The sequence below is a fragment of the Eleutherodactylus coqui genome, chromosome 2, assembly GCF_035609145.1.
Source record: "Eleutherodactylus coqui strain aEleCoq1 chromosome 2, aEleCoq1.hap1, whole genome shotgun sequence".
Classification (NCBI taxonomy): domain Eukaryota; kingdom Metazoa; phylum Chordata; class Amphibia; order Anura; family Eleutherodactylidae; genus Eleutherodactylus; species Eleutherodactylus coqui.
The window spans coordinates 76,460,394-76,532,482 of NC_089838.1; the positions used below are offsets into that span (position 1 = coordinate 76,460,394).

The following is a 72,089-nucleotide window of genomic DNA, read 5'->3' on the forward strand; positions in this document are numbered from 1 at the left end:
TATATATATATATTTACATATATAGTCATAAGAAAAACTAAGTAGACCCTTTTCGAATTCTATTGTTTTACGCATCGGGACATTCAAAAAGAACCTGGTATTTAACTTAAAAAGTCTTAAAATTTGACAAAGACAACCTCAGATTTACAGCAGATGACAAATCACACAGTATCATTATTTATTTAATAAAAAAACTAGGTCAAAATGTATAAGCAGTATGTGAAAACTTAAGTACAGCCCATGAGTCAACAGCTTGTAGAATTACTTTTAGCAGCAATAACCTGAAGTAATCGTTTTCTGTATGAGCAAGTCACTTCTCTCAGATCACTGTCCATGTCTTTTCTCCTTGGCATTGTGCTAAGACATGCCTGAATGCTCCAGAATAGCAAACTGCCCAAACTTCTGCTTTTATAGTGGTGGTCACACCTGCTGATGCACAGTTCATCTAGAGCATTTGATTACCAGTAGCTGGCTGCTACTTACCATATTAATTGCTATGGAAGCAGTAAGGGTGTATTTAATTTTTCACATACTGTCTCAGCATTTTGGCCTACATTTTGTTAAACAATGACACAGAGTGATCCGTCATGTGCTGTTGTTCATCTTAACTTGTATTTAACCCATCTTTAAAATCCTCTAAGGGACAGGTTTTTTTTTTATTATGTCCTTATACATAAAACCATAGAATTCAAAAAGGATGTACTTAGTGTTTCTCATGACTGTATAGAATGACTGATGGCAGTAGCAGCGACCTCATTGAAAGCAATGGGAGAACATTGTGTTCCTTTGCCACAGTTTTCACAGCTGTGACAGCTGTGGCAGGGGATTCTTTACTCCCTATGGGGAGTGGCATCATTACTGAACACTGTGACAGTGCAGTCACAGTGTTCAGTGATAAGGGAACTCCCTGCAGGAAATATTTACGCACACCACGGATCAACCCAGGGCGCGAATGTTCTATCTTTTGCAGGTGCGCAAATTTGCATACGTGTAAAAGACGGATATGTGAACTCACCATTGGAAACCAATAGTTGTAATAGACGTTCGGTTATGTAAGCACATAGGCGTGCACAAATATACATTTGTGTGAATGAGGCCTAAGGATAACATCTGCATGAAGTTTGTATGTTCACTCTGTGTTTTAATAGGTTTCCTGTGGGTTTCCAGTTTTCCCCGACATTCCAAAAATATGCTAAGAGGTGAATTTAATAATTCTGAGCCCAATGAGGAGAGAATCTACAATATATCAAATGATGTAACGCGCTGTATAATATATATGTGCTATATAATATATATGTGCTAATAAAGATGATTACTGTATTTTTCGCTTTATCAAATGCACTTTTTCTCCCCCTGCAGTGAAGGGAAAATTTAGTGCGTTCTATAGAACGAACATGCCGAAATTCTGACTGTCAGCAGCTGTGTGAGAAGGATCGCACATACTTCTTACACAGCTGCCAGCTGCATACATAGCAGGGGAGCCATACTAACAGCTGATTAGTGGGGTGGGGAAACAGCAGTTCCCTCCAGCACTAAGTAATCAGCTGTTCAGATGGCTCTTCTCCCCTACTGTGTGATAACAATGGCTGTTCGATAACAGCTGATTAGTAGGGTGGGGGAACAGCAGGAGTTCCCTCGGGCTGCTCAGTAATCAGCTGCTCTTACAGGTGGCGGCTCTTTTCCCTTGCTGTGGGATAACAATCACTGGTCAGCTCCCTGCTACTAACAGCTGATTAGTGGGGAGAGGGAACAGCCGGAATTCCCTCCAGGCTGCTCAGTAATCAGCTGCTCTTATGGGCTGCAGCTCTTCTCCCCTGCTGTGTGATAAAAATGGCTGGTTGGCTCGTCCCTACTAACAGTTGATTAGTGAGCTGGAGGGAACTTCTGCTGCTCTCCCACCAATCAGCTGTAGGCACTGGATGACTTTATGTGCCCCCCTCTTTATTTCACTATCCCTGCATATTTATGTGCTCATGAAAGTAATGGGCAGAAATACAGCCTGACATGCTTTATACCAGTGGTCCCCAACCTTTTTTGCACCAGGGACCGGCTTCAAGCAAGACTATCTTTCCATGGCCCGGCAGGGTGAGGTGGTGCAGGGGCGGGGCTTTGGTCATATTGGGGCAGGGTTTCAAGGACTTCAGTTGTAATGCTATTACTACTGGGGCCGATATTACTAATAGTATCCCCTATATCAGCCCCAGTAGTAATAGCAGCCCCCCTTAGACCCATATACTTATCCCTTCCTCTTCATGCAAGTGCTGCTACTCCTCTGCTCAGCACTGCTAGGGGAGCACACTGTGATGCCCCCTGCTTTCGTGGAACCAAGTAGGAGACATCAGGGGAGGGGGATCCTGGCTGCACACTGATGTCACAGTGTGAGCTGGTATCAGCTCCACTAGTAGCACTGCTTAGTGAATGTCAAGGGAGCCGCTGTCACAGTGTCCAGTAATGATGGCACTCCCAGCGGAGAGTAAAGAATCCCCTGCCACAGCTGTCACAGCTGTAACAGCTGGGGCAAAGGTATGTGATGTTCCCCCATTGCTTTCAAGGGGGCCGCTGCTGCTGCAGGTAGTCCCATTGAAAGCAATGTTATACCGGCAACCACTGCAGTGATTTTCGGGGAAGGTCTTTAAATATAAGCCTTTCCCTGATAATCATCCCAAGCTTATGTAAAAAAATTATATACTCACCTCTCCGCCACTGTCGGGCTCAGTTGCATCTAGCCGCTTGTCTGCCCAGCACTGTAATGAAGCTCTTTCAGCAGGCAGGGATTAAAAATCCCGCCTCCTAGAAGGGCTGCGTCTGATTGGCTGAATGCTCAGCCAATTACAGGCAGTGCTCAGCCATTCATTGAATCACAGCTGAGCGCTGCCTGTGATTGGTCACAGCACTCATCCAATCACAGGCAGCGCTCAGCCATTTATTGAATTCAACGAATGGCTGAGCGTTGTCTATGATTGTCTGACTGCTCAGCTAATGAGAAGCAGCCCTTTCAGGAGGCAGGGATATTAAATCCCCACCTGCTGAAAAAGCTTCAGGGCAGTGCGGGGGACCCAGCGGCCAGACGTGCCGAGCCCCAACAGCGGCGGAGCGGTGAGTATATATTTTCTTATTTTTACACAAGCTAGGCATGATTTTCAGGAAAAGGCTTATACTTCAAGCCCTTCCCCGAAAATCACTGCGGTTGGTGCCTGCACAGAGCTTGATCCACGCAATTTTTGCACATCCGTTCAGCGCTGCTTCGTGCGCAGCACGGATTCGTGCAAAACAATGCTTGTATGAATGAAGTCTTAGGCTTGTAACAGGATATATCAGAAGAAGCTTATATATACACAGGTAAAAGGGTACCGACATGATGTAACTGTGTAACTGTATGTATATACATGAATGTATGTGTATATATATATATATATATATATATATATGTATATGTATATATATATATATATATATATATACATATATATATATATATATATATATATATATATATATATATATATATACAATTCCATTTTGCTCCACTGACTATCATTGTATACAACTTTTCTCTTTTTACTTGCATTTTGTAATGTCCAATACAGCTATGTGGATCTAACCTAAGTTGTAGGTCCATCTCTAGTACAGGGGAAAAGTTAAGGTATTCCCTAAAACAACCAATCATCAGAAAGCAGTGACTTGCTGTAGCCAACCTCTCCACCTTGTCTTCATTATGTTTACAGAAATATAAACCTTTGTAATATTGTATTTTCTGTTCTTCAGACACTTCAACCAGTAACTGGCCGCCTTCTTCACAGTATATAATTTACTATATTTCATATCCTTTAATAAGTCTATTGTGAAAATGCCCCCAGGACTGTAAAGATATTTCTGATAATTGGAAGCGAATGCTTATTTTTATTTCTAAAGGCTTCACTTCACTTAATAAGTTTTCAACTACTGTTAAATGTCTCACCTTCTCTGACTGTAAGAATTTCATTGTAAAACACATTAATTCTGGTTAGCTAACTAGACTTTTTACAAGTGGGAATCTTCATGTCTTGACCTTAAAAATTAGTTCTGTAACATTTCAGAAATATGTTGTTTTATACATGAACCTTACATCTTCTGAGTTGGTTAGATGGAAGAAAATTGGGATTATTTTTGAATTCGGACAGAATAAGGCTGAGAGCTGTTGCCCTCTTTACAAAAATATGTAAATATTTTAAAACTTAGTAATTTTTTTGCAGGAAATAACTTTATTTTATGGGTTGTTTAGTTTTTTGTGATACCAAATTTACATGCTTTTTTTCAAGCTGTACTGATCTTGCACAACAAAAAACATTTTTTTCATTGTCGATGTAGCTTTATGAGGGCTTATTTTTGTAGGACAAGTTGTGATTTTCATTGGTACAATTTGGGGGTACATATGACATTAACTTTTAATTCTTTTTTTAGAAGGGAAAGATAAAAAAACCCACCAATTCCCCTATAGCTTTTTTAACGGACCTTACCATATATACTGTAGAAATAAAGCAGAAAAAATGTTGGGGCAGCATCTTGGGGAGTATAATGATACAAAAGTGTTGAAATGGCTTACTTTACTGAGGGGAATCTCGTTTCTAGAATCCATCCCTCATTCTATGGGTGCTTCCTTTGCCCACCCCAGGTTATTTCTAGTTATTATTTTTTATTTCCATTTGTCCATCTAGGGGTGTTATTTTTTTCCCTATTTCATCTCTGTATTGTTCTTAGTTGACCATAAAATCATCCTGCAGCCTATTAGATTTTGCCTCTGGCAGAACCTGATAGGCATACACACATGGCAGACCAGGGGGCCTTCTATAGGTTGTGACTAGAGATGAGCGAGCACCAAAATGCTCGGGTGCTCCTTACTCAAGACGAACTTTTCGCGATGCTCGAGGGTTCATTTCGAGTAACGAACCCTATTGAAGTCAATGGGCGACCCGAGCATTTTTGTATATTGCCGATGCTTGCTAAGGTTTTCATTTGTGAAAATCTGGGCAATTCAAGAAAGTGATGGGAGCGACACAGAAACGGATAGGGCAGGCGAGGGGCTACATGTTGGGCTGCATCTCAAGTTCCCAGGTCCCACTATTAAGCCACAATAGCGGCAAGAGTGCCCCCCCTCCCAACAATTTTTACTTCTGAAAAACCCTCATTAGCAAGGCATACCTTAGCTAAGCACCACACTACCACCAACAAAGCAATATCACTGCCTGCATGACACTCCGCTGCCACTTCTCCTGGGTAACATGTTGCCCAACCCCCCCGCATGACCCAGTGTCCACAGTGCACACCAAAGTGTCCCTGCGCAGCCTTCAGCTGCACTCATGCCACATGCTGGCCTCATAGCCACACCACCCTCATGTCTATTTAGAAGTGCGTCTGCCATGAGGAGGAACCGCAGGCACACACTGCAGAGGGTTGGCACGGCCAGGCAGCGACCCTCTTTAAAAGGGGTGGGGCGATAGCCCACAATGCTGTACAGAAGCAATGAGAAATCCAATCCTGTGCCACCTCCATCATGAGCTGCACACGTGGGCATAGCAATGGGGAACCCATGTGCCACACACTATTCATTCTGTCAAGGTGTCTGCATGCCCCAGTCAGACCGGGGTTTTTTATAAATAGTCACAGGCAGGTACAACTCCGCAATGGGAATTCCGTGTGCACCCACAGCATGGGTGGGTCCCAGGAAGCCATCGGCGGTACATAAATATATCCCATTGCAGTGCCCATCAAAGCTGAGGTAACGTCTGATTAAATGCAGGTGATCTTCGGCCCATACTGCATGCCCCAGTCTGACCGGGGTTTTTAATACATAGACACTGGCAGGTACAACTCCCTAATGTGAAGTCCCTGTGGACCCACGGCATGGGTGGCTCCCTGGAACCCACCGGCGGTACATAAATATATCCCATTGCATTGCCCATCACAGCTGAGGTAACGTCAGGTTTAATGCAGGTGGGCTTCGGCCCACACTGCATGCCCCAGTCAGACTGGGTTCTTTAGAAGTGGACACATGCAGTTACAACTCCGTGTGGACCGACAGCATGGGTGGGTCCCAGGAAGCCACCGGCGGTACATAAATATATCCCATTGCAGTGCCCATCACAGCTAAGGTAACGTCAGGTTTAATGCAGGTGGGCTTCGGCCCACACTGCATGCCCCAGTCAGACTGGGGTTCTTTAGAAGTGGACACATGCAGTTACAACTCCGTGTGAACCGACAGCATGGGTGGGTCCCAGGAAGCCACCGGCGGTACATAAATATATCCCATTGCATTGCCCATCACAGCTGAGATAACGTCCGATTAAATGCAGGTGGTCTTAAGGCCAACACTGCATGCCCCAGTCTGACCGGGGTTTTTAATACATAGACACTGGCAGGTACAAATCCCTAATGTGAAGCCCCTGTGGACCCACAGCATGGGTGGCTTCCTGGAACCCACCGGCGGTACATAAATATATCCCATTGCAGTGCCCTGGACAGCAAAGCTAACGTCAGATTAAATGCAGGTGGGCTTCGGAGGTACATTAATGTATCCCATTGCAGTGCCCTGCTCAGCAGAGCTAACGTCACATACAATACAGGTGTGCTTCGGCCCACAGTGCATGCCCTAGTCAGAGTGGTAATATGTACCTTAACAGTAACCGCGTTGGTGGGAATGTGGTGGCGACTGCGGACCTATGAGCGCGGTTTTATTTAGTTGGTTTTCAGAATGCGGCCAGGATTAAGTGGGCCGTGGCAGGGGGATGGTGGGGGGGCTCTCTTGTTGTGTCGGTAAAGGTGAAATTCTTGGACTGCCACCAGACGGACCTATGCAAAGGTATTTGCCAAGAATGTTTTCATTGTTGGAGGAGGAGGGGGATGTTTTTGAGGCACTACGTGTCCTCTCCACGTGTCCGTGGTTATATGCACCTTAACAGTAACCGCGTTGGTGGGAAATGGCCTCGCCACCATCATGTCTTTGGGAAGCCTCCGTTTCCACACCCCAGTGACATAGCATTAGCAGCGGTATAGGTAGAGCCCAGAATTAGTAACATTTCAGCGGTAGCATTAGGGACAGGCCCCAGTAACATATCACTAGCAGCAGTATAGGGGGAGCACAGTATTAGTTCCATTTCAGTAGTAGTAGCAGTCCAGACAGGCCCCAGTAACAATTCCAAAGCAGCAGTATAGGGGGAGCGCAGTCTTAGTTCCATTTCAGTAGTAGTAGCAGTCAAGACAGGCCACAGTAACAATTCCAAAGCAGCAGTATAGGGGGAGCGCAGTCTTAGTTCCATTTCAGTAGTAGTAGCAGTCTGGACAGGCCCCAGTAACATATCACTAGCAGCAGTATAGGGGGAGCACAGTATTAGTTCCATTTCAGTAGTAGTAGCAGTCAAGACAGGCCCCAGTAACAATTCCGAAGCAGCAGTATAGGGGGAGCACAGTATTAGTTCCATTTCAGTAGTAGTAGCAGTCAAGACAGGCCACAGTAACATTCCCATTGCAGCAGTTTAGGGAGATAACAGTCTCTTGCACATTTCAGTAGTTGCAGTATAGACAAGGCCCCAGTTACATTTATGTAGCAAAACTGTAGGCCAACCCCACACACCTTGCTGTACCATGAGTGCAGGCGAAGCCCATAAAAATTACTAGGATTACACTGTAGGCGAGGGCCCAAAATAATTGGTGTACCAACAGTACTAATGTACCTAAGAAAAATTGCCCATGCCCAACCAAGAGGGCAGGTGAAACCCATTAATCGCTTTGGTTAATGTGGCTTAATTTGTACCTAGGCCTGGAGGCAGCCCAGTTAAAATAAAAATTGGTTCAGGTGCAAGTTTCAACGCTTTAATGAGAATTGAAATGTATAAACATTGTTTACTGAAGTCATATGACTGAGCCTTGTGGGCTTCAGAAAAATTGCCCGTTCAGCGTGATTACGTGAGGTTTCAGGAGGAGGAGCAGGAGGAGGAGGATGAATATAATACACAGATTGATGAAGCTAAACGGTCCCCGTTTTTGATGGTGATAGAGAACGATGCTTCCATCCGCGGGTGCAGCCTACGTATTGTTTAGGTACCGCTGCTGTCCGCTGGTGGAGAAGAAAAGTATGGGGAAATCCAGGCTTTGTTCATCTTTATGAGTGTAAGCCTGTCGGCACTGTCAGTTGACAGGCGTGTACGCTTATCCGTGATGATTCCCCCAGCCGCACTAAACACCCTCTCTGACAAGACACTAGCCACAGGAAAAGCAAGAACCTCCTGGGCATACAGCGCAAGTTCAGGCCACGAGTCCAGCTTCGACACCCAGTAGTTGTAGGGGGCAGAGGCGTCACGGAGAACAGTCGTGTGATCGGCTACGTACTCCCTCACCATCCTTTTACAGTGCTCCCGCCGACTCAGCCTTGACTGGGGAGCGGTGACACAGTCTTGCTGGGGAGCCATAAAGCTGTCAAAGGCCTTGGAGAGTGTTCCCCTGCCTGTGCTGTACATGCTGCCTGATCTCCGCGCCTCCCCTGCTACCTGGCCCTCGGAACTGCGCCTTCTGCCACTAGCGCTGTCGGATGGGAATTTTACCATCAGTTTGTCCGCCAGGGTCCGGTGGTATAGCATCACTCTCGAACCCCTTTCCTCTTCGGGTATGAGAGTGGAAAGGTTCTCCTTATACCGTGGGTCAAGCAGTGTATACACCCAGTAATCCGTAGTGGCCAGAATGCGTGTAACGCGAGGGTCACGAGAAAGGCATCCTAACATGAAGTCCGCCATGTGTGCCAGGGTACCTGTACGCAACACATGGCTGTCCTCACTAGGAATATCACTTTCAGGATCCTCCTCCTCCTCCTCCTCAGGCCATACACGCTGAAAGGATGACAGGCAAGCTGCATGGGTACCCTCAGCAGTGGGCCAAGCTGTCTCTTCCCTCTCCTCCTCATGCTCCTCCCCCTCCTCCTCCTCCTCAACGTGCTGAGATACAGACAGGAGGGTACTCTGACTATCCAGCGACATACTGTCTTCTGCCGCCTCTGTTTCCGAGCTCAAAGCATCTGCCTTTATGCTTTGCAGGGAACTTCTCAAGAGGCATAGCAGAGGAATGGTGACGCTAATGATTGCAGCATCGCCGCTCACCATCTGGGTAGACTCCTCAAAGTTTCCAAGGACCTGGCAGATGTCTGCCAACCAGGCCCACTCTTCTGTAAAGAATTGAGGAGGCTGACTCCCACTACGCCGCCCATGTTGGAGTTGGTATTCCACTATAGCTCTACGCTGCTCATAGAGCCTGGCCGTGTGGGCACATCGCACAGCAGTCGGTGCACTGGCAGATTAAACCGATGTTGCAGGGTCCGCAGGGTGGCAGCGTCTGTGTTGGACTTGCGGAAATGTGCGCTGAGTCGGCGCACCTTTCCGAGCAGGTCTGACAAGCATGGGTAGCTTTTCAGAAACCGCTGAACCACCAAATTAAAGACGTGGGCCAGGCATGGCACGTGCGTGAGGCTGCCGAGCTGCAGAGCCGCCACCAGGTTACGGCCGTTGTCACACACGACCATGCCCGATTGAAGGCTCAGCAGCGAAAGCCAGCAGTCGGTCTGCTCTGTCAGACCCTGCAGCAGTTCGTGGGCTGTGTGCCTCTTCTCTCCTAAGCTGAGTAGTTTCAGCATGGCCTGCTGGCGCTTGCCCACCGCTGTGCTGCCGTGCCGCGCGACACCGACTGCTGGCGACGTGCTGCTGCTGACACATCTTGATTGCGAGACAGAGGTTGCGTAGGAGGAGGAGGAGGAGGAGGAGGAGGGTGGTTTAGTGGAGGAAGCATACATCGCCGCAGATACCAGCACCGAGGTGGGGCCCGCAATTCTGGGGGTGGGTAGGACGTGAGCGTTCCCAGGCTCTGACTCAGTCCCAGCCTCCACTAAATTCCCCCAATGTGCCGTCAGGGAGATATAGTGGCCCTGCCCGCCTGTGCTTGTCCACATGTCCGTTGTTAAGTGGACCTTGGCGGTAACCGCGTTGGTGAGGGCGCGTACAATGTTGCGGGAGACGTGGTCGTGCAGGGCTGGAACGGCACATCGGGAAAAGTAGTGGCGACTGGGAACCGAGTAGCGCAGGGCCGCCGCCGCCATCATGTTTTTGAAAGACTCCGTTTCCACAAGCCTATACGGCAGCATCTCCAGGCTGATCAATTTGGCTATGTGCACGTTTAACGCTTGAGCGTGCGGGTGCGTGGCGGCGTACTTGCGTTTGCGCTCAAACAGTTGCGCTAGCGACGGCTGGACGCTGCGCTGAGAGACATTGCTGGATGGGGCCGAGGACAGCGGAGGTGAGGGTGTGGGTGCAGGCCGGGAGATGGTAGTGCCTGTGTCCTGAGAGGGGGGTTGGATCTCAGTGGCAGGTTGGGGCACAGGGGGAGAGGCAGTTCTGCAAACCGGAGGCGGTGAACGGCCTTCGTCCCACCTTGTGGGGTGATTGGCGATCATATGTCTGCGCATGCTGGTGGTGGTGAGGCTGGTGGTGGTGGCTCCACTGCTGATCTTGGCGCGACAATCCTTGCACACCACAGTTCGTCGGTCGTCTGCACTCTCAGTGAAAAACTGCCAGACCTTTGAGCACCTCGGCCTCTGCAGGGTGGCATGGCACGAGGGGGCGCTTTGGGAAACAGTTGGTGGATTATTCGGTCTGGCCCTGCCTCTACCCCTGGCCACCGCACTGCCTCTTCCAACCTGCCCGGCTGCTGCACTTGCCTCCCCCTCTGAAGACCTGTCCTCAGTAGGCTTAGCAAACCAGGTGGGGTCAGTCACCTCATCGTCCAGCTGCTCTTCCTCCGAATTCTCTGTGCGCTCCTCCCTCGGACTTACTGCCCTTACTACTACCTCACTGATAGACAACTGTGTCTCATCGTCTTCGTCCTCCTCACCCACTGAAAGCTCTTGAGACAGTTGCCGGAAGTCCCCAGCCTCATCCCCCCGGACCCCGGGAACTTTCCAAAGGTTGGGCATCGATCACCACAAACCCCTCTGGTGGGAGAGGAACCATTGCTGCCCATTCTGGGCAGCGGCCCGAAAACAGTTTCTGGGAGTCTGCCTGCTCCTCAGAATGTGTCATTGTAATGGAGTGAGGAGGCTGAGAGGAAGGAGGAGCAGCAGCCAGAGGATTCAGAGTTGCAGCAGTGGACGGCGTAGAAGTCTGTGTGCTCGATAGATTGCTGGATGCACTTTCTGCCATCCACGACAGGACCTTCTCACACTGCTCATTTTCTAATAAAGGTCTACCGCGTGGACCCATTAATTGTGAGATGAATCTGGGGACCCCTGAAATTTGCCTCTCTCCTTATCCCGCAGCAGTCGGCTGCGATAGACCTGGATCAGGAGCTCGGCCTGTGCCCACACCCTGACTTGGGCCTCCGCGTCCTCGCCCGCGTCCATGTCCTCTAGGCCTACCCCTACCCCTCAGCATGGTGTATTACGAGTAGAGCAGAAACAGAACGCTGTAATTAAATGTGCCGCTTATTGGCCTGTGGTTGGAGGCTGACTTCACTTACGGAACGCACAGCAGAGCCAGCAAACAATTTTGCGCACGCCTGCACTGTGACGTAGGTGCGTATGACTCAGCTAGTGGAATTCACAGCGCAGAAGCAGTCAAGTGGCCAAAGGCCACTAGTAGGCCTTAAGTATTTTGCTTCTATTTTTTTAAATGCTGAGCTGGTACAGCAGACAGATACTGTAGGCAGCGTATATTATGTATACTGTTTCCCTCTGGCGGGATGACGGCGGTGATGTAACGGAGACAGCAGAGCCAGCAAACAATTTTTGCGCACGCCTGCACTGTGACGTAGGTGCGTATGACTCAGCTAGTGGGATTCACAGCACAGAAGCAGTCAAGCCTGCTGTAACGCTTAGCTGCGTATTAATTAGGACTACTACCCCCAGCAGACATGCAGTACACTGAAGACGGTCACAGGCAGCCCAAATATACTATTTTTCCCCAATTTTTTTGAAAAAGCCCACTGCCTTTATAGCCTGTATATCTCTTTTCCTGCACCACTGTCCCTGCCTCACCAGTACTGGCCCTATACTCTGTACAATGACTGCAGACTGAGGACGCAATGCTCTGCACGCCCGATATACAACAAAAAAAAAAAAAGTGCAACACTGCTCACAGCAGCCTCAACAGTACTGCACACGGTCAGATGTGGCCCTAAGAAGGACCGTTGGGGTTCTTGAAGCCTAATATAACTCCTAACGCTCTCCCTATACCAGCAGCAGCAGCAGCACTGTCCCTGATCTCTGTCAGAATGCATCTGTGGCGAGCCGCGGGAGGGGCAGATTTAAATACTCGGGTGACACCTGATCTCCCCAGCCACTCACTGCAGGGGGGTGGTATAGGGCTGGAACATCACAGGAGGAAGTTGTAATGCCTTCCATGTCTTTCTATTAGCCAGAAAAGCGCGCTAACGTCTCAGAGATGAAAGTGAAAGTAACTCGAACATCGCGTGGTACTCGTCTCGAGTAACGAGCATCTCGAACACGCTAATACTCGAAAGAGTATCAAGCTCGGACGAGTACGCTCGCTCATCTCTAGTTGTGACTAACATGGCAACCTATCATCACCAATAGGATGACATCAGAAGCCCCCTTACTCTATCTAACCAATTATATGCCCCACTTGTTATTAATTACATAATCTGAGCAGTTGACAATTAGGATTGGAGTTATCATATGGCCATAGCTTGTATGCTACATGACCACTCGGGTGCCTTATTACAAACAATTGCAGTTAGGCGAGGGTAAATAGGACGTGCAGTAATAGTGCCTCCATATGCAGGAAGGAGTTAAAAGGAAGGTCTGCATTATAATTTGAAAACCCTTAAAGGAGATGTCCCGCGCCGAAACGGGTTTTTTTTTTTTTAAACCCCCCCCCCCCGTTCGGCGCGAGACAACCCCGATGCAGGGGTTAAAAAAACCACCCGCACAGCGCTTACCTGAATCCCGGCGGTCCGGTGACTTCAATACTTACCGCTGAAGATGGCCGCCGGGATCCTCTATCTTCGTGGACCGCAGCTCTTCTGTGCGGTCCACTGCCGATTCCAGCCTCCTGATTGGCTGGAATCGGCACGTGACGGGGCGGAGCTACACGGAGCTACACGGAGCCCCATAGAGAACAGCAGAAGACCCGGACTGCGCAAGCGCGGCTAATTTGGCCATCGGAGGCCAAAAATTAGTCGGCACCATGGAGACCAGGACGCTAGCAACGGAGCAGGTAAGTAAAAAACTTTTTATAACTTCTGTATGGCTCATAATTAATGCACAATGTATATTACAAAGTGCATTATTATGGCCATACAGAAGTGTATAACCCCACTTGCTGCCTCGGGACATCTCCTTTAATGTTCTCTGATATTGGTATAGTTTGGATAGGTTTACCAGGCATCATTACACTATTGCAACAGGAGCAAGATACAAATGTCTTACCTGGATCTCCTTATTTACAGTATGTGGAATTTGTCATGGTCACTTGCTGGTCTGTAGAAAAGTTAATGGTATCACAATCATTGATGTCTACCACATATCCCCTGCATGGGGATCAATGATGCATAATTGACACATGCTCCAATTTTGTTATATGAATAAAAATCTTTTGAAACTAAAACTGTGGAAAACACCTTAATAGTTTGCAGTGCATTTCTCTGTACAGCTAACACCTGGCTAAGATGTTTTTTGCTAAAAATTTGTGGCAAAAAATTGAGGAAGACTCATTGCAAAAAAGGGGCATTTTTTACTAAACAAACTATGCGTGAAAGCACCCTAAAATTAATTATTTTTTATACATTCATGCATTTCTTTCCTTGCTCAAAAAGGTATATTGTTTATCTTCTACCTCCAATAATAAGCAAAATAAACTCTTCATAGTTTGTATTTTGTCAAATCTAACATACGCACTACATTAGTGAAGAAGTATGCTTTGTGCCCTCTTAAATGCTATTGTCATGCCATATATATGTGTGAATATATATATATATATATATATATATATATATATATACTAGCTGATATACCCGGCTTCGCCCGAGTTAATTTGGTACTGGTGTTTATCTGGTGTTCACACGGAAAATCTTATGAAGTCGTGGTTACTTTAGAGATACTGAGGAAAAACATATGTTCACCATTTTGCATAGTTCTCTGCGTTACCCAGGAAACACCACGTGGAGGTAACCATGCGAAGTTTCCTTCATATAAAATGACATCAGGAAGTGAGAGAATTAGATTACATACATAAAATTTGGACACAAATTATTTTACGCTTAGAATTGAATAATCGAGTTGGGACCTATTATCTTTTCATATTTATGACACAATCAATGCGTGTGCCAAATTTCATGTTTCTACGACATTGGGAAGTGAGAGATTTGGATTATGTACGTAAAATTTGGACGCTAATTCTTTTGCGCATAGAATTGAATAATGGAGTTGGGACCCATTAGCTTTCCCTATTTATGACATAATCAATGCTCGTGCCAAATTTCCCGTTTCTATGACACCGGAAAGTGAGAAAATTACATTCCGCACGTAAAATTTGGACGCTAATTCTTTTGCGCATAGAATTGAATAATCGAGTTGGGACCTATGAACTTTTCCTATTTATGACATAATCAATGCTCGTGCCAAATTTCACGTTTCTATGACACCGGAAAGTGAGAAAATTATATTCCGTACGTAAAATTTGGACGCTAATTCTTTTGCGCATAGAATTGAATAATCGAGTTGGGACCCATTAGCTTTTCCTATTTATGTCATAATCAATGCCCGTGCCAAATTTTAAGTTTCTATGACATTGGGAAGTGACAGATTTAGATTATGTACGTAAAATTTCGACGCCAATTCTTTTGCACTAGAATTGAATAATCGAGTTGGGACCCAATTACTTTTCCTATTTTGGAGATAATCTATGCTCGTGCCAAAATTCATGTTTCTACGATATCGGGAAGTTGGAGAACTTTCGGCGAGTCAGTCAGTGAGTCAGTGAGTCAGTGAGTCAGTCAGTCAGTCAGTGAGGGCTTTCAGCTTTATATATATATATATATATATATATATATATATATATATATATATATATATATATGTGTGTGTGTATATATATATATATATATATATATATATATATATATACACACATATATGCCATGACAATAGCATTTAAGAGGGCACATATATACATATATCAGAAGATTATTTTAGACTGCAACCGAACAGTGACTAAAGCAGTTGCAAAGACCGTTGTGGACATCCACCACCAAGAAAAAAGAAAAGGCAAATTTGAGAAGAAGAAAGTCAAGGCTTGCACACGATTAACATAAATTGCAGTGCAAAATTAAGGTAGAGAAACTATAATAGAAGCCTCTGATGACTAATATCACATATAACCTAAACAACACAGACGGGCACCACTTAATAAGCTAAAATGAGGTGCAACTCCTTGTGTTCAAACAATAAGTATGACACAAAAAAGCTACACAGTAATGGAAATGCACACTGCCGTAATAGACAAGCATATATAAGCTTCATTAAGGACACAAAAAATTAAAAACACTTATAATTATGGCAAGATAATAAATATATCACCTAGGGTGCTTTCACATCTACACAGATCTGGCACAAAATACCAGAAGAAAAAGTACTGCATGCAGGCAACTGAGTAGAAAGCGAACAGACCCCATTATAGTCAATGGGGTCCGCTTGGCACTGTCAATCTCCATCATAAGACATAGCCATTCAGCCAGGAGATTCCCCTTACCTGCTTTCTGAATGGAGCAGGAAACCGGAGCCGCCGATGCAGACGGAAAACCACCCATAGAGAATAATATTTCTTAACATACACATAACAGCCAAACCAATAAATAAGTAATGATACTTGTTGAGGTCGGCCAGCCAACAGAATAGGATAATGCTTTACAGTGCCCAGGTCCTAGGTTCAAATCCCATCACTTTGTAAAACTCCATCCAGATGTTGCCCTTGGCCAGATTTGAACCTACAACTCCAGCAAAGCAAATTTCTTCGTCCTACTCCGTAGTAGGAGAACATGGAGTAGAACAAGACGAATAAACACAGAACATACAAACTCTATGCAGATGTTGTCCATAATCAGCTGTGAATCAGCCCACGGGGGAAGGAGAAAAATAAGGAGAAGAACTTCTTATGAAGTTACAGTGTTGCAAAGTTACATGCATTCATATGAAAGTGATATTAGGAAGTTACCCATCCATAGAAATAAGGATAGGTTGCCAAAATACAACCATCACTGTTATTGGGAATATCCCACGCATATCACTGCTATATGGCAGCTATTGAAGTAATATACAATCAAAACAACTAATTAAGCAGCATTATGATATTATCATAATATACTGAATATAGATACATAATATTTCGTCAAGGCTGAGATCCTTGAGCATGCATCTATCTATGTTTCCCTGTTTATGATTTTCCTTTTATGATGCCTGTTCCTTAAGGGTTTATATCAATGGCTTCCATACAGTTTTCCACAGTGCACTGAAACAATCACATTTCTCCTACAATCTTCATGATTGTGTATGCTATGAATGAGGACTCTGTCTGAAAGACATAGTCTGGAATGATTTAGTGAATCCTGTATTGAGCAAGCGGTTGGACCAGATGACCAGTCTATGATTCTATCAACTGAAACTACTTTTCTTTTGTCATTTGCATTGGATTTTAATATGTTCCTATAAGGAATCTGCATTTTTATTAATAAAGATCTGCTTGTCTCTTGACTGCTTCTTTATACATGCAGCGAGCCAAGCACTCTTGATGTAGCTTTATGCACAGTATTGTCAGGCAGGAGGATGTGGATCCACCTCTCCACAGACAGGTTTGACTTTGGGCTATCTGTGGCAGCACCTGGGAAACCCTAGCTTTACGCCTCTGATCCCTCTAAGCAAGATACAATCTTTGTTGTGGGGTCTCCAAGCCATTACTTGCACAGACCTGGTAGTGTGGCCGTTGGCCCTGCACTGGGCTGAGGCGCAGTACCTGAAGCACAGCTGCAATAACGAGATTCAGGCTGGAAGCCAGGGCAGGCGGCAGGCAATAACCAAGTCCAGAGTAGAGATCCGAGGTCAGAGAGCACAGAAGTCAGAGTAGTCAATAAGTCAGGCAACGGTCAGAACCAGAATAACTTGTAAAGTAACTTGTAAGAGTTATCTTTCTTATAAGAAAAATCTTTTTTAAGTTATTTCTCTATGTTCTATTACCAATCTTGCATGAATGCACTAATGGTGCCATACAAGCTTGTCTTTCTAACAATCCAGGTTTTTGTAACTATTTCTGTGACTTGCTTACTATTCTGGCAAGCACAGCACACATCTTAGCTCAGGATGTTACCTGTCATCATTTATAGCCTTTTATTTTTTTTTCTTTACAGATTTCCAGATTGTTTTCTGTCTCTGTGATGTTACACTTTGATACTATCAGTTGACTGGACTAATGTCACATAATTGATCTTTGACATGCTTGGAATTAGCTTGCACAGCACACCACAAATAGGATACCTGCAGATTTTGGTGTAGAATTCCATAGCTTTGGTGCTTTGTGTCTTGTGGTGTGTTCTAACAGAATAATTCTACCTATATATAAGATCCACAATGAAGTGGCAGCAGTACAGCTATTGTTGCAGGGTCATTCTCTTGGTTCCTAACTTTAGATTGTTTGGTTTTTGCCCATAGAAACCATCAAAAAGTACTACTTCCCTAGGGGGCTACTCCTACAGTATGCCCACAACCTCTTCTGCAAAGTCTACACTTCCTTACCGGAGAATCAAAAGAATACCTCAGGGCACCTTAGGTTCAATACCTTGCTTCTTCCGAGCATCGATCCTAGACTGTATTATGAAGCCTGCTTGAACCTTGCTAAGTAAAGGTACCTTTAAACTGAGCAACTATCATTGAGATAGTTGTTCAGAAAAGTTACTGAAGTTTACGAATAACAGTTGTTTGAAAGTTTTTACACAGAGTGCTTATTGTTCATTAATTATTTACCAGGCTATTGTTCGTAGGGGGTTTCTCCATGCAAATTTATTTGCAAGATGTTCAAATATGAATGACTGCGACTTTACATCAGATGACGTTTGGTCAACCATTGACCATTTTGTACATAAGCTGAAATGCAATGAGCAGCTAGCCAGCAACTAGTGAGCAAATTTTCGTTTTTCACCTTGTTCGTGGCCATGTTTGCACAAAATAATTGCGGTTCATATTCACTCTTTTCAGTAATTATTCAGCCAATGTAGTCACTAGAGATGAGCGAGCACCAAAATGCTCGGGTGCTCGTTACTCGAGTCGAACTTTCAGTGATGCTCGAGGGTTCGTTTCGAGTAACGAACCCCATTGAAGTCAATGGGTGACTCGAGCATTTTTGTATATCGCCGATGCTCGCTAAGGTTTTCATTTGTGAAAATCTGCAAAACACAAGAAAGTGATGGAAACGACACAGAAACGAATAGGGCAGGCGAGGAGCTACATTTTGGGCTGCATCTCAAGTTCCCAGGTCCCACTATTAAGCCACAATAGCGGCAAGAGTGAGACCCCCCCCCCCCACTGTCAGCGTAAAGATCGTTCTCCTCTGCCACAGCTGTAACAGCTGTGGCAGAGAAGAACGATGTTAGCCCATTGAATTCAATGGAGCCGGCAATATAGCCGGCTCTATTGAAAGCAATGGGTTGCCGGCGTACGCGGGATGAATTGTCGGGAAGGGCTTAAATATATAAGCCCTTCCCTACAATTCATCCAGAAATGTGTAAAAATAAAAAATATATATATACTTACCTGGTCCCGGCAGAACGATGTTAGCCCATTGAATTCAATGGAGCCGGCAATACAGCCGACTCCATTGAAAGCAATGGGCTGCCGGCGATCGTGGGATGAATTGTCGGGAAGGGGTTAAATATATAAGCCCTTCCCTGCAATTCATCCAGAAATGTGTAAAAATAAAAAATATATATATACTTACCTGGTCCTGGCAGACGGAGTTCAGCGCGGCAGGCTGCAGTTCTCCTGAACTGCTCTGAACAACTGTGAGTAGTATTCAGCAGCCGGGGATTTAAAATCCCCACCTGCTGAATGAGATGCCTCTGATTGGTCATAGCCTGACCAATCAGAGGCATCCCTCACTCACACCCATTTATGAATTCATGAATGGGTGAGTGAGGGCTGCCTCTGATTGGCTCAGCGCAGGGACAGCTGAGAGCTGCCCCTGAGCCAATCAGAGGCAGCCCTCACTCACCCATTCATGAATTCATGAATGGGTGTGAGTGAGGGATGCCTCTGATTGGTCAGGCTGTGACCAATCAGAGGCATCTCATTCAGCAGCCGGGGATTTTAAATCCCCGGCTGCTGAATACTACTCACAGCTGTTTAGAGCAGTTCAGGAGAACTGCAGCCTGCCGCGCTGAACTCCGTCTGCCGGGACCAGGTAAGTATATATATATTTTTTATTTTTACACATTTCTGGATGAATTGCAGGGAAGGGCTTATATATTTAACCCCTTCCCGACAATTCATCCCGCGATCGCCGGCAGCCCATTGCTTTCAATGGAGTCGGCTGTATTGCCGGCTCCTTTGAATTCAATGGGCTAACATCGTTCTGCCGGGACCAGGTGAGTATATATATATTTTTTATTTTTACACATTTCTAGATGAATTGCAGGGAAGGGTTTATATATTTAAGCTCTTCCCGACAATTCATCCTGCGTAGGCCGGCAGCCCATTGCTTTCAATAGAGTCGGCTGTATTGCCGGCTCCATTGAATTCAATGGTCAGTGCTCGTTTAATCGAGACGAGTACCGCGTGGTGCTCGTCTCGAGTAACGAGCATCTCGAGCACCCTAATACTCGAACGAGCATCAAGCTCGGACGAGTATGCTCGCTCATCTCTAGTAGTCACCCATTGTAAATCTACCCCAAGTCACAAGCTGCTCATTTTGATTCTAAACTACTGTTTTATGTTTCCTAGGCTTAGGGGGACTACTGACAAATTGTTGCATAAAAAATAAAGACAAATAATAGTGTGGCCCTAGCTTTACTGTTTTACAGCTTTATATTACTTTACCTTGTCTTGTCATGAGTACAATGAGGGTTCTTTCTTGTGTTGATCATTTTAGCACCTGTTCTTCATCTGTAGCTATGCCTATGTAGTGGCCCAGCAGGCCCTGCAGAATACTCACGGTACACTTGTCCTGTTTCACCTGTCTGGATGCTGTCCTTGGATCCAGAAGGTGCCATCTGTGGGAGAGACCTTGTGTCTCCCCTTCTGCTCTAGTCATGGAGCTCGATCCTGATGTCAGCTGGCTTCCCATTGGCTGACAATCAGGTTTCATCTTAGTGATGCAAGCCCAAGAGTGGGTAGCAAACATAGAGATCCCTATGCTAGAGCACGGGAGAAGGAGAGGTTATAAAAGGAAGTGACAGAGCAGTTAGTCAGACTCAGCCAGCAGCGAGTCAGGAGAGGCTGCAGTTTCCGTAGTCGGTGAGGGGGAGTATTTCAACAGTTTATTGTTTCCCAAGGTCGAGTATGGTGATTAACCCACTCCCTTGGCATCTACAGCAGAGAACTCAGAAGATCCTCTCAGAGGTCCCTCTTCATCTAACAGTGAGTTATAGCTACCCGGTGAAGCTCAAGCCCGGATTAGTATACAGCCACTTGTCTCTCTGCCTCATCTAATCCTACAGTTATATCCAATTCAATTATTCATCTGAATTCAATAGTGGGGAAAATTGTCTGATAAATCAAATCTTCAGGATTATAAGAGAGAGCGTTGAAGATAAAGTATCATCAAATCAATATTGCTGCATTCTTGAATATCTGTTATAAATATGTTTCCTAAGAATTGTAAAGTTAACCTGTTGTTGCAAAGTTCCAAAGTTAGTAATATCTGCTCACTCTCAGATTGCTAAACTAACTGGACTGGTCTCCATTATTTCTGCTTCATCATCATCCGGAGTGTCCAACTAGACATCACCGTGACAAGGTTTAGGCCTCCGGCCGTACCTACAGTAAATTCTTTTGGGGTGTTACAACCCAGTAGAGGACTCTTTGTATAGCACTACCAAGCTAATTTCTTCTGGTAAAGAGTGTACAGTCTTTTAGACACTTCTCAGTGAAACTAGTGTATATACCCAAAAACATACCTGTATGTAAATGTGTCTTTCTATACAACACTGTGTTGGCACATAATAATAGAGTAGAATAAAATGATTATGTTTATTATTATTATCGCTACTATTATTGCTGGTGATGTTGCTGTTTCTTTTTTTTTCATTTCAATGTGTGGTTTAGATAAAAGATTTTATTATCAGAAAAATATATAGAGAGTATTTCTCAGGTTTTCTTTCTTTTATTTTCCTGTCAAAAAAGCTATCCACTGTTTGTTACAGCACTGCCATTCACTGTATTCTTTCTTTTGTTACTGTATTGTTTATTGTATTTCCCAGTTGCTGTGCAAGACATGCCAACAAGTAGAAGCAAGCTCAATTACAAATTCTCTCTGGAACTTGCCAGTGCTTAGCCTAAGGATTAGCTGAATTCACAAATTCAAGTTTGTTTTTTTCTTTTCTTTTGTGTACTCCACAGGTTAGAAAGAAAAAAAGAAAGAAAGATTTTAATGGTTGAGCCCAAATGACTTTTTTTATGTTAAGCCTTTAACATGTTCCTTAAAAGTGTCTGCCAGACTTCATAGAAAACAATGTACTGAGAATGTGATGGACGTAATATGCATATTAGAACTATTGGAAGAATTGCCTTACTAGTTGCACACAATGTTGTAGAAAAGCTAACCCACACTGTAACAGAACTTACAACTTTTTAAAATAACCTATTGTTAATTGTAATATTATGCTAGACACAGAAAATGAGGCAATCAATCTAATGGCTTACAATTATGGTCAAGCAAATGACTCATTCAAGATGTCCTATGGAAATCAGTATAGATAAACATTTCCTCTGCAACATAATGGACAGCTGTTTCTTTCATGTTGTATGAATGTAATTTTAATACTTGTGCTGCAATTTAAAATTGTTTATAAATATGGATAGAGACTTTAAGGGGGTTTTATTGGCTTAACTGTCCCCCACCATTTCGGTTCTTAATATCCACAGTGGACATTTCAGATATCATTAGGTAGTTCCCTTATTGCGATGAGAAAGATTATAAATAGAGATGAGCGAACGCGTTCGTCCGAGCTTGATATTCGTGCGAATATTAGGGTGTTCGGGATGTTCGTTATTCGTGACGAACACCATGCGGTGTTCTGGTTACTTTCACTTCCTTCCCTGAGACGTTAGCGCGCTTTTCTGGCCAATTGAAAGACAGGGAAGGCATTACAACTTCCCCCTGCAACGTTTAAGCCCTATACCACCCCCCTGCTGTGAGTGGCTGGCGAGATCAGGTGTTCGCCTAATATAAAAGTCGGCCCCTCCCGCGGCTCGCCTCAGATGCGGTGTGAGTTAGATGAGGGACAGTGCTGTTTATACCGGAGCTGCTGTAGGGAAAGAATTGGTAGTTAGTGTAGGCTTCAAGACCCCCCAAAGGTCCTTATTAGGGCCACTGATAGCTGTGTGTTGGCTGCTGTTAGCAGTGGGATTTTTTTTTTTCTCAAAGTCGCCTCTGCAGACCGTTGCACCTGGCATTAGGGACAGAAGTGCTGCATAGGCAGGGAGAGTGTTAGGAGTGAGTGTAGCCTTCAAGAACCTCAACGGTCCTTTCTAGGGCCATATTTATCCGTGTGCAGTACTGTCCAGGCTGCTGTTGGCTGTGCTGCATTTTTTTTGGGCTTCTCAAAATCGCCTCTGCAGAGCATTCCACCCTCCATTGATACTGCAGGGAAAGAATTGTATAGGCAGGGCCACAACACAGTTATTATTCATAGAATATACGCAGTGCTGCCTGTTGGTGGGAAAAACCTGAAAACAAATCTATTTGTCCAGCCTCTGTCCGTCCTAACGCCTGTGGACACGTGTGAGCTGCGTGAAAAACATTGCTAAATCATACGCACCCAGCTACGCTTTACTGCTGGCTTCGCCATTTGCTTTCCTTAATTGGGAAAAAAAATACCTGCTCTGCCACAGTTAATAACTCTGCTACCCTCACGTTCTGTGACACATAAGCAGGGACACAGCGCAGTTATTAAACTTCTCAGGTTCATTGAATATACGCAGTGCTGCCTGTTGGTGGGAAAAAACTGAAAAGAAATCTATTTGTCCAGCCTGTGTCCGTCCTTACGCCTGTGGAGACGTGTGAGCTGCGTGAAAAACATTGCTAAATCATACGCAGCCAGCTACGGTTTACTGCTGGGTTCGCCATTTGCTTTCCTTAATTGGGAAAAAAAATACCTGCTCTCCAAGAGTTATAATAACTCTGCTACCCTCACGTTCTGTGACACATAAGCAGGGACACAGCGCAGTTATTAAACTTCGCAGGTTCATTGAATATACGCAGTGCTGCCTGTTGGTGGGAAAAAACTGAAAAGAAATCTATTTGTCCAGCCTGTGTCCGTCCTTACGCCTGTGGAGACGTGTGAGCTGCGTGAAAAACATTGCTAAATCATACGCAGCCAGCTACGCTTTACTGCTGGCTTCGCCATTTGCTTTCCTTAATTGGGAAAAAAAATACCTGCTCTCCAAGAGTTATAATAACTCTGCTACCCTCACGTTCTGTGACACATAAGCAGGGACACAGCGCAGTTATTAAACTTCGCAGGTTCATTGAATATACGCAGTGCTGCCTGTTGGTGGGAAAAAACTGAAAAGAAATCTATTTGTCCAGCCTGTGTCCGTCCTTACGCCTGTGGAGACGTGTGAGCTGCGTGAAAAACATTGCTAAATCATACGCAGCCAGCTACGCTTTACTGCTGGCTTCGCCATTTGCTTTCCTTAATTGGGAAAAAAAATACCTGCTCTGCCACAGTTAATAACTCTGCTACCCTCACGTTCTGTGACACATAAGCAGGGACACAGCGCAGTTATTAAACTTAGATAATTCATTCACTAGAGGCAGTGGGGCCTTTCGTTTTCCAAAAAGGGCAAAAATTATATTTGGCCTGCAGTCTTGCGCCAATTTATTTCCTGCCTGGGAAATCTAATCACTGGTAATACAGCATGCTGAGGGGTAGGGGTAAGCCTAGAGGACGTGGACGTGGACGTGGCCGAGGACGCGGAGGGCCAAGTGAGGGTGTGGGCACAGGCCAAGCTCCTGATCCAGGTGTGTCGCAGCTGTCTGCTGCGCGATTAGGAGAGAGGCACGTTTCTGGCGTCCCCACATTCATCGCCCAATTAATGGGTCCACGCGGGAGACGGTTATTAGAAAATGAGCAGTGTGAGCAGGTCCTGTCCTGGATGGCAGAAAGTGCTTCGAGCAACCTATCGTCTACCCGCAGTTCTGCGCCGTCCACTGCTGCCAATCCGAATCCTCTGTCTGCTGCTCCTCCTTCCTCCCAGCCTCCTCACTCCACTACAATGACACCTGCTCAGGAGCGGGAACACTCCCAGGAACTGTTCTCGGGCCCCTGCTTAGATTGGGCAGCAGCGGTTCCTCTCCCACCAGAGGAGTTTATCGTCACTGATGCCCAACCATTCGAAAGTTCCCGGGGTCCGGGGGAAGAGGCTGGGGACTTCCGCCAACTGTCTCAACAACTTTCTGTGGGTGAGGAGGACGATGACGATCAGACACAGTTGTCTTGCAGTGAGGTAGTAGTAAGGGCAGTAAGTCCCAGGGAGCAGCGCACAGAGGATTCGGAGGAAGAGCAGCAGGACGATGAGGTGACTGACCCCACCTGGTGTGCAACGCTTACTCAGGAGGACAGGTCTTCAGAGGGGGAGTCAAGGGCATCAGCAGGGCAGGTTGCAAGAGGCAGTGCGGTGGCCAGGGCCAGGGGTAGAGGCAGGGCCAGACCGAATAATCCACCAAGTGTTTCCCAAAGCGCCCCCCCGCGCCATGCCACCCTGCAGAGGCCGAGGTGCTCTAAGGTCTGGCAGTTTTTCACAGAGACGCCTGACGACCGACGAACAGTGGTGTGCAACCTTTGTTGCGCAAAGCTCAGCCGGGGAGCCAACACCAACAGCCTCACCACCACCACCATGCGCAGACATATGATGGCCAAGCACCCCACAAGGTGGGACGAAGGCCGTTCACCGCCTCCGGTTTGCACCCCTGCCTCTCCCCCTGTGCCCCAACCTGCCACTGAGATGCAACCCCCCTCTCAGGACACAGGCACTACCGCCTCATGGCCTGCACCCACACCCTCATCTCTGCTGTCCTCGGCCCCATCCAGCAGTGTAGTTCAGCGCACCGTTCAGCCGTCGCTTGCGCAAGTGTTCGAGCGCAAGCGCAAGTACGCCGCCACGCACCCGCACGCTCAAACGTTAACCGTCCGCATCGCAAAATTCATCAGCCTTGAGATGCTGCCGTATAGGGTTGTGGAAACGGAGTCCTTCAAAAGTATCATGGAGGCGGCGGCCCCGCGCTACTCAGTTCCCAGTCGCCACTACTTTTCCCGATGTGCCGTCCCAGCCCTGCACGACCACGTCTCCCGCAACATTGTGCGCGCCCTCACCAACGCGGTTACTGCCACGGTCCACTTAACTACGGACACGTGGACAAGCACAGGCGGGCAGGGCCACTACATCTCCCTGACGGCACATTGGGTGAATTTAGTGGAGGCTGGGACAGAGTCAGAGCCTGGGACCGCTCACGTCCTACCCACCCCCAGAATTGCGGGCCCCAGCTCGGTGGTGGTATCTGCGGAGGTGTATGCTTCCTCCACTAAAGCACCCTCCTCCTCCTCCTCCTCCTCCTCTGTCTCACAATCAAGATGTGTTAGCAGCAGCATGTCGCCAGCAGTCGGTGTCGCGCGGTGTGGCAGCACAGCGGTGGGCAAGCGTCAGCAGGCCGTGCTGAAACTACTCAGCTTAGGCGATAAGAGGCACACGGCCCACGAACTGCTGCAGGGTCTGACACAGCAGACCGACCGCTGGCTTGCGCCGCTGAGCCTCCAACCGGGCATGGTCGTGTGTGACAACGGCCGTAACCTGGTGGCGGCTCTGCAGCTCGGCAGCCTCACGCACGTGCCATGCCTGGCCCACGTCTTTAATTTGGTGGTTCAGCGGTTTCTGAAAAGCTACCCACGCTTGTCAGACCTGCTCGTAAAGGCGCGCCGGCTCTGCGCACATTTCCGCAAGTCCCACACGGACGCTGCCACCCTGCGCACCCTGCAACATCACTTTAAGCTGCCAGTGCACCGACTGCTGTGCGACGTGCCCACACGGTGGAACTCTACGCTCCACATGTTGGCCAGGCTCTATGAACAGCGTAGAGCTATAGTCGAATACCAACTCCAACATGGGCGGCGCAGTGGGAGTCAGCCTCCTCAATTCCTTTCAGAAGAGTGGGCCTGGTTGGCAGACATCTGCCATGTCCTTGGTAATTTTGAGGAGTCTACCCAGGTGGTGAGCGGCGATGCTACAATCATTAGCGTCACCATTCCTCTGCTATGCATCTTGAGAAATTCCCTGCAAACCATAAAGGCAGCTGCTTTGCGCTCGGAAACGGGGGCGGGGGAAGACAGTATGCCGCTGGATAGTCAGGGCACCCTCCTGTCTATTTCACAGCGCGTACAGGAGGAGGAGGAGGATGAGGAGGAGGGGGAAGAGACAGCTTGGCCCGCTGCTGACGGTACACCGGCTGATTGCCTGTCATCCTTTCAGCGTGTATGGCCTGAGGAGGAGGAGGAGGAGGAGGATCCTGAAAGTGATCTTCCTAGTGAAGACAGCCATGTGTTGCGTACAGGTACCCTGGCACACATGGCTGACTTCATGTTAGGATGCCTTTCTCGTGACCCTCGCGTTGCACGCATTCTGGCCACTACGGATTACTGGGTGTACACACTGCTCGATCCACGGTATAAGGAGAACCTGCCCACTCTGATTCCCGAAGAGGAAAGGGGTTCGAGAGTGTTGCTATACCACAGGACCCTTGCGGACAAGCTGATGGTAAAATTCCCAGCCGACAGCGCTAGTGGCAGAAGGCGCAGTTCCGAGGGCCATGTTGCAGGGGATGTGCGTAGATCGAGCAGCATGTACATCCCAGGCAGTGCAACAGTCTTTAAGGGCCTGGCCAGCTTTATGGCTCCCCACCAAGACTGTGTCACCGCTCCCCAGTCACGGCTGAGTCGGCGGGAGCACTGCAAAAGGATGGTGAGGGAGTACGTAGCGGATCGCACGACCATCCTTGGTGACGCCTCTGCCCCCTACAACTACTGGGTGTCGAAGCTGGACACGTGGCCTGAACTAGCCCTGTATGCCCTTGAGGTGCTTGCTTGTCCTGCGGCTAGCGTGTTGTCGGAGAGGGTGTTTAGTGCGGCTGGGGGAATCATCACCGATAAGCGTAGCCGCTTGTCAACCGACAGTGCCGACAGGCTAACACTCATCAAGATGAACAAAGGCTGGATTTCGCCAGACTTCTGTTCTCCACCAGCGGACAGCAGCGATACGTAAGCAATACGTAGGCTGCACCCGCGGATGGAAGCTACGTTCTCTCTCACCATCCAAAACGGGGACATTTGTGCTTCATCAATCTGTGTCTAATATTCCTCCTCCTCCTCCTGCTGCTCCTCCTCCTGAAACCTCACGTAATCACGCTGAACGGGCAATTTTTCTTAGGGCCACAAGGCTCACTCAAATAATTTTTCAGAACAATTTTTATAAGTTTCAATTAGCTTAAAAGCGTTGGAACTTTAACTTGAACCAATTTTTCGTTACACTGGGCTGCCTCCAGGCCTAGTTACCACTTAAGCCACATTAACCAAAGCGATTAATGGGTTTCACCTGCCCTCTTGGCTGGCCATGGCCAATTTTTGGGATGTACATTAGTACTGTTGATACAGCAATTTTTGTGGGCCCTCGCCTACAGTGTAATCAAATTAATTTTTAGCCCACCTGCATTACAGCTGACGTTACCTCAGCTGTGTTGGGCAATGCAATGGGATATTTCTATGTACCGCCGGTGGCTTCCTGGCACCCACCCAGGCAGTGGGTCCACAGGGAGTTAAACCTACATGTGTCCACTTGTAAAGAACCCCAGTCTGACTGGGGCATGCAGTGTGGGCCGAAGCCCACCTGTATTACGCACGACATTACTACCTCAGCTGTGTTGGGCAATGCAATGGGATATTTTTGTGTACCGCCGGTGGGTTCCAGGGAGCCACCCATGCTGTAGGTGCACACTGAGTTTTTAATACATCTGTACACTTCTAAAGAACCCGTCTGACTGGGGCATGCAGTGTGGGCCGAAGCCCACCTGTATTACGCACGACATTACTACCTCAGCTGTGTTGGGCAATGCAATGGGATATTTTTGTGTACCGCCGGTGGGTTCCAGGGAGCCACCCATGCTGTAGGTGCACACTGAGTTTTTAATACATCTGTACACTTCTAAAGAACCCGTCTGACTGGGGCATGCAGTGTGGGCCGAAGCCCACCTGTATTACGCACGACATTACTACCTCAGCTGTGTTGGGCAATGCAATGGGATATTTCTATGTACCGCCGGTGGCTTCCTGGCACCCACCCAGGCAGTGGGTCCACAGGGAGTTAAACCTACATGTGTCCACTTGTAAAGAACCCCAGTCTGACTGGGGCATGCAGTGTGGGCCGAAGCCCACCTGTATTACGCACGACATTACTACCTCAGCTGTGTTGGGCAATGCAATGGGATATTTTTGTGTACCGCCGGTGGGTTCCAGGGAGCCACCCATGCTGTAGGTGCACACTGAGTTTTTAATACATCTGTACACTTCTAAAGAACCCGTCTGACTGGGGCATGCAGTGTGGGCCGAAGCCCACCTGTATTACGCACGACATTACTACCTCAGCTGTGTTGGGCAATGCAATGGGATATTTCTATGTACCGCCGGTGGCTTCCTGGCACCCACCCAGGCAGTGGGTCCACAGGGAGTTAAACCTACATGTGTCCACTTGTAAAGAACCCCAGTCTGACTGGGGCATGCAGTGTGGGCCGAAGCCCACCTGCATTAAGCACGACATTACTACCTCAGCTGTGTTGGGCAATGCAATGGGATATTTCTGTGTACCGCCGGTGGGTTCCAGGGAGCCACCCATGCTGTGGGTCGACAGGGACTTCACAATAGGGAGTTGTACCTGCCTGTGTCTATGAATTAAAAAGCCCGGTCTGACTGGGGCATGCAGACACCTTGACAGAATGAATAGTGTGTGGCACATAGGTTCCCCATTGCTATGCCCACGTGTGCAGCTCCTGATGGCGGTGGCACAGGATTCTATTTCTCATTGCTTCTGTACAGCATTGTGGGCTATCGCTCCGCCACTTTTAAAGAGGGTCGCTGCCTAGCCGTGCCAACCTCTGCAGTGTATGCCTGAGGTCCCTCGTCATGGCAGACGCAATTCTAAATAGACATGAGCGTGGTGTGGCATGAGGGCAGCTGAAGGCTGCGCAGGGACACTTTGGTGTGCGCTGTGGGGGGGAGGGGGTGCGGTTGGGCAGCATGTAACTCAGGAGAAGTGTCAGTGGAGTGTCATGCAGGCAGTGATTGTGCTTTGTTGGAGGTAGTGTGGTGCTTAGCAAAGGTATGCCATGCTAATGAGGGCTTTTCAGAAGTAAAAGTTGTTGGGAGGGGGGGGGGCCCACTCTTGCCGCTATTGTGGCTTAATAGTGGGACCTGTGAACTTAGGATGCAGCCCAACATGTAGCCCCTCGCCTGCCCTATCCGTCACTGTGTCATTCCCATCACTTTCCTGAATTGCCCAGATTTTCACACATGAAAACCTTAGCGAGCATCGGCGAAATACAAAAATGTTCTGGTCGCCCATTGACTTCAATGGGGTTCGTTGTTCGAAACGAACCCTCGAGCATCACGGGAAGTTCGTTACGAATAACGAACACCCGAACATTTTGGTGTTCGCTCATCTCTAATTATAAACCTAAATGAAGATATTTTGCCAGCAGGGTATACCGGTTTATGTAGAGTAAATTATACACATCTGGTTTTATTACTTGTTGCTGAAGAAATTACAAAGGTTCCTTCTTCATAAATGTAACTTTTTTAACTAAAAATGAAATGATACAAGGTTTATACATAATCCTTATATTTACATGAGCATTAGGAAAAAACATGACCTCAAGCTGCTATGATTAGTATTGTGTTTATATTTTAAGAGCCAGGATAGTACAGATGTAGCAAAGTTTAACTTGAGACATAGTGTAGAGATGAGCGAACGCACTCGTCCGAGCTTGATACTCGTTCGAGTATTAGTGTGTTCGAGATGCTCGTTACTAGAGGCGAGCACCACGCGATGTTCGAGTTACTTTCACTTTCATCTCTGAGACGTTAGCGCGCTTTTCTGGCCAATAGAAAGACAGGGAAGGCATTACAACTTCCCCCTGCGACGTTCAAGCCCTATACCACCCCCCTGCAGTGAGTGGCTGGCGAGATCAGGTGTCACCCGAGTATATAAATCGGCCCCTCCCGCGGCTCGCCACAGATGCATTCTGACAGAGATCAGGGAAAGTGCTGCTGATGCCGGAGCTGCTATAGGGAGAGTGTTAGGATTGATTTTAGGCTACAAGAACCCCAACGGTCCTTCTTAGGGCCACATCTGACCGTGTGCAGTACTGTTGAGGCTGCTTTTTGCAGTGTTGCACTTTTTTTTTTTTTTTGTATATCGGCCGTGCAGAGCATTGCATCCTGCAGTAATTTTACATAGTCCAGGGCCAGTAGTGGTGGTGAGGCAGGGACAGTGAAAGACATATACAATCTATATAGGCAGTGGGCTTTTCCAAAAAAATTTGGGGAAAAAAATCTATTTGGGCTGCCTGTGACCGTCCTGACTGTACTGTGTCTCTGCTGGGGGTAGTTGTCCTAATTCATACGCAGCCAGCTAAGTGTTACAGCAGGCTTGCGCAAAATTCTTTCCTGGCTCTGCGTTGCCTCTTACATCACCGCTGTCATCCTGTCCAGAGTGAAACAGTCTGCAGTAATTTTACATAGTCCAGGGCCAGTAGTGGTGGTGAGGCAGGGACAGTGAAAGACATATACAGTCTATATAGGCAGTGGGCTTTTCCAAAAAAATTTGGGAAAAAAAATCTATTTGGGCTGCCTGTGACCGTCCTGACTGTACTGCGTCTCTGCTGGGGGTAGTTGTCCTAATTCATACGCAGCCAGCTAAGTGTTACAGCAGGCGTGCGCAAAATTCTTTCCTGGCTCTGCGTTGCCTCTTACATCACCGCTGTCATCCTGTCCAGAGTGAAACAGTCTGCAGTAATTTTACATAGTCCAGGGCCAGTAGTGGTGGTGAGGCAGGGACAGTGAAAGACATATACAGTCTATATAGGCAGTGGGCTTTTCCAAAAAAATTTGGAAAAAAAATCTATTTGGGCTGCCTGTGACCGTCCTCAGTGTACTGCGTCTCTGCTGGGGGTAGTTGTCCTCATTCATACGCAGCCAGCTAAGTGTTACAGCAGGCGTGCGCAAAATTCTTTCCTGGCTCTGCTGTGCGTTCCGTAAGCGAAGTCAGCCTCCAACCACAGGCCAATAAGCGTCACATTTAATTACAGCGTTCTGTTTCTGCACTACTGGTAATACAGCATGCTAAGGGGTAGGGGTAGGCCTAGAGGACGTGGACGTGGACGAGGAAGCGGAGGCCCAAGTCAGGGTGTGGGCACAGACCGAGCTCCTGATCCAGGTGTATCGCAGCCGACTGCTGCGGGATTAGGAGAGAGGCACGTTTCTGGCGTCCCCACATTCATCTCACAATTAATGGGTCCACGCGGTAGACCTTTATTAGAAAATGAGCAGTGTGAGTAGGTCCTGTTGTGGATGGCAGAAAGTGCATCCAACAACCTATCGACCACCCAGAGTTCTGCGCCGTCCACTGCTGCAACTCTGAATCCTCTGGCTGCTGCTCCTCCTTCCTCCCAGCCTCCTCACTCCATTACAATGACACATTCTGAGGAGCAGGCAGACTCCCAGGAACTGTTCTCGGGCCCCTGCCCAGAATGGGCAGCAATGGTTCCGAATCCTCTCCCACTGGAGGAGTTTGTCGTGACCGATGCCCAACCTTTGGAAAGTTCCGGGGGTCCGGGGGATGAGGCTGGGGACTTCCGGCAACTGTCTCAAGAGCTTTCAGTGGGTGAGGAGGACGATGACGATGAGACACAATTGTCTATCACTCAGGTAGTAGTAATTGGAGTAAGTCCGAGGGAGGAGCGCACAGAGGATTCGGAGGAAGAGCAGCAGGACGATGAGGTGACTGACCCCACCTGGTTTGCTACGCCTACTGAGGACAAGTCTTCAGAGGGGAAGGCAAGTGCAGCAGCAGGGCAGGTTGGAAGAGGCAGTGCGGTGGCCAGGGGTAGAGGCAGGGCCAGACCGAATAATCCACCAACTGTTTCCCAAAGCGCTACCTCGCACCATGCCACCCTGCAGAGGCCGAGGTGCTCAAAGGTCTGGCAGTTTTTCACTGAGAGTGCAGACGACCGACGAACTGTGGTGTGCAACTTTTGTTGCGCCAAGATCAGCCGGGGAGCCACCACCACCCGCCTCACCACCACCAGCATGCGCAGACATATGATGGCCAAGCACCCCACAAGGTGGGATGAAGGCCGTTCACCGCCTCCGGTTTGCACCACTGCCTCTCCCCCTGTGCCCCAACCTGCCACTGAGATCCAACCCCCGTCTCAGGACACAGGCACTACCGTCTCCTGGCCTGCACCCACACCCTCACCTCCGCTGTCCTCGGCCCCATCCACCAATGTCTCTCAGCGCACCGTCCAGCCGTCGCTAGCGCAAGTGTTTGAGCGCAAGCGCAAGTACGCCACCACGCACCCGCACGCTCAAGCGTTAAACGTGCACATAGCCAAATTTATCAGCCTGGAGATGCTGCCATATAGGGTTGTGGAAACGGAGGCTTTCAAAGGTATGATGGCGGCGGCGGCCCCACGCTACTCAGTTCCCAGTTGCCACTACTTTTCCCGATGTGCCGTCCCAGCCCTGCACGACCACGTCTCCCGCAACATTGTACGCGCCCTCACCAACGCGGTTACTGCCAAGGTACACTTAACAATGGACACGTGGACAAGCACAGGCGGGCAGGGCCACTATATCTCCCTGACGGCACATTGGGTGAATTTATTGGAGGCTGGGACAGAGTCAGAGCCTGGGACCGCTCACGTCCTACCCACCCCCAGAATTGCAGGCCCCAGCTCGGTGGTGGTATCTACAGCGGTGTCTGCTTCCTCCCCTAAACCCCCCTCCTCCTCCTCCTCCATCACAACCTCTGTCTCGCAATCAAGATGTGTCAGCAGCAGCACGTCGCCAGCAGTCGGTGTCGTGCGGCACGGCAGCACAGCAGTGGGCAAGCGTCAGCAGGCCGTGCTGAAACTACCCAGCTTAGGAGATAAGAGGCACACGGCCCACGAACTGCTGCAGGGTCTGACAGAGCAGACCGACCGCTGGCTTGCGCCGCTGAGCCTCCAACCGGGCATGGTCGTGTGTGACAACGGCCGTAACCTGGTGGCGGCTCTGCAGCTCGGCAGTCTCACGCACGTGCCATGCCTGGCCCACGTCTTTAATTTGGTGGTTCAGCGCTTTCTGAAAAGCTACCCACGCTTGTCAGACCTGCTCGGAAAGGTGCGCCGGCTCTGCGCACATTTCCGCAAGTCCCACACGGACGCTGCCACTCTGGTTTCATCTGCCAGTGCACCGACTGCTGTGCGACGTGCCCACACGGTGGAACTCTACGCTCCACATGTTGGCCAGGCTCTATGAGCAGCGTAGAGCTATAGTGGAATACCAACTCCAACATGGGCGGCGCAGTGGGAGTCAGCCTCCTCAATTCTTTACAGAAGAGTGGGCCTGGTTGGCAGACATCTGCCAGGTCCTTGGAAACTTTGAGGAGTCTACCCAGATGGTGAGCGGCGATGCTGCAATCATTAGCGTCACCACTTCTCTGCTATGCCTCTTGAGAAGTTCCCTGCAAAGCATAAAGCCAGACGCTTTGCGCTCGGAAACAGAGGCGGGGGAAGACAGTATGTCGCTGGATAGTCAGAGCACCCTTCTGTCTATATCTCAGCGCGTTGAGGAGGAGGAGCATGAGGAGCATGAGGAGGATGAGGAGGAGGGGGAAGAGACAGCTTGGCCCACTGCTGAGGGTACCCATGCTGCTTGCCTGTCATCCTTTCAGCGTGTATGGTCTGAGGAGGAGGATCCTGAAAGTGATCTTCCTTGTGAGGACAGCCATGTGTTGCGTACAGGTACCCTGGCACACATGGCTGACTTCATGTTAGGATGCCTTTCTCGTGACCCTCGCGTTACACGCATTCTGGCCACTACGGATTACTGGGTGTACACACTGCTCGACCCACAGTATAAGGCGAACCTTTCCACTCTCATACCCGAAGAGGAAAGGGGTTCGAGAGTGATGCTATACCACAGGACCCTGGCGGACAAGCTGATGGTAAAATTCCCATCCGACAGCGCTAGTGGCCGAAGGCGCAGTTCCGAGGGCCAGGTAGCAGGGGAGGCGCGGAGATCAGGCAGCATGTACAGCACAGGCAGGGGAACACTCTCTAAGGCCTTTGACAGCTTTCTGGCTCCCCAGCAAGACTGTGTCACCGCTCCCCAGTCAAGGCTGAGTCGGCGTCAGCACTGTAAAAGGATGGTGAGGGAGTACGTAGCCGATCGCACGACCGTCCTCCGTGACGCCTCTGCCCCCTACAACTACTGGGTGTCGAAGCTGGACATGTGGCCTGAACTCGCGCTGTATGTCCTGGAGGTGCTTGCTTGTCCTGCGGCTAGCGTCTTGTCAGAGAGGGTGTTTAGTGCGGCTGGGGGAATCATCACAGATAAGCGTACCCGCCTGTCAACCGACAGTGTCGACAGGCGTACACTCATCAAGATGAACAAAGCCTGGATTTCCCCAGACTTCTCTTCTCCACCAGCGGACAGCAGTGATACCTAAACAATACGTAGGCTGCACCCGCGGATGGAAGCATTGTTCTCTATCACCATCAAAAACGTGGACCTTTTAGCTTCATCAATCTGTGTATAATATTCATCCTCCTCCTCCTGCTCCTCCTCCTGAAACCTGACGTAATCACGCCGAACGGGCAATTTTTCTTAGGCCCACAAGGTCAGTCATATAATTTTTGTAAACAATTTTTATACGTTCATTAAAGCGTTGAAACTTGCACCTGAACCATTTTTTATTTTAACTGGGCTGCCTCCAGGCCTAGTTACAAATTAAGCCACATTAACCAAAGCGATTAATGGGTTTCACCTGCCCTCTTGGTTGGGCATGGGCAATTTTTCTGACGTACATTAGTACTGTTGGTACACCAATTTTTTCGGGCCCTCGCCTACAGTGTAATCCAATAAAATTTTTGCCCACCTGCATTAAAGCTGACGTTACATCAGCTGTGCTGGGCACTGCAATGGGATATATTTATGTACCGCGGTGGCTTCCTGGCACCCACCCATGCTGTCGGTCCACACGGAGTTGTAACTGCATGTGTCCAGTTATAAAGAACCCCATTCTGACTGGGGCATGCAGTGTGGGCCGAAGCCCACCTGCATTAAACATGACATTACCTCAGCTGTGATGGGCACTGCAAGGGGATACATTTATGTACCGCCGGTGGGTTCCAGGGAGCCACCCATGCTGTCGGTCCACACGGAGTTGTAACTGCATGTGTCCACTTCTAAAGAACCCCAGTCTGACTGGGGCATGCAGTGTGGGCCGAAGCCCACCTGCATTATACATGACATTACCTCAGCTGTGATGGGCAATGCAATGGGATATATTTATGTACCGCCGGTGGCTTCCTGGCACCCACCCATGCTGTCGGTCCACAGGGACTTCACAATAGGGAGTTGTACCTGCCTGTGTCTATGAATTAAAAACCCCGGTCAGGTTGGGGCATGCAGTGTGGGCCGAAGCCTACCTGCATTTAATCTGAGGTAAGCTCTGCTGTCCAGGGCACTGCAATGGGATACATTTATGTACAGCCGGTGGGTTCCAGGGAGCCACCCATGCTGTGGGTGCACACGGAATTCCCATTGCGGAGTTGTACCTGCCTGTGACTATTTATAAAAAACCGCGGTCTGACTGGGGCATGCAGACACCTTGACAGAATGAATAGTGTGTGGCACATAGGTTCCCCATTGCTATGCCCACGTGTGCAGCTCCTGATGGCGGTGGCACAGGATTATATTTCTCATTGCTTCTGTACAGCATTGTGGGCTATCGCCCCGCCCCTTTTAAAGAGGGTCGCTGCCTAGCCATGCCAACCCTCTGCAGTGTGTGCCTGCGATTCCTCCTCATGGCAGACGCACTTATAAATAGACATGAGGGTGGTGTGGCATGAGGGCAGCTGAAGGCTGCACAGGGACACTTTGGTGTGCGGTGTGGACACTGGGTCATGCGGGGGGGGGGGGGGGTTGGGCAGCATGTAACCCAGGAGAAGTGGCAGCAGAGTGTCATGCAGGCAGTGATTGTGCTTTGTTGGAGGTAGTGTGGTGCTTAGCTAAGGTATGCATTGCTAATGAGGGCTTTTCAGAAGTAAAAATTGTTGGGAGGGGGGGGCCACTCTTGCCGCTATTGTGGCTTAATAGTGGGACCTGGGAACTTGAGATGCAGCCCAACATGTAGCCCCTCGCCTGCCCTATCCGTTGCTGTGTCGTTGCCATCACTTTCTTGAATTGCCCAGATTTTCACAAATGGAAACCTTAGCGAGCATCTGCGATATATAAAAATGCTCGGGTCGCCCATTGACTTCAATGGGGTTCGTTATTCGAAACGAACCCTCGAGCATCGCGAAAATTTCGTCCCGAGTAACGAGCACCCGAGCATTTTGGTGCTCGCTCATCTCTAATAGTGTGTTAAGAAAAACTTCTCTGTCTCAATGTATTAGCCCTTTCAATAGCGGCCTAAAAACTAAAACAACTTGTTGCAGAAAGTTAATGCAGTGAAGTTAAACTTAGCTGCATATGTATACTGACTGTATTAAATAAATAAAATAAATCTTGTTATTGGTATAGCGCCAACTTATTCTGCAGCGCTTTCAGATAATTTATTTATTACCCTCCACCAAGCTGCATACTCATTTTACCAACCTCAGAAGGATGGAAGGCTGAGTCAACCTTGAGCCACCTACCTGAACCAAGTAAGGGTTGAACTTACAACCTGCAGTTCATGAGTGAGAGCTTAGGACTGCATTTCTGCTGCCTTAGCATTCTGTGGCACATGTGGCTAAAGGGAAAGCAGCACCCTGCATTGGCCAGGAAATGAACCCGGGCCTCCCGCGTGGCAGGCAAGAATTCTACCACTGAACCACCAATGCTTTGACATAATTAGTATTATTGACCGCAATGTCTTCGTTACGTAAAAGGAATTTTAAACATAGAAAACACCCACAGCAGTAAAACAAAATCTGAGCAATTGAGCACATACTTGTCCTCATGTGCAATCTTTTATTACTCTCGTTGTCATTGGTAAATTCATCCTTGGCAATCCTGTCAGGTGGTCTTGCATGCGCAGTTTGCTATCTTTGCCCTTATATGCAAATTGATGTATTTGTGCATGAGCAAGGAAACTGCCACATACACTACATTTTGCTGTTGACTGTGCATGTACAGTAGAGATTAGCTGATTAGCATGGTGAGAAGGTAAGGGAAAGGTAATTGTGGGAGATTTGTGCACAGTGAGCCCACATTTTAGGTATAAAGTGTGGAAGTGCGAGAACTGTTGTACAACCTGCTTATTTTAAAATTAAAATGCTCATTAGCAATATTTCACATGTACTGTGCAGTACACTTACTATTTATCCAACTTTTCTTATTGGCAAAAGTCATTTAAAGGCCTGTTCCAGCGAAAACACATATTTTCATCCCTGCCCCCCTCATCAGATTGCATGTCACACTCTGGAGTTCTTCTCTGTGTATTGCAGCTACTTCACAGATCAGGAGTTTTGTGGGGCAATATCATTACTTCCAGGACCCCTTGTTCTTGAAGATGGTTCCTAATGACATTGGTTGAATGTTTGGGGTCATTATCCCGCTGCTGCAGAAAAACAAATTGGAGTCAATCAGACTCTTCTTTTTGAAAAAAAGTTCTTGCTTAACCGCATTTTTCCACACCTGCCTATAACCTTTGCACAGTACTGTATATTTCCCTAACTAAGCTACAGACCATATAAGGAGGATGAGCTGTGATCTCCTCTATTACAACTGTGCGAAGAATGATCATTCATCACTAACTGAGATTGGAGTGCCTATGTCCATCTCTAGGCAGTTTCTGTGGTAGAGGCCATGTAACAGCATCACATAGACTGAGAAACTGACTAGTTTCAGACAGCACAACCCCAAGTAAATCTGAACTGGTCAGAACTGAGATTACATGAGCATTTGAGAAAAAACAAGCCAGGAGTTTCAGATCGAAAGGAATAATTAACCAAGTCACAGTGGTATGAGTATTCTATATAATCTGAACTAGAGGCCCTTCACAGATATAGAATTAAAATGACTTTATTAGAAATTTATTAAAAATTAAGGGCAAACAAAAAGGACAGTCACAACGAACTTAAAGTGACAGGACCAAGAAAACAAAGAAAGGGTAAAAGGAGACGAGGGTACGAGTAGGGGGATAGAATTGTGTATCACGGTGTACTCCCCAGATGTATCAACGATCCCTGTACGTCTCTTGTATATACAACAATTTCACTGGGTGGGGGAAATTAGTATCCCTCACACAGTAGTTGATTCGTATTTGTTTCAATGCTACCTCATCCACATGAACTCCAGTTAGTATTTGAAGTGGATGTACTCAACAATCTAGATGAAAGGATCTTTGTTGATGTTATCGTGTGGATACATGCATCAATATCCTCATCAGAGTCCGTTTTCAATTTTTATATTAGTTCAATATTAGTGCTCGACGCGTTTCGCTATTGGAATGGCCGATAGTTCTTCAGGAGTTGGGCATAGATATTGCCCCAAAGAAAAAGAGAGAGGTATGAGGAAGATGTGTGGCTGAGTTCGCCTGTCACTACTAGATATATGCTAGAGGAATCTCAAGGAGACCCTCTCTTAATACCAAAAGACCACTCTGATTTCCTAATTTTTTGGTTAAAGCCCAAGATTTCGGGTCCAAAACACTATTAGTTCTTTTGCTCAAAGCAAAAATTGTTTCGTATATTAATTATCTTGTTGTGCCCGGTTATAGTAGCACAGGACAAATGCTGCTCAAAGCTACTCTAGTCCGCTAGTTTGGAGCTCTTTCGAAATAGGGTAACGCATGTACCAAATACTGCTAATTTCCAATAATTAACCAAGATAACATTAGCTCACTAATATACACAGGGGGATAGCTACATAATGAATGAAAAAAAATGCAGGACTGGCCCTTTAATAACCTATTCTATTCGATCCTATTTTATCTCATATTGAAATGAAAACAGAAAAAAATAAAGAATCAAACATTTTCCACTTCTCCCTATCACAAACCTGAGAAAACTGTCTGCAGCAAAACACCTACCCGCTGCTCTATCTAATAGGATACAAAGAAAGCTGAAACCCATCAATTTGGCTAGGCCCCTCAGCCATCTTCCAGCCTACTGATCAGTAAGAAGATAACACATGTTCTCTGCAAGACCTCTTCAATATTGTTTCAGGGACATGCACAAAATCCTGACAAACAGCAAGTTTCTCATTAATTTTTAGCTTTGGTGTTTCCTTAGTTTAACCCCTTAGTGACGAAGACTATTTGTGCCCTAATCACAAACTATTTTTTCAGTTTTTTTCATTGTCACATTTCTAGACCCATAACTATTTAACTGTTCCATTGACATAGCCATATGGGTGCTTGTTTTTTGCGGGACATGACATAATTTTGGAGTACATATAATGTATTGTATAACTTTTATTATTTGAGGGGGTTGGAAAAAAACAAATTCCTCAATTTGTTTTATGGATTTCATTTTACAGCATTCAACATGCAAAATAAATAATGTGATAATATTATTCTCTGTGTCAGCAGATTCTGGCAATATATCAAGTTTATACGGGTTTCTAATGTTTTTTTAAAGATTTGCCTTTGTGTCGCCCCAATCCAAGAGCATTAACATTTTTAATTTTCCTTTGACGAAGCTCTATAAGGGTTTGTTTTTTATTGGATGAACTCTAGTCTTCATTTATCCAATTTTTGATTATTTTTGGCTATATGACATTTTGATTGCTTTTTATTCCATTTTTTTCTAGAGGCAATATTAACAAAATCTGCAATTCTGGCATGTATTTTATTTTTTCATGCTGATGCCAAGGCATTTTTCATTCAAAAACGCCTCACATCGCTTCTGTGAAGTTGTGATCCTCGGGCGTTTATTGCATACACATGTAAGTGCCTTGCAATGTCTTGTAAGGTCCCATTGAAAACAATGGGTGAGGCATTCTGAGGGAACGCCAAATAAAGAACTTGCAGCGAATAAAAACAACGCTCACATGAATAAGTCCATTCCAAAGAATGGAGTTCCCATTCATATGAGTTTTGTGCATCTCGCAACGCACACAACTCGCACGAGATTCTCACCTGCACGAACAAGCCCTAAACCAGAGATAAGGAGGCAGGGACATAATTTCATGGGTAGCAACTAGAGATGAGCGAGTATACTCGCTAAAGGCAATTGCTCGAGCGAGCATTGCCTTTAGCGAGTACCTGCCCACTCGAAGCTGAAGGTTCGGGTGCCGGCGGCGGGCAGGGAGCTGCGGGGGAGATCGGGGAGGAACAGAGGGGAGATTTCTTCCTCCCCCCCCGCTCCCTCCTGCTGACTGCCTCTACTCACCGCTCCCCCGCGCCGGCACCCGAACCTTCAGTCTCGAGCGGGCAGGTACTCGCTAAAGGCAATGCTCGCTCGAACAATGCCTTTAGCGAGTATACTCGCTCATCTCTAGTAGCAACCAATATCCAGATAACACAACCAACAGACGTCCAATGAGGTTGCGGGCTGTCCCCACCTACTAAAGGGATTGTAGACTCAATATAAATGTTAGCCCACTGATTGTAATTCAAGACTGGACATTTAACCACATTAAAGAGCTTTTAATGAAAGTTAATGTTTTCCTTATTATGTTGCAACTATATTATTGCTAATGCTTAGAAAAAGTGGTTTTGAGAAGGACAGCAATAGTTACGGTTGGGTCCAATTTAAAAACATAGAAAAGCAGGTAGGTTTTGTGTTGCTGTTGATATAGTTTATTAAATTTTGTTCATTATGATATTATTTATCCAATGTTCTTTATTTATTTAACTGGTTCAACCATAAAGTGTTCTGTGAAAAAATAAAAATGCTAACATGGCAGTTTTCTGTTTATTTCACTTACCCAAATCAGGAATAAAAAGTAATTAAAAATTTGTATATACTTCAGGATGGTACCAGATGGTGCCTCTGAGCTTAATGGTCATAATACAGAGTTTAAATAGAATTTGGCAGTCAAATTATTATACGGTATGTGGATAAGTATACAGCGTGACTGCTAAATTCCCTCCCCCTTCTCTCCTCCTCTCGCCTGTCCTCCAGCTGTTTGCAATGGGAGGGGTCGCGATGCCCCCCCCCCCTCACATTGCTGGCTGCAGACAAGAGACAGGGAAGGGGCAGGAGCATAGCTCCGCCCCTGCCCCGCCTCCTCCTATTGCGAACAGCCGGAGATAAGGAGAGAGGAGGTGAGCTGGTGTGGGGAATGGAACACAATGGCAAATCTAAGAATTACATTTACAGAGGATGATAAAAATGTTGTTCAAATAATGTACAAATGTTTGGATGGCAGCTACATCACCGATCCAAATAAAGAAGAGATTATCCAATGCCATATACGCTGAGCCCATGCATCCCATGCCAGCGTATATCAGTCAACCGTGAAAACACTGTTCGCGTGAATAAGCCCTCAGGCTGGTGTGACATAGGTATAAGCGCATTTACGCTTGTATTTGTGCTGCATATTTGCATAATGGATGTTGTGTACACATGTGTACTAGAGATGAGCGAACCTACTCGTTTCGAGTAATTACTCGATCGAGCATTGCGATTTTCGAGTACTTCCACACTCGGGTGAAAAGATTCGGGGGCACCGGGGGGCGGGGAGAGGCGTGGCCGAGCGGGGGGTAGCAGCGGGGAACAGGGGGGAGCCCTCTCTCTCTCCCTCTTCCCCCCACTCCCCGCTGCAAGCCCCCACTTACCCACGGCGCCCCCCAAATCTTTTCGCCCGAGTACGGAAGTACTCGAAAATCGCGGCGCTTGGGCAAAAAAGGGGCGTGGCCGAGTACGCTCGCTCATCTCTAATGTGTACGTTTTGTGTGCTTAAATCGTGTACATTTTTGCATGCAAAAAACATGCAACTTTGTTCCATTTAGTGAAATAGGCAATTAAGTTACTTAGTTCAATATATGCTATTTTCCTGCGCAAATGTGAATGAACCCATTTTAATCAATGAGTTCTATTCACTGTGTATTATGCATGCAAATTTTGCACGTACGCAAAAAGTATGGTACTATATGCTGTGCTTCACAGGCCTATGGGGGTTTTCGAAGTTCCTAATGACCTATTGCCAGGTCTTTCCCGTGAGCTACATTGATAATCTCTTTTTTATTTGGATCGGTGATGTAGCTGCCATCCAAACTTTTGTACATTATTTGAACAACATTTTTATCATCCTCTGTAAATGTAATTCTTAGATTTGCCATTGTGTTCCAGTCTAGGACATGCAATCAGGACTTCTACTTTACTGAACGCCTCTGTTCAGTAGTACGACTGTTCATGTCACCAGTCATCATCCCACTGTTATATCCGTCCCAGTTGGGAGACTCATTAGAATTAACAGGAATTATAATAATTCTCATTGTTATGATTCACAGTCACATGCCACCTGTTCTCTGCGATAGTAAACTAAACCCACTCTTGTCCTACAGTATAGCGCTCAGTTCATTCAGATCAAAGACAGATTTTAGAAACATTTCCCACTAGTATATGATGATGATACAATGACTGTTATTTTCCAAGATGGTTGCAATGTAGTCTCTACTAGAGTACTCCTCCTGGGAAATATTGTTTCCCAGATTCTTAAACACTCTTAAACTACAGGGTCCTAGTTACATCACACAGGATTCTTTAAATGTAGTTCTTATCTTTGAAGAGTCTGTAATTTGGTTAACCCCTTAGTAACCAAGCCTGTTTGTGCCTTAATCATGAAGTCAAATTTTGGAACTCTGACATGTGTCTGACATGGCTCCATTGAAAACAATGCTCTGCCGGCCCCCTGCATTCTTTTTCAGGGAAGGGCTTTACATAAATTTTTAAAATTTACCTCTCTGCCGCTGCCGTGACCCCTGCGGGCATGAAGAACACATTTGCCGCATGCGGCAGATGTTTCCTTCACATCCGCTAGTTAAAAGAATTCCCTGCTGCTACATCTGCCACATCTGTGGCAGATGCAGCAAAGAGAATTCTTCAATTCTCAACCACAGCTGCGATAGATAATCCTGCTGCCGGCATCCCGTCAATGGCTTTTCAGGGAAGGGCTTCATAAGCCCCGAAAAGCCATTTAAAAAAAAAATATATATATATATATAAAAAAAAAACAATGCTCACCTCCCTTCAGCTGCCGGGGCTCAGCCGCGACTTCTGGAGCTGTCCCCGGCTCTGTAGTTCTGAGCTATCAGCAGCCGGGGATTTAAAATCCCCGCCTGCTGGTAGCTCTGATTGTGATTGGCTGAAGTGCTCAGCAGCGCTACAGAGCCGGGGACAGCAGAAGAAGTCGCCGCTGAGCCCCGGCAGCTGTCAGTGGCTTTACAGGGAAGGGCTTCATAAGCTCTTCCCTGAAAAGCCTTTTAAAATAGTACAAATGAAAAAAAATACTCACCTGCCGGGGCTCACCGTCGACTTCTGCCGCTGTCCCTGGCTCTGTAGCCCTCAGCTATCAGCAAACGGGGATTTAAAATCCCCGCCTGCTGGTAGCTCTAATTGTGATTGGCTAAGCGTTTCAGCCAACCACAATCAGAGCTACCAGCAGGCGGGGATTTTGAATCCCCGGCTGCTGATAGCTTAGCAGTGCTACAGAACTGGGGACAGCGGCAGAAGTCGCCGCTGAGCCCCGGCAGCTGTCAATGGCTTTGCAGGGAAGGGATTTATAAGTCCTTCCCTGAAAAGCCTTTTAAAATAGTAAAAAAAAAATACTCACCTGTCGGGGCTCAGCATGAACTTCTGCCGCTGTCCCCGACTCTGTAGCTCTCAGCTATCAGCAGCCGGGGATTTAAAATCCCTGCCTGCTGGTAGCTCTAATTGTGATTGGCTGAGCGTTTGTGGCAGATGTAGCAACAGGGAACTCTTTTAATTAGTGGGGATAAGGAAACATCCGCCACATGCTGCAGATGTGTTCTTCATCCCTGCGGGGGACACAGCAGTGGTGGACAGGTAAGTAATTTTTTATTTTTTTTACACAAAAATTTTTCTTTTTCAGGGAAGAGCTTATATGTACAGCTGTTCCCTGAAAAACAATTCAGGTGTGCCAGCAGACCATTGCCTTCAATGTAGCCGCCGGCAGCAGCCTGCATTTTTTTTTACACTAAAATCTTTCTTTTTCAGAAAAGAGCTTATATGTAAAGCTCTTCCCTGAAAAAGAATGCAATGAGTCGGCAGACCATTGTTTTCAATTTAGCCGCCGGCAGCAGCCACGGCTCCATTGAAAACAATGCGTGCATTCCCTATGGTGCACGCATGTCCTATCTTTGCAGACACTCACATGCAAAGTATGGACATGTGAACACACCATAGGGAATGCATTGTTGCAAATAGAAGCGTGTTTTTGTGCGTGCGTATGTACACTAGAGATGAGCGAACGTACTCGTCCGATCTTGATACTCGTTCGAGTATTAGCGTGTTCGAGATGCTCGTTACTAGAGACGAGTACCACGCGATGTTCAAGTTACTTTCACTTTCATCTCTGAGATGTTAGCGCGCTTTTCTGGCCAATAGAAAGACAGGGAAGGCATTACAACTTCCCCCTGCGACGTTCAAGCCCTATACCATCCCCCTGCAGTGAGTGGCTGGCGAGATCAGGTGTCACCCGAGTATATAAATTGGCCCCTCCCGCGGCTCGGCACAGATGCATTCTGACAGAGATCAGGGAAAGTGCTGCTGGTGCCGGAGCTGCTATAGGGAGAGCGTTAGGAGTTATTTTAGGCTTCAAGAACCCCAACGGTCCTTCTTATGGCCACATCTGACCGTGTGCAGTACTATTGAGGCTGCTTTTAGCAGTGTTGCACAATTTTATTTCTTTGTATATCGGCCGTGCAGAGCATTGCGTCCGCAGTCTGCAGTCATTGTACAGAGTGTAGGGGCAGTACTGGTGAGGCAGGGAAAGAGATATTCAGGCTATATACGCAGTGGGCTTTTTCCAAAAAATTGATCGCCGTCATCCCGCCAGAGGGAAACAGTATGCATAATATTATACGCTGCCTACAGTATCTATCTGCTGGGGGTTGTAGTCCTAATTAATACGCAGCTAAGCGTTACAGCAGGCTTGCGCAAAATTTTTCCTGTATCTGCTGTCTCTGTTACATCAGCGCTGTCATCCCGCCAGAGGGAAACAGTATACATAATATTATACGCTGCCTACAGTATCTATCTGCTGGGGGTTGTAGTCCTAATTAATACGCAGCTAAGCGTTACAGCAGGCTTGCGCAAAATTGTTTCCTGGATCTGCTGTCTCTGTTACATGATCGCCGTCATCCCGCCAGAGGGAAAGAGTATACATAATATTATACGCTGCCTACAGTATCTATCTGCTGGGGGTTGTAGTCCTAAATATTACGCAGCTAAGCGTTACAGCAGGCTTGCGGAAAATTGTTTCCTGGATCTGCTGTCTCTGTTACATCAGCGCTGTCATCCCGCCAGAGGGAAACAGTATACATAATATTATACGCTGCCTACAGTATCTATCTGCTGGGGGTTGTAGTCCTAATTAATACGCAGCTAAGCGTTACAGCAAGCTTGCGCAAAATTGTTTCCTGGATCTGCTGTCTCTGTTACATGATCGCCGTCATCCCGCCAGAGGGAAAGAGTATACATAATATTATACGCTGCCTACAGTATCTATCTGCTGGGGGTTGTAGTCCTAAATATTACGCAGCTAAGCGTTACAGCAGGCTTGCGGAAAATTGTTTCCTGGATCTGCTGTCTCTGTTACATCAGCGCTGTCATCCCGCCAGAGGGAAACAGTATACATAATATTATACGCTGCCTACAGTATCTATCTGCTGGGGGTTGTAGTCCTAATTAATACGCAGCTAAGTGTTACAGCAGGCTTGCGCAAAATTGTTTCCTGGATCTGCTGTCTCTGTTACATGATCGCCGTCATCCCGCCAGAGGGAAACAGTATACATAATATTATACGCTGCCTACAGTATCTATCTGCTGGGGGTTGTAGTCCTAATTAATACGCAGCTAAGCGTTACAGCAGGCTTGCGCAAAATTGTTTCCTGGATCTGCTGTCTGTTACATGATCGCCGTCATCCCGCCAGAGGGAAACAGTATACATAATATTATACGCTGCCTACAGTATCTATCTGCTGGGGGTTGAAGTCCTAATTAATACGCAGCTAAGCGTTACAGCAGGCTTGCGCAAAATTGTTTCCTGGATCTGCTGTCTCTGTTACATCAGCGCTGTCATCCCGCCAGAGGGAAACAGTATACATAATATTATACGCTGCCTACAGTATCTATCTGCTGGGGGTTGTAGTCCTAATTAATACGCAGCTAAGAGTTACAGCAGGCTTGCGCAAAATTGTTTCCTGGATCTGCTGTCTCTGTTACATGATCGCCGTCATCCCGCCAGAGGGAAACAGTATACATAATATTATACGCTGCCTACAGTATCTATCTGCTGGGGGTTGAAGTCCTAATTAATACGCAGCTAAGCGTTACAGCAGGCTTGCGCAAAATTGTTTCCTGGATCTGCTGTCTCTGTTACATCAGCGCTGTCATCCCGCCAGAGGGAAACAGTATACATAATATTATACGCTGCCTACAGTATCTATCTGCTGGGGGTTGTAGTCCTAATTAATACGCAGCTAAGCGTTACAGCAGGCTTGCGCAAAATTGTTTCCTGGATCTGCTGTCTCTGTTACATGATCGCCGTCATCCCGCCAGAGGGAAAGAGTATACATAATATTATACGCTGCCTACAGTATCTGTCTGCTGTATCAGCTCAGCATTTAAAAAAAATAGAAGCAAAATACTTAGGGCCTACTACTGGCCTTTGGCCACTTGACTGCTTCTGCGCTGTGAATTCCACTAGCTCAGTCATACGCACCTACGTCTCACTACAGGCGTGCGCAAAATTGTTTCCGGGCTCTGCTGTGCGTTCCGTAAGGGAAGTCAGCCTCCAACCACAGGCCAATTAGCGGCACATTTAATTACAGCGTTCTGTTTCTGCACCACTGGTAATACAGCATGCTGAGGGGTAGGGGTAGGCCTAGAGGACATGGACGTGGGCGAGGACACGGAGGCCCAAGTCAGGGTGTGGGCACAGGCCGAGCTCCTGATCCAGGTGTATCGCAGCCGACTGCTGCGGGATTAGGAGAGAGGCACGTTTCTGGCGTCCCCACATTCATCTCACAATTAATGGGTCCACGCGGTAGACCTTTATTAGAAATGGATAGTAGATCGTGGATGGTAGAAAGTGCATCCAGCAATCTATCGACCACCCAGAGTTCTGCGCCGTCCACTGCTGCAACTCTGAATCCTCTGGCTGCTGCTCCTCCTTCCTCCCAGCCTCCTCACTCCATTACAATGACACATTCTGAGGAGCAGGCAGACTCCCAGGAACTGTTCCCAGGCCCCTGCCCAGAATGGCCAGCAATGGTTCCTCTCCCACCGGAGTTTGTCGTGACCGATGCCCAACCTTTGGAAAGTTCCCGGGGTCCGGGGGATGAGGCTGGGGACTTCCGGCAACTGTCTCAAGAGCTTTCAGTGGGTGAGGAGGACGATGACGATGAGACACAGTCGTCTATCACTCAGGTAGTAGTTACTGGAGTAAGTCTGAGGGAGGAGCGCACAGAGGATTCGGAGGAAGAGCAGCAGGACGATGAGGTGACTGGCCCCACCTGGTTTGCTACGCCTACTGAACACAGGTCTTCAGAGGGGGAGGCAAGTGCAACAGCAGGGCAGGTTGGAAGAGGCAGTGCCGTGGCCAGGGGTAGAGGCAGGGCCAGACCGAATAATCCACCAACTGTTTCCCAAAGCGCCCCCTTGTGCCATGACATCCTGCAGAGGCCGAGGTGCTCAAAGGTCTGGCAATTTTTCACTGAGAGTGTAGACGACCGACGAACAGTGGTGTGCAACCTTTGTTGCTCCAAGATCAGCCGGGGAGCCACCACCACCAGCATGCGCAGACATATGATAGCCAAGCACCCCACAAGGTGGGACAAAGGCCGTTCGCCGCCTCCGGTTTGCACCGCAGCCTCTCCCCCTGTGCCCCAACCTGCCACTGAGATCCAACCCCCCTCTCAGGACACAGGCACTACCGTCTCCTGGCCTGCACCCACACCCTCACCTCCGCTGTGCTCGGCCCCATCCACCAATGTCTCTCAGCGCACCTTCCAGCCATCGCTAGCGCAAGCGCAAGTACGCCGCCATGCACCCGCACGCTCAAGCGTTAAACGTGCACATAGCCAAATTTATCAGCCTGGAGATGCTGCCGTATAGGGTTGTGGAAACGGAGGCTTTCAAAGGTATGATGGCGGCGGCGGCCCCGCGCTACTCAGTTCCCAGTCGCCACTACTTTTCCCGATATGCCGTCCCAGCCCTGCACGACCACGTCTCCCGCAACATTGTACGCACCCTCACCAACGCGGTTACTGCCAAGGTCCACTTAACAACGGACACGTGGACAAGCACAGGCGGGCAGGGCCACTATATCTCCCTGACAGCACATTGGGTGAATTTAGTGGAGGCTGGGACAGAGTCAGAGCCTGGGACCGCTCACGTCCTCCCCCCCCCCCAGAATTGCGGGCCCCAGCTCGGTGGTGGTATCTGCGGCGGTGTATGCTTCCTCCACTAAACCACCCTCCTCCTCCTACGCAACCTCTGTCTCGCCATTAAGATGTGTCAACAGCAGCACGTCGCCAGCAGTCGGTGTCGCGCCGCGTGGCAGCACAGCGGTGGGCAAGCGTCAGCAGGCAGTGCTGAAACTACTCAGCTTAGGAGATAAGAGACACATGGCCCACGAACTGCTGCAGGGTCTGACAGAGCAGACCAACCGCTGGCTTGCGCCGCTGAGCCTCCAACCGGGCATGGTCGTGTGTGACAACGGCCGTAACCTGGTGGCGGCTCTGCAGCTCGGCAGCCTCACGCACGTGCCATGCCTGGCCCACGTCTTTAATTTATTGGTTCAGCGCTTTCTGAAAAGCTACCCACGCTTGTCAGACCTGCTCGGAAAGGTGCGCCGGCTCTGCGCACATTTCCGCAAGTCCCACACGGACGCTGCCACCCTGTGTACCCTGCAACATCGGTTTCATCTGCCAGTGCACCGACTGCTGTGCGACGTGCCCACACGGTGGAACTCTACGCTCCACATGTTGGCCAGGCTCTATGAGCAGCGTAGAGCTATAGTGGAATACCAACTCCAACATGGGCGGCACAGTGGGAGTCAGCCTCCTCAATTCTTTACAGAAGAGTGGGCCTGGTTGGCAGACATCTGCCAGGTCCTTGGAAACTTTGAGGAGTCTACCCAGATGGTGAGCGGCGATGCTGCAATCATTAGCGTCACCATTCCTCTGCTATGCCTCTTGAGAAGTTCCCTGCAAAGCATAAAGGCAGACGCTTTGCGCTCGGAAACAGAGGCGGGGGAAGACAGTATGTCGCTGGATAGTCAGAGCACCCTCCTATCTATATCTCAGCGCGTTGAGGAGGAGGAGCATGAGGAGCATGAGCAGGATGAGAAGGAGGGGGAAGAGACAGCTTGGCCCACTGCTGAGGGTACCCATGCTGCTTGCCTGTCATCCTTTCAGCGTGTATGGCCTGAGGAGGAGGAGGAGGAGGATCCTGAAAATCTTCCTAGTGAGGACAGCCATGTGTTGCGTACAGGTACCCTGGCACACATGGCTGACTTCATGTTAGGATGCCTTTCTCGTGACCCTCGCGTTACACGCATTCTGGCCACTACGGATTACTGGGTGTACACACTGCTCGACCCACGGTGTAAGGAGAACCTTTCCACTCTCATACCCGAAGAGGAAAGGGGTTCGAGAGTGATGCTATACCACAGGACCCTGGCGGACAAACTGATGGTAAAATTCCCATCTGACAGCGCTTGTGGCCGAAGGCGCAGTTCCGAGGGCCAGGTAGCAGGGGAGGCGCAGAGATCAGGCAGCATGTACAGCACAGGCAGGGGAACACTCTTTAAGGCCTTTAACAGCTTTCTGGCTCCCCAGCAAGACTGTGTCACCGCTCCCCAGTCAAGGCTGAGTCGGCGGGAGCACTGTAAAAGGATGGTGAGGGAGTACGCGGGCAATTTTTCTGACGTACATTAGAACTGTTGGTACACCAATTTTTTGGGGCCCTCGCCTACAGTGTAATCCAATTAATTTTTTGCCCACCTGCATTAAAGCTGACGTTATATCAGCTGTGCTGGGCACTGCAATGGGATACATTTATGTACCGCCGGTGGGTTCTGGGAGCCACCCATGCTGTGGGTCCACAGGGAGTTGTAACTGCATGTGTCTACTTCTAAAGAACCTCAGTCTGACTGGGGCATGCAGTGTGGGCCGAAGCCCACCTGCATTTAACATGACATTACCTCAGCTGTGATGGGCAGTGCAATGGGATATATTTATGTACCGCCAGTGGCTTCCTGGCACCCACCCATGCTGTGGGTCCACAGGGAGTTGTAACTGCATGTGTCCACTTCTAAAGAACCCCAGTCTGACTGGGGCATGCAGTGTGGGCCGAAGCCCACCTGCATTAAACATGACATTACCTCAGCTGTGATGGGCAATGCAATGGGATATATTTATGTACCGCCGGTGGCTTCCCGGCACCCACCCATGCTGTGGGTCCACAGGGAGTTGTTACTGCATGTGTCCACTTCTAAAGAACCCCAGTGTGACTTGGGCATGCAGTGTGGGCCGCAGCCCACCTGCATTTTATCGGACGTTACCTCAGCTGTCCAGGGCACTGCAATGGGATACATTTATGTACAGCCGGTGGGTTCCAGGGAGCCACCCATGCTGTGGGTGCACACAGAATTCCCATTGCGGAGTTGTACCTGCCTGTGACTATTTATAAAAAAACGCGGTCTGACTGGGGCATGCAGACACCTTGACAGAATGAATAGTGTGGCACATAGGTTCCCCATTGCTATGCCCACGTGTGCAGCTCCTGATGGTGGTGACACAGGATTATATTTCTCATTGCTTATGTACAGCATTGTGGGCTATCGCCCCGCCCCTTTTAAAGAGGGTCGCTGCCTAGCCGTGCCAACCCTCTGCAGTGTGTGCCTGCGGTTCCTCCTCATGGCAGACGCACTTATAAATAGACATGAGGGTGGTGTGGCATGAGTGCAGCTCAAGGCTGTGCAGGGAAACTTTTGTGTGCGCTGTGGACACTGCGTCGTGCGGGGGGGGGGGGGGGGGGGGGCAGCATGTAACCCAGGAGAAGTGGCAGCGGAGTGATATACAGGCAGTGATTGTGCTTTGTTGGAGGTAGTGTGGTGCTTAGCTAAGGTATGCATTGCTAATGAGGGCTTTTCAGAAGTAAAAGTTGTTGGGAGGGGGGGGGGCCACTCTTGCTGCTATTGTGGCTTAAGAGTGGGACCTGTGAACTTGAGATGCAGCCCAACATGTAGCCCCTCGCCTGCCCTATCCGTTGCTGTGTCGTTCCCATCACTTTCTTGAATTGCCCAGATTTTCACAAATGAAAACCTTAGCGGAGTATAGGTCCCATACAAAAATGCTCGGGTCGCCCATTGACTTCAATGGGGTTCGTTACTCGAAACGAACCCTCGAGCATCGCGATAATTTCGTCCCGAGTAACAAGCACCTGACCTTTTTGGTGCTCGCTCATCTCTAATGTACACACAAAAACACGCTTGTGTGAACGCACCCTAACTCCATAAAGGTTTTGCATATCCCAGTAATTCTAACTTTTTTCACAGCATATTGTACTTTAAGTGGTAAAAATAGACTGATGGAATTTGTGTATATTTACTAAAAGTGCCAAAATTGGGAAAAAATGAAAAAATATATATTTTTTTCACATTTTCAACTGCAATATCTCAAATATGTGCAAACATGCTGTAAAAACTTTTGATAAGATATATATTTACATTTATTTGCTTTATTCTGGATGCACATTTGAAAAACTCGAGTTTTTTTTAACCATTTGGGAGACGTACAAATTTAACATTACTTATCAACATTTTGTGGAACATTTTGTTTTCCTGCACCAAGCCAAGATTGCAAAAGCTCATAGGTGTCAGAATGATAGATATCCCTACAAATGGCCCCATTTTAAAAACTACACCCTTAATATATTCACTGAGGGGTGTCATGAGTATTTTGACCCCACAGTTGTTTTTTCAGGAATTATGCAATTTATTTTTGCAAATATGTCATATTTTTCCTATAGTGCACATGAAAATGAGGATTGACACCCCAAAATGGATATCCCCCAGTTTGTCCTGTGTTCAGAAACATACCCATTGTGGCCCTAACCTTATGTATGTAACGGGGTATAAAATGAATTAATGAATTCATCTTGGGGTGTACTTCGTATTTTGACCCCACAGTTTTTGAATGAATCTAAGCAAAGCAGATGGAAAACAATTATGATTTTTATTTTTTGGCAATTGTGTCATTTTAAAAACATTTTTTTGTACAGCACACATATAAATGAAGACTTACACCCCAAATGTATACCCCTGTTTGTCCCATGTTCAGAAACATACCTATTGTGGCCCTAATGTTATGTCTGGTTGCACAACGGAGCCCAAACTGAAAGAAGTAGCCAGTGGCTTTCAGAACAGTCATTTTACTTGAGGGTCTTTTAGGCCCCAGTGTCCACTTGTAGAGCTCTTGAGCGTCCAAAACGATGGCGAACCCTCACAAATGACCCTATTTTGAAAACTAGAACCCTTAGCGCATTCATCTTGGGGTGTATGGCGTATTTTGACCCCACAGTTTTTGAATGAATCTAAGCAAAGCAGATGGAAAAAATTATGATGTTCATTTTTTTGGCAACTGTATCATTTTAAAAACAGTTTTTTTTTGTACAGCATACATAGGAATGAAGACTTTCACCCCAAAATTGATACCCCTATTTGTCCTGTGCTCCTGTTTGTCCTGTGCACAATGGGGCCCAAACTCAAAAGGAGCGTTAAACTTCAACAGTTTTTTAAAACTTTTATGTAATTTTATCCATTCGATAATGGCGATCCTGTGACCAGGGACTGCTCATCACGGCCTTTGGTCGCTGCTCCAAGCTCTTGGCTACCTTTAGTAGCCAGTAGTAAGGAGATATTAAATTTTCTGGGCCCTCACCTGCTTCTGCGCTTTCATCCGCCAGTTTGGAGGCCTTAGGTAAGTCATTTCCCTGATCCATGATGAGAAGTGAAACTTAATTTTTTTTTACTTTTACATAATTGCTATTATCTATTGGATAGCCAGGAAATGGAGATTTTAAATTACTCCGGCATTCCGCAGCTTTTGTGCATGCATCTGCCATTTTGGCGACGGGCATGTGCGCAGAAGACGGGGTAAAAATCCTGGGAGCTTTGGTATATAATTTCATCTCCTCTCACGCAAATGATCCGTGAAGGGAGCCGAAACTTAAACTTTTTTTTCTTTCTTTTTACATTTTTTTTTTAAATTTACATGATCACCATTATCCATTCGATAATGGTGAGTATGTGACCGGGAACCTCATACAGCAGTTCCTGTTGACATCTCCCTGCTCTCAGCTACTTATACTAGCAAGGAGCAGGTTAATTTTAAATTTCCCGAGTCCCCCAGCCTTCAGTGCATGCGCCTAACGTTTTGTTAAGGCCCGCTGCCCGGTCACATAACCTTTCAGGTCTTGAGGTCCAAATTAGAAACGTATCTGGATGCATCCCAGAAACCAAGAACTAGACATTGAGACAGTTGTCAGTTTCCTCAGATACGTAAAGAAAAACCACGGCAGGTAACAAGTGAATCTCTCTGTAAGGAGGCACGCCGTACTGAGCGTTTATTCACCTTGTATATTTTTCTTTATACAGGAAAGGAATGGTTCATTAGTCACAGCGGGTTAGACAGAGATTATGAATCATGCATTGTTCGGCAATCGCATAGCGTGAGAGTCTATGAAATGTCCTTCAAAATATCTGTTTATCCGGCGTGGTCTGGTCCTCCCTTGTGATTTAGACGGTCGTAGTGTCTTGTCAGCACAGTCAGTTCTTTGTCCAAACCTGGAGGTGTGGGGGAGCTTTTACTGGTAACAGCTGCACATCAGGGGTCCAGATATGGTTTCTCGGAAAAACAGAAACAAATCATTAGACACTGTACCGTACCTCCTGCCCTAAGCTTATCTCTGCTTTTCACATCTTATATTTTATAAGCCTATTCACATCTTATAATGCTCCATTTTGTATCTAGCGTCTATTTTGAAACAGATTCTTCCATGTTATGAGCCTGTACCTTCTCAGTTTTAGGTCTGGCACATATGCGCAGAAGGCGTTTCTCAGGTCCTGGAAGGACCAAAACACCGCGAGACATTGCGTAGGACAGAGCTGAGAACTTTCAGCTCCTCTCATGGATCTGATCTGTGAGGAGAGCTGCATCTTTAACTTTATTTTACTTTCTGTTTACTTTTATTCGATCGGTGTTATCCATTGGATAACAGCAATCGTATAATTGGGGGTCACATTTCGCAGCGAGACAAGTTGTATTTTTCAATGGTACATTAAATATGTACTCAAAATTTTTTAAAGAATTTTAAGTGGAGTAAAAAGAAAAATAAACGAACATCCACCATCTTTCGATGCCTCTTGTTTCTACGGCACAAAAATTACATGAAAAGTTTATTCTATAGGTCAGTACGATTACTACGATGCCAAACATATATTTTTTTGTTGTTGTACTACTTTTAGTTTTTTCAAAGACATTTATTTTTATTTATTCTTTTCTGCCACCATCTTCTACGCGCAAAAAACTTTTTTATTTTTCTGTCAACATAGTTGTGCTAGGGCTCATTTTTTGCAGGACATCCTGTAGTTTGGAATACATATGACTATTTGATTGCTTCGTATTGCATTTTTTCTTGGAGACAGGGTGACCAAAAAAACGCATTTCTGGCGTTCTTTACTTTGTTTTTTTAACAACATTCATCACGTGGGGTAAATAATCAATTACTTTGATAGACCAAACTTTTACATACGGAAAGATACCAAATACATATTTTTGTTTTATAATTTAGATACTTTTATTGTAAATATGGTAAAAGGTTGTTTTTTTTAAACTTTTATTACTTTTTTTAACAATTAGTAAAACTTTATTGTTCTTATTTTTACTTCTTTTTAGTCCCCAGAGGGGACAACAACTTGCGGTTTTTTGACCACTCGTGCAGGATGATGTAATGCCATAGCGGGTCTGAATTTGAAAAGGATATTATGCTCCATTTTTGATTTAGGGTGGCTTCACATAAACATATATGCAAATGTGCATGCATCAGCACAACACATTTATTCTATGAACGCAGGTGCTTTGCCCATGCATCTGCGCATTTTACGGTACTTTTTTACACACACAGGACATGCTCACATGGGCAAGGACACACCTGCGCCCTGATTTAAAAGGCTATTTAACCTAATGAGGTCCAGATGTGTTAAGGCTCATTTACACACAATGATTATTGCTCAAAATTCGTTCAAATGACCGTTCAAATAACAATCGTTACAATCGTTTGAATGATGAGTTTAAGGTGAACTTGAAATCCATCATTCATCTACTGGAGATAAAGTAGTTTGCTCTATTTGTCAGTGGACCACAGGTTGTTATCTCCACAGGGAGACAGCAGTTAACATTGCATTCTGCCAGCACCCATGTGAAGAACAATGCAGCTGTATGCACTGCTGAATGAGTGATTAATCACATGCTGGGCTCTGCAAACAACTTGTGCAGGTCCATTTACATGCAAATGAAGATGATGAAATTTAATTAATACTTTATGCAAAAAATCGTTAAAACGTTTAATCTTTCAATCGTTTGAAGGATTATCTTTGTGTGTAAATGGGCCTTTATCTTCCCCATGGTTTTGCACTGTACTTCATTGCGAGAAATGCGGTTGCAAAAAAAGGAAATGTAATGAACACACTAGAATCAATAGATTTTATGGAGTTCCACAAACACAATATGTGTACTGCCTGTGATAAAGAGACTGGTAGACCGTCACCTATTTTGTGTGTGTCAAGCCTTAGGCCTATCTCAGCTTCTATTTTATATTAGCCCATTCAGGCCTGACTATAGAGTGATCCATTTTGTGTATAGTTAGATTGCTTGTGTAAATCTTGAGTTGCCCTTCCACCCATCTACTCTGCCTGTTAACATTTAGAAAAGCCAATGTGTCACCTTTCCCTGGACAAAGCAGTGTTGTGTGTAAATAACCTCTTTCTTTCTCCACTGGTATCTGTTGGTGTCAAATTAGCACGAGTAAACCACATTATGTGTCCATGTTCAGCATCCGAGAAGCCGACCCACAGCCCGGAAGATAGCGGGGTAGATTGAGGTCTTGTCACGGGTTCTACCATCTCCTCCCCTGGGGGTAGTATGGAACCCAACCAAGTTACTGCTGGGGAATTTTAACTGGGTAACCCAGTAATTAGTTTACCTTAAGTCGTTTTTGTCACTCATGATGCCACCATTCCATCCTCTGTGATGAATCCAAAAGTTGGAAATAAGTAGTCCACACACAGAGATAACTTTATGAGCAAAACCGAGAACGGTTAGTAGAGCTTGTTTACTTGAAATAAAGTTTACAGTTCAAAAACTTTACATACGCCAGCATGTCACCAATGCAAACAGAATAGTGGTGTGACAGGGAGGGTTCATAGGATGTCAGACGAGTCCACAGTTTCAGTTATTCGTGGGATTCTAATCCCGACCACTATCTTTCTCTCTCTAGCTCTCTACCAGTCAACACTAACATTTAGGAGTAGCACTCAGTGCTGCATGGTGGTTCCTCTCACTCTCGCTCACAGTCCTACATATTAAAAGCAGGGAGGCCTTGGTGAATAGGCCTGAGGGTACACATCAGGCCATTGCTCAGTCTCTTCTATCCTGGGGGGGATCCTCGTAGGATGCGGCACAGTTTCTCATACTCTCTAAAAATCTCTCAGTTCTCCAGACTTCAACAACTTGCAGACATGCCAACTCACTTACTCCTGCAGGAAGACTAACGTTTGCAAGAAGACCCATGCATTATACCTTGCATACACATATATGAAGCATGATCGTGTGACATACAACAAGATACATTTTCCAGACATCAACCAGACATTAATCCATTCAGTGCTCCAGAGGGGCAATGCACATCAAATTCATGCACATAGAAGACACTGACAATACATAGGCACAAGACAAACACATTCATACTTATGGAGGGGCCCCGTTAACTCGGGGCCACTACACATATACTTCGTAATTAAGTCTAAGGAGAATTCAGGAGTTGGATTCTCACAGACATTGTGGAGCTGAAATTCAAATTAGGGAAAAATCTTTTAATAAAAATTATTGGTTGAGTGAAGGTCCTAGCCTGATATACATTATACCTTAAGAATCAGATGCACCATCTAAACACTTTGGGGTGCAAGGCCCAGAATACCCACAAATGGTCTATTCTTGTACTTGGTAACAATTTCTGTGTCACATTTGGTATTGCTGAGTTAATAAAATCATAAGCGTAAATATGCCAGGCATATATTCCTGATTGGAAGATCCCCTGCAGAAAAATGGATGAAACATTAAATTGGGTTTCCATCAAAGTGGGCTACGCCTACATTCAACACAACGGAGGAGGTAAGGTCCAAGGAGACCTTAAAGCAGAGGGATTTCCTCTCCCATGTGTCAGACTTCAGAGATACGTCTCGTGGAAGGCTGTTCCTATTGCTTCAGTGACTTTGCACGAATCAGAACTTTGGGCCTGATATCCCAAATCTGTTATCTTTCTTTTATTTTCTTTCTGTTTATTTTAAAATACTGTCTTGTTGGGTATGCCTGTTTACCTTTATACTCCCATGTAACAGCCTTTTTGTGTGTATATATATATATATATATATATATATATATATATATATATATATATATATATACATACACATATATATACTGCTAGTCTTTTTTTAGAAGCCTTGTCCATTTTAAAATGAACCATAACTCCTAAGTTTTTGTTCCTAATTCATAAGTCTGGGTTCCAGACTACCTTTAAAAGTTGGTGCTGGCAGCGTGTGTACAAGTAGCATCGTGGAGTGCTGGAGTGCATTAGACCAGGTCAGAGGGGGACATGTGCTTTCAGTCTGCATGTGGCAGGACCCCATGAAAGCTGGTTACAAATCCACCTGTATTCAGGTGACTCCACACTTGTGGTCTTGCTAAAGTGATCGGACTCTGCCATGACAAATTGGATGTAATGGTTAGAGTGATCGTCTCTCCCCTCCCTATCCATTACACTGCCTTTTAAACCCAGCCATCGTCACTTTCTTTTTCAGTTGTGAACAAAAAAACTGGACTACTTTGGAGTGGAAATGGGTTGTCTTCAGTGACAAATCCAGGTTTCATGTTTGGAGATCTAGGTGTAAGCCCCTTTATCCTACCTTTGCTGTGGCATGGTACACTGTTCCCACTGCTGGTGTGATGATGTGGGGGATGATCGCATATGACAGTTGATCACCCCTACTAGTAATATAAGGGACAATGACAGACCAGTAATATGTTAAGGATATCCTTCAGCCACATGTGTTGTCTCTCATGGCAGCTCTTCCAAAAGGTATCTTTCAGCAGGATAATGTTTGACTGCACACAACAAGTGTGTCACAGGAATGTCCCCACAGCATTGTCACACTTCTGTGGCCTGCTCGATCACTAGATTTATCACCAATAGAACATGTATAGGACCATCTTAGACAACAACTTCAACAGCTTATGAGTTTGCACAATCTAGAGGCTCAGTTACAGCAAATATGGACAGGCATGCGGTAGGACCCATACAGAAACTGTATGTTTCCATGCCCGCCTGTATCACATCTTGTATCCAAGCTAGAGGCGGCCCAACAGTGTACTTGAGCATCCATGCCCCCATGTATCACATCTTGTATCCAAGCTATAGACATTACAACCGGGTACTAGAGCCTCCATATCCACCCAAATCCCAACTTGCATCCAAGCTAGAGGCGGTACAACAGGGTAAAAGAGCCTCCATGCCCACCCATATCACATCTTGCATCCAAGCTAGAGGCGGTACAACAGGGTACTAGAGCCTCCCTTCAAGGGGTCAGTTTTCTGCAATAAATTATTCTTTTGCTCTGACATAGTAAGCACTTAATTATATCAATGTTGCAATCACACAGTGAAAGTTTCATTTCATTCTGACAACTTCTTCTAGGGGAGGGATGTTTTTTTGACAATCAGTGTATAATATACTGTATATGTATTTTGTTGCATACAGTAGGTTATGCGATGTATGTGTCACATGGCTGGAGTCCATACCAAGGACCATTATTGCTTTATTAATATCCATATCCTATGCTAGTTTCCTCTCATATGATACATTTTTGTATTTACTGATTGGCTTTTTTTCTATTTAACCAGTTGGAGTTTTTATTTAATGGATGCTACGACTGAGGGCCTATTCACACGGGGGTATTTTGTATGCATATCCAGACATATTTTTTATTGATCAAGGGCTCATTCAGATTGCCGTAGGCGCAACTAAGCCCACCGGCGTAGTTGCGCCTGAACGAAGGGAATTCCTTCCACTTTGCCGGCAGTTCAAACTCTGTGCCAGAGCTAGGGGCTGCCCGATCTTCCTCGCATGTAGTTTAACTACGCGCAGGAAAGTTAGTGCAGGACCTAACTTTTCTTGCACATATAAGAAATACGCAATTCCTATGTGCAAGAAACACACTGATGAGAACAAAACATTTAAATCAATGGCTTCACTTTGTTGCAGTTTGATTCGGCAAAAGATAGGGCAAGACGTATAAAATCAGAGACTGAAAACGGTCACATACGTGCTATCTTTCCCAGTGCAATTTTTTATATGGCCAAAAATTAATTTTTCTGACTTAATACACTGGAATCCAGTGCTTTACATAGTCACAATTTTTGAATCACACTGCTAAACACCCTCCCACCTTCCTTCTCCGTCATTCGCTCTCATAGGAGTCTATGGCCGCGGCCTTTGTTCGGCCAGGAAGATAGTTCCAGAACTAGAAGTGCCTGTCTGGGCACTTTTACGATGCGGGAATATGCCTGTGTGATCTGATGGATGTGAATAAGCCCAAATAGTAGCTGTTGACAATTCATGGTTATAGCAGGGGGGGGGGGGGATTCATATTTTTTTATAATGTGAATAATCAAAATGTTTAAATGCAAAAAATAGTGCGGCTGTAGAAGAATGCATTCTACTATAACTCTAAAAAAATCAGCTTGGATTTTTTATCAAAAGATGAATAATTCATTTCTGTTAGAGAAAAGGAACAATTGATTCAATCTTTTAACAATGCTGTTTTTTTATGCATAAATTTTTGTCTCTGATTATTATTTGAAATGAAGGTCTTTTTTTAAGAAATGTCAGAAAAATGTCACCAAAGGCAATTTTTAGGCTGGCTAAAACTATTGAATTGTATAACTTGATGGCTTCTAAAGTCAGCATGCAAGCATCAAACATTAGGAGGTGGAGGTTAGGTATCAATGAATCAATTATACTATCAGCATACCGTGTTGTATTGATTAGGAGTATAGAGTGATTAAAACTATATTCTTCATGCAGACTTGTCATGTCTACCACTAAAGAGCTCAGCAAAGCAGTTGCACATACAGTATTTGGTCTTATTCACATGATTGTATTTACATAGGTATTTAAGCACATAAAAAAGCATACCTAAAATGCGACCATGCGAAGCATTGGATTTCAGTGACTTCATTCAGATGAACGTTTTTTTTAAATATACGTGCAGGAACAAATAGGACATACGCAACCATTTTCAGCCGTATATTTGTATACAGCATGTGAAAAGATAGGGTTCCCTGTTGCCCCGCTCTCTCACCACCCTCTCGCCCCTGCTATCGGGGAAGCCCTGCCCCCTCTCTCTCCCCACTACAGGGGTTTCCTCGCTTTTCTCTGCAGGGGAATTCTTTCTCACCCCATTGCTGGGGAATCTTTTATTCTTCCCTGTAGGAGAATGCCGGTATCGCACTGAAATGAACGGAGTCCCCGGCGATGAAGGAGGTTCCATAGGGACTTCCTTTATCTCACTCTCTCTCCACTACAAGGGAATTCCTCCAGCTCAGCTGCTGGGGAAACCCTCCATCCCCACTGAGATGAAGAGAGCACCCAGCATAGAAGCCCCAGGGGCTTAACTTTCACACAGTAGTGCCCAGTGTGAATGGCTTTAAAAACGCAAATTAGGATCGGGACTTGATTGTGTCAAAAAGTCATTAATGCGTATATACGCTGTGTATGGGCAAATGCAAAAATACATGTGGTCATGTAAAGGAGGTCTTTAACTAGGATGTAGCTATGGACCTGGAGATATTGTGTAAAAGTTAAAGGCTAAGGGCAGCTTCAGACAAGCATAAGCACAAAAACGCTCGCTCCTGCACAACGTATTTGTGCTATGAAGAAGTGCTTTTTGCATGAGTGCGTGCTTGCGCAACTACTGTGTGCATTTGTGCAGGTATCGTTCATTGTCATGGGTGGGGAAATTACCCAGCCATAATTTAGATGGCTGTTAAGCCAAATTAGTTGCCAGTGTTTATATTTTTCCAATTGTGAAGTGAGACTTACCGGCCTGTAGTTACCAGGCTCTATTTTAGGCCCATTTTTTGTATATTGGAACCACATTGGCAATGCGCCAATCCAGCAGTACCAACACTGGTCTCAATAGTGTCCATAAATATAAGAAATAGCGGTCTAGCTATCATGTCACTTAGTTCCCTTAGAACCCTTGGGTGTATTCCATCTGGGCCCGGTGATTTATCCATTTTAATCCTTTTTAACCGGCTCTGCACTTCCTTCCATGTGAGGCATGCAATATTTAACGGGGGGTTTGTTTTATTCCCCTGCATGTCGCGGGATTACTAGATATCAACTAGTGAACCAGATTGATTGTTTTTATTTTTATTTTCAGTATGCTTTTAATAATGAGATCAGTGCAAGCTTGGTAAGCTAAGGATCATTCACCAAAGTGGGATTGCTTGTAGATATGTAGTGATATTATATTGTTATATGATTTCTTTATGACTGGCATTGGACCAGCTGAGCATGTTTTTTTGGATTTATACTATATACCTTGATGAACCCTACAATCTTTTATGGGGCATATATGTCAAGATATTTTTATTGGATCACATATGTATTTTGAAGGTATTTTTGTTTGGGTCTGTGTGGAGCATTAATAGTGGAAAATGTTGAACACCATCTAGGTTTCCCTTCCATTGCCTCAATCTTCTAAGGGACCTTGGGGACATGGGGACCTACGTGCGTAAAACACTCACAGCTATTAGAACCAATGGTTTCCTATAGGAACATACAAATAAAGCAATTTTAGACGCATAAAAAACATCTGAACGTTCCCTTAGGAAACCATTAGTTCTGATAGCCGTGAGTTTTTTCACGCCTGATTTTTGCACGCGTAGGACCCCGTGTGAAATAGGCCTTACGTGACACACATATTTTGCTCAGAAGATTACATTAAGAATTAGCAAAAGTTACAACTGACCATCCCACACAATTGTGTAGCCAGACAGCTGACTAAATATGGACTTTGTTTTAGGAATGTATTAACAAATAGTACTCTCTATTATCTTTTTTACTTTATTTGATCTACTATGCATATATTGAACTATGTAAATCTTAGCTAAGCTCAGGAATGCTTATAGATTACCAATAAAGGACCTCAGAGAGATGGCATACAACGTAACCAAAAGACCGACGTTACTGCACATGCTAAGAAGCGTAACAAGTTATGCATATGTTAAATCAGGTGACGTTTGGTCACCTGACTTTAATGTATTTGTCTTGAAGAACTGTATGTTATTTGGCTATTTGACAAATAAACTGAATCATTTGCCATTTACACAAATCAGTGTGTGTGATCTGTTGCTTTTCCAAGCAGCTCGTATTAACCCTTAATTTGAAACAGCAAGAATATACATGTAGGACTACATTATGCTAACAACATTGTAGGGTATTTTTAATCGGAGTTTCACATCCTTACCCTCTCTTGTCCCTTATAGTAATATTTATGTCATATTGACTTTTTGATTTTTTTTTAGTTGATGACCTATCCTCAGGACAGGTCATCAATAGATAATTAACAATGTTGCTATCAATACGACCTATCAAGAAGATCGCATTAACCATAGCACTGCAACCCTGGTTGGTATTAGGCACAGGTCCTATTGAATTCAATGGAAGATGTGCTTACAATACCAACCCGGTCTGCTGTGCTATGGTCAGCATGATCTGCTTCTGCAGCTGACCACATTGACAGTGGCATGGGGAATCAGCTGATCAGTGGGGATCCAAAGTGGACCCTCGACGATCATCTCTTCATGACCTGTCCTAAGGATAGGTCATCAATAGAAAAAAAACAAAAATTCTAGAATACTGGTATGAACAAATTGGCAGCATTCAATCGAACTGTACAATGATAATAGTTCCAATCACAACTAATCTGTACAAGCTTCCCGAACTTCAAAAATAAAATCTCAGAAGGTTCCATTTTTTGCCATGGCCATAATAAAAGGGACGTATTTCTCATTGACTTGTACAAACATACTTTGGCATTCATCTTTGATCATTAACAGTTTGTTTATCATGATAAGGCAAGTAGACCTGAAAAATTCCACATAATAAACATCCTGGCAGAAGCCAACTCGGGAGAGGAATTAGTAATACCTTACTGGAGCCAGTGTTTAGCAGCAAGTTCTTATAATAAAGACCAGTGAGAACGGAGAGAATAATTAATTTATTGAAGTGCAGCCAACTGGTGTTTAGGAGAACATTCAAGGGAGCCATTCCGAGCTATTTAGAGGGCTAGCGAGGCTTTTATTTATCAAATGTCCATTTGTTTTTCAAGAATTGTTTTGATATTTTCTCTGATGCAGATCTCAATAGTTTGCTCCCAGTGGATTGAATGTCCGCTTCACTAAGTACAGATCATAGAGTAGAAATCTCCCTGCGTAGGGTAGGCAGGGAAAATCTAAGGAGTTTTTGGCTGCATATCAAGATTCTTTTTAAGTCAAAGTAAAAGATAAAAAGTTAGAAGATGAGTTTTTATAGGATTCATCGTGATGATATTCAACGTGGCCATCAATAAAGGCATTCTAAGAAATGCTTTAGTACAGAGGCCTGGGGTAATCACACTGATTACCTCAAATTGTTTTAAATATTGTGTATAACTGTTTTTTTATATTTTCAGACTCTAATGGTACATTCACACGAGTGAGGCGTTTTTTCATAAAAGCTGCCTCTCGTCTGTGGGTAAAACGTATGTTGACAAGCGTGATATTGGGCCAATATCCTATTCACCCATGGGAATGTAGCCTAAGATACACCTGGTGATAGGAGACATCCAGGTTTTAAACAACAAGAAAATATTTCATTCCAATTTAAACTTTTCTTGTGTGCAAAGGAAGTGGACTGGTTAATATCATTTAGGGCAAAAACACATGGGCGCATGCGCTAATATGCTCACTACTACGAAGCATATTAATGCATGGACCAGGTTTTATTTTTTGACTATTCAAACTCCATACTATTGAGTTTGAGTTTGAAAAAAAAATTGGAAAGATAGGTCTTCCCTATTATAATCAATGGTTTTGTTTCATCCAGTAATGCAATTTTTACACCCACATAACAGGACAAAAACACAGACATCTATCTAAGCCCTAAATGGATTTTGTCAATTGGGCCCGGCGTAAAATAACCAGCAATGCTCATGTGTATGAGTCCATTCAAAAGAATGGAGTTTATATTCGTGCTAGTTTTGTGTGTCATACAATGCACAAAGCTCAAGGAAGATTAACACTTGTGTGCATGTAATGGCTTAGGACTTAGGGCCTATTCAGTCAGGGGTATATTGGTCGGGTTTTCATGCCCGGACGATATATGCTGTCCCTCTCTGCAAGGGGAGGAGGCGGGCCTGGCCGGGAGCTAGTGCACTGAGCTCCTGCCCCCTCTCTGCTCTCTCTCTCTGCCCCTCGCCACTGTTTGCAATGGGAGGGGGCGGGATGGGCGGAACTTAAATAGATGGGGGCATGCCATAATACGCCTGTCACTGCAGAGAATATTAGGGCATTAACCAGTCTTTTGTTTTTTTAAATTATTATAACTCCACGCTATTGCATGCAAGTTTGAAATAAAAAAGCAGGAAGATAGGTCCTGCCCTATTCTTCCCACATGTAGAAAATCAATGAGCGCAAAAAATAGGCCAAGTCCTATCTTTTCTCAGGTGTAGTTTTAATGCTTGAGAATCCTGCTAGTCAAAACAAAACATTTAAAAACAATAGTTTTGTTTCGTCATGTTTTAGGGCCGTCATTTTCACGGCTGCAAAACATGACAAAATCACTTTAGTCTGGTTTAGCCCTTAAACAGGCAGATGTGTTTGTGTAGGTTACTATGTATGTGAAACTCATTTCCGTAACGGAGCAAAGCCATTGATTTCTCCTACACGTGAGAAAAGATAGGACTTGCCTCATCTTTCTGTGTTTTATGCAGAAAGCTGCCGTAGACGTCTAAGACAGGTTAAAAATATTAGGTTAAAATTTGCGACATTGCGGACAACGCAGGGAAAAGTAGACAGGTGGCCCATATTTGACTTTAATCAACTATTCTAATTCACAGAAAAGTAGTAACTGGCATTTCAAGTGCAAAATTTACATTACTATGTGCTGCATGCGCGCATCAGCCTGTTTAGTGTCATCTCCAAATCTTGTTCAGGTGTAAATATGCTCCATTGCGGGTAGCGTATTTGCGTATATGCTCACCTGTGGAAGTCCTGAAAGTAGGTAGTTTCTTTAGGGCTCATTCACATGGCCATATATACACTCTGTATTAGTCACATATTTTTTACACACCTAAGGGCCCCTTCCCTTGAGCGTAGGCGTAGATACGCTTGCCAAAGCGTGACGTATATGGGCTATGAAGAGAGCACTATCGCGGGCCATCGCCTGTGTAGCTGCACTTTTTACTGCACTATTTTTTGCTACCGGGCCCGCTCACATCAGCACAGGACACATCGGGCCGTGATTGAACAGACTTAGCCCCCCTGGTATTATCGATTTCCCAGTGAAATCACACAGTTCAGTACGCAATTTCATGGGGTTTGGGTACGAACCCACATAGACTCCTGCTGGGCTTTTGATGCACAAATGTGCACAAAAATAGAGTATGTTACCAGAAATCAAATCTATGCCAGCTTTGAATTGGTGTAGACTTGCACCATTATTTACACTAGTAAATGATTTATGCCAGCAAATATGTATATAGTGTATCTGTTATCGATGGCTTTAATGTGAATCTGCATGTACATCACACACAACATAACACATGAAAACAGCACTCTCACAATGATCCTGTTCTCAAACTGCATAAGGGGAATACGGGGCACCCCCTTACAACTCACTCCACCACAGTTTATATTAAGACAGGCATGGGAAATGCCTGTCTTGATAAATCCGGGACTTCACTTCTGTCAAGTCATGGAAACTGTTACCTACACATTTTCAAATTTTTTTTTACTGTGCTGCACACAGACATAATACAAGTACAGATCTGAGAAGTGACACCCTTCAGTATCTGCATGTGTAATTTAGAAGTCCTTTAAAATGACGGTGTATCTAATTTAATTGCTGGTCTTTTACACTCTTTAAATAAATTAAAAACATCACATTTTTTTGGAACATATTCAAAATGCACATTCCTCCAAAGATGTGCTAGAGATAAAGGTTCTGTGAAACCACATTTTATTTGACAAGGCTGATTTTCTTTTTATTCAATGGCTGCACAAAGGTGTTAACTGGGAAAGGCCTAGAGAGCGGTATTGGATCAATAGGCTCCAGTAAGTTTGTGAAATCAATTTTTTCTCTTTACAGAGATTAAAATTGATGTGACCTATGCTGTGTAACTCCTATTATTGCCCGGGGTGACAGAAAATTTATCAATTACCTATTGACTTCTTTGAAGGCCTGGAAAAAAGGCAATAATAGCTAAGGAAACTAGAGAATTATCATGCTTTCTCAATGTAGCAATCCATTTAACAGAAATTATGTGAATGTTCCACAGTTCTGCCAATGAATTCTGTTGAGTGGTAAAATTTATAGTTAAAATTGATTATGCATTTTAATCCACAGCTCAAAACTTAATTTTCTTTTTTTTTCTTTTTAATAATATGGTTTAGTAGCAAAACAATATACTTGGTGATAAAAGACTGATAACAAGAAGGAGCTTAATGGAGTGAACAGGTAATCCGCTGCATGACCCTATCTGACTAATATCAATTGTTTTTCCATTATATCTATCATTAACTTGTTCAAGATAAATGGCTGGTTCCTTACCACAAGGATAGTCACAATCAATAAAGGAGGAATTTTAGGACACTAGAAAAATTAGCTTCATCATCCACCATCCACCTATAACACTAAAGGCCCTTTTATACACAATGAGTAGTGCTCAAAAAATCATTCAAACGGCCAAAATTGAGTGATAATTGTTACATGTAAATGCCAGCAGTCTTGCATTATTTGTTCAATTGTTGTTTTAACACTAGTTTTTAGCCTGCATACAAAACCATTGTTTGACCGCTCAAAAGACATTCCATTTAAATGGAATTCATTCAGTCTTATGAGTGGCTGCATGATGGTTTTTTTTTGCCTTGCATACATAATGAGTACATAATTTATTCATGCTGGGAGAAGAAATGGAATCCTGCTGGCCAGATAATCCCTCCCATAAACACATGCCCTCCTGAACAAACAGCTGCTACTGAGTTTACTTTAGCTAATGAGGAAATGAAGATGATTTAAAGGCATTATCTGTAAGTGTAATTTTATACAAACATGTCAGTTCGTTCAGTTGTGTGGCCGTTTTAGCAATAATAGTTGCGTATAAAAGGGCCTTAAGGATTCCAATGCTTTCATTCCAATGGACAATTTTCCGGCGCATAAAATCAGCCAGCCAGAAAAAATACCACATACGCTGGGGATCCTGGCCGGAAGTTTTTACGCGTGACCAGAAAAGAAAGGATGTATCACTATCTTTTGGCTGCAATCAGCCTGCAGCTGCTATTGAAGCCTATGAGCTTTGGCAAGGAGAGGGACTGGGAGTGACTTTAGCAGTGGCTTGCACTGCTAAACTCCCTTCCACCTCCCTTTCTCTCCCTTTACCACCAGCTTCCGAAAGGCTTCTATAGGAGCTTCTATTGCCGTGATTAGCTGACAATGGAAGGGGAGAGAGGGGGGAGTGAGTTTAGCATCGCTAAACCCTCTCCCCCTGGCCAACGGAATTCCATCTGCAATTTATATACACCGCACCCGGACGTGTGATCTGGCGAGATTTAGCCACGACTTGGTCGCAGCTTTTTTTGTTCTTGTTCATGCGATTTTCGGCTGCAATGTCTGCGTAAAATGCCTGTGTTAAAGAGGCCTTTACCACATGTCTACTGTTGTATGGGTTCCCCTCATACCACCAAAGGTATTTGCTTCCCAAGACCTCTGAAAGTATCCTGCGGTATCTGGCATCTAAAGCATCAATTGCCTTATTTTTTTTTACACTTTTTGTATAACTTAATTATGGATGTACGGCCAAAATAGTGAGGTATCATGTTAGCCAGAAAAATCTTTATATTAAATATTCTTGTGCAAAAAAGGCAAAAGTATTATAGAGGTGATAACTTTACTGGCTAGACAGTTGTTAGTGAAATGAATATGACTTCATTTTCTATGTAGTAGCCATCTTGCATGATCCTTCCCAATGTCATTTTCCCTTAAAAATAAGAATCTACAGATATTAAATAGTTCTTCAAAAATTCTTAAGTGAGCAGCCGAGGTTGGAGCTACCTCCAGACTGGCCCCCATGTGAGATGTTCACATATCTTCTAAAATAATCTCTTTAAACAACTTATTCTTTACCATTACTGTACAATTGTGTTCTAAGAAGCTAGTCATGTATCATTATACTGTGCCTTTTAGATTCCTTATCTTACATATTCATATTGTGTTTATGTTTTATCCACCAATGGTAATAAATGAATTAATATTTGAGTAATTGTAATCGAAGCATGTGCCTCTATAAAAACTGCTGCCTGTCAATCAATAAAGAGATAACTTTGATCACATCCAGTCATGTGCAGTTTGACAAGTTATTTCTGAAGCTCAGCCTATATGAACTAACTAATTTGAAACCCAAAGACATACTGTGAAAAGCAATCTTTAAGTTTTCACTAACACAGTAAAATAGGTTTGCAAGCTTTAAGAGCTCAGAAACTCCTTCTTCAGACTAGATAACAAATGAAGCGCTGAGAGAAAAAGTGCAGGATTTAAATAGTGGTATATCAAGACAGACCAGAGTGATATAAATAAGATGAAAGGGGAAGATGTGGCAACAGAGACAGAAAAAATTGGGAATTTAAACTGATAAGAACCTTCTAGTCATTGACTCAAGCAATCATATAGTATTTCTTTAAGGTTCTGATCTGTAGTCTTATTATTTATTTAAAGAGCTCTATATTAATTTAAGGGATCTGCCTTCATTTAGCAGCTTTGGGGTTTGTGTTCATTTCGAGGTGTGCTAAAAAAACTATTACTATTTCATTTAAACACCGTAGGCTGCCATAGCTATACATATTTATATATAATACAGTGCTGAACATATACATTAATGAAAGGATTAGCTCTCAGTCCCCAAAAACTTTTTAGACTTCTTGAGGACTTTTTAGCAGAACAAAGTAGCAACAGCTCCATGACCTCTTCAATGCTATAACTGGCACAGCGACAAGTGTGTCTTTGACTGGTACTTCAGCTCAGTACCACTCACTTGACTGTGTTTAACTTTTCTCACAACTTTTTTCTCAGTTGTATGGACAGCTTATCTTGCAGCCTATAAAAGGATAAAAATGAATTTTCATAAGGGCGGCTTCACATGAGTGTGTTTGCACATCTATTTGCACACACACTCATGTGAAGGGGCCCTATCTGGGAGGGTGCAATCACGTGGACGTCTTTTACAAGTGAGTTCTATCCAATTGTGTTATGGGCAGAACTCGCACATGAAAAAGAAAACATTAATTTCAATTTGTTCCCATGAGTGTTTTTTCCCAAGCTTGATAAAGACCCCAAGAGAGTCAAAATGTAGCAGTTATATGGAGGAATAAATTGTCACTTTTTGCTAAAGACGCCTGGGATGCTGCCTCTCTATTTGCTGTGATATGGATCTACTATTTGGGGCTCTGACGGCTCTGACCCCTTCATTGTGGCGTGCATTCCGCAAACTTGGTAGTCTCTGGCTGACGGGTTTAAATATCCAGAAGTGTGCTGTGAGTTAACATAATACAGAGAAACATTGCACCATGTCCTATCATTGGCGATTCTGTTCAAGAATCACCTATTATTTCCATTATTGTGCATTCTATGTAAATGCGAGTTTCATGTGAGTGTGTTCTTTTTGTACTATTGAAACAACATGCAATTCTCACATGTGAAAAATGCATGTGAAGATAGCACGTGCATTAATCCGATGCGTTTTTCTCACAAAATGCAGAAAACACACATGAAAAGTCATAGGTTCAAGAGTACAATACAAGAGTTTCTTGGACCAATATTGGCATAAAGGAAAGCATAACTCTGGACAAAAGCTGATTTTTGTCAAGATTCAAAGAAACTGTGTGAGCCTGGAGAAACAAAGATGGCCACACCAGCTTCTCAGACTGCCTGATGTACACTGTGTATAAGTATACAGCGATAGTCTAAGGCACCGCACCTGCATTGATTGACTAGTGTTGCCTAGGTGAACAACACTGACCAGTAATATCAAAATGCAGTGTCCTATGCCTCTTTCACAAAAGCATAATTTTGACTTAGAGTAGGAACTTAAAAATAAATTGCATCTAAAGATAGGGCAATAGGCTTGATTTTTTAACACCTATGGAAGTCTGTGCGAGCTGGGCAGCAAAGGCTTCCTAGAGGTGTTAAAAATCATCATTGCAGAATGGCCGCAGGAGTCACATCATCGCCATAAGGACAGTGCGGCGTCCTCTCAATTATGCATGCTCCGGTCGGCACATTTGCAGCAGAGGAAGCCGCGTTATCGCCATAGCGACGGTGCGGCATCCTCTGTACTGTGCATGTGCCGCTTGGCACATTGGCAGCAAATGAGAAGACACTGAACAGGTAAGCAGGGGTCACTGGCCAGGCACCGGGTCGAACTCCGCTGCAGGAATCCTGCATGCGGGATCCAAACTCCCGATGTGCAGAAAGCCTTAGGGAAGGGGTGGGAGTTTAACATTCCCCCAGGGGTGAAGGGAGTCCCCACAGGTATGAAGGAAATCACTGTGGAGATGAAGGGAGCCCATGCAGGGACTCCTTTCATCCCCGCCACCAGAACAATGAAAGGGAACTCCCTTCATCCTGGCAGGGATTCCTTTCAGTGTTCTGGCGGTGAGGGATTTTGCAGCTTTGCACTGCGAGAGGCCGCAGCTAGTCATTTAAACTTGTGGCTAT

At 45.6% G+C, this 72,089-nt stretch overlaps 1 non-coding gene across 1 annotated transcript; it reads right to left on the reverse strand.

The window, feature by feature from the left end:
* Positions 1-37,347: 37,347 nt before the first annotated feature.
* On the reverse strand, positions 37,348-37,418 carry TRNAG-GCC (transfer RNA glycine (anticodon GCC)). The gene has a single exon. It is a non-coding gene; the product is annotated as a tRNA-Gly (tRNA).
* Positions 37,419-72,089: the final 34,671 nt, after the last annotated feature.